Genomic DNA, 72,089 nt, shown 5'->3' with positions numbered 1-72,089 from the left:
CTGGTAATGCTTGCCCCAACGGACATTCCTTGCCATTACTTATTTGCGATCGTTACGCGATTTAGGTCCTTGATTAGTATGCTCTTCTTGTCACATCTCGGACCGTTCCATCACCATATCCGCAATTTGTTAAACTCTCGCTATCTTCAGATGCGAGTGTCCTTCAATTAAAACATTTACAAGAATTAGTAATATCAACTTCAATAATCGCCCGTATTATAATACAAGGCTTTTCTACTATACGCATCAACGCGCGCAATTTTGTCAACTATATTTATCATTTAATTGAGGTAACGTGTATCACACGATAACCTTATGTGTTGTTCACAACATTTCAACACATAACAAACCATTAATATACATGTACTTACCGGATTTGCGATCAAGCCTCGAACCGAACACAATTTACTCTTTAACCATGAGCTCTGATTACCAATTTGTAACACCCTTGTCATTATTTAATGGTTTTTGTAAAGTATACGACAAACAACATGTAATTATGACTACATATACTTTGTAAAAATACGGGTTTGTTTGAACTTTACAATTTTAAAATAATACAACATAACATAATTGAGTACGTCGTTTAAACATTTCAAAAGTTGTTTAGCAAACAGTTTACATCATAAACATTGTTTAAACCGAGTTGATTTATGCGGAAGCTTCAAGAGTATGTGTTCGGTCCTTCAAAAGTTGCTTGATCGTCACCCATAATCCTTGAGCACCTAAGACTGAAATGTTTACATAAACATTTATATTAGAATGCTTAGAAATGATACTTGATCGAAACTACGATCGAAATGAATTTGAAAATTTACAATTATATAAAATTTATAAACATTCAGGCCCTACCGTAACTTACGGTTTCACCGTAAGTTACGGTGGTCAATTTCCAATAATGGTCCACCGTAAACCAGTAGACTCACACCGTAAGCTCCTGACCTCTACCGTAACTTACGGTACTACCGTAACTTACGGTAGTCCCTGTAAATCCATCTTTTGGTTGCTTTGTTCATTATACTCAATGCCTAAATCTCGGATTTCGCTCTTTCTAACATACCAATTAGTTTCTCGAAATTCTAATATGTTACATATGAACCAATATCAAAGATCAATCAATCATATTCAAAATATCATGCATATCACGTTATATCAATTTACTAATGTGCAAGGTTCAAATTACGGGTTTCTTATGAATTCTTAACCCGTTTTACCTATCTACTCCTTTTGACCCGTGAAGGGAAGTTAAACACTTTTAACTATACATCTATATATATAAGCGTACCTGGCTCGGGTCAACATATTGACCCGTTTTAAGACCTTGTCTCTATAATATGCTAATTCATAGCCTCGCTAATTCATAAACCAATTACCCTGCGAGCATGAGACTCGACATACACTTATTAGTCGTTAATTGTCAAATGGTATAAATATTACCATTTGACCCGTTTGGTCTAGACTACCAAATATTTTGTGCTTAATATTAAATGGTGTTGTTTTAAACTTCAACTCTTTTTCGTCTACACATGACTAATTCGTCGTTTTACTCTTTTTATTCGTTTAGGCTTACCTTAATAAGTAGTCATTCAAAAACTCATTTTATATATATGTCATCTCGTGACCAATTACCATTTCGCCCATTTTACCATTAAACATGGTTTATCATTATTTTATATGTCCCGACCCGTTACATTTCGTGTCGGAACCATATTCCAAATATAGCTTTTGTCGTATTTACAACCTATGAATAAACACATAACTTACAAAAGAGGGCGTAAGCTTTACTTACCTCGCATCCAAATTACGCTTTCCTTTTCGTACCTGCTCCGTTTGACCTAGGGATGGGCTTTTTTTCCCAAATACCCGTACTCGTACCCGTACCGTACCCGTACCCGTACCTGTACCCGTACCGATTTTAGGTATTTGGTACATGTATCGGTACCCAGTTTTATTGATTTTGGTATTCGGTACTTTCGGTATTGGTACAGGTACGGGTACGGGTAAAAACGGGTACTGGTACCGAATTCTATGAATACCTTTAAAAGTTTTTTATTATTATGTTTTATTTCATATTATGGTATTTATAGTGTACTCGTATTGATTTTACCTATATGGTACCCGTATCGTATTGGTACTCGTACCAATTTTACCTATTCGGTACTCATATTATATTGGTACTCATGTCAATTTTACCTATTTAGTACTCGTACAAGTGCTCAAAAATTAAATAAAAACAAAATGGTACCAAACGGGTACTGTACCGAAAATACCCGTACCAGTACCCGTACTCGTACCCGTACCGTACCTATATATTTGGTACGGTATTTGGTACCTAGTTTTGTTCAAATTCGGTACCGGTATTTTCGGTACTGGTACGGGTACGGGTATAGGTACGGGTACTGTACCAATCCCATCCCTAGTTTGACCCGCTTCATTCCAAGCCTCCATCTAGCTTGTCAAGAGTCAAACTATCATCATAATTCACAAGGTGGTTAGATTAGTCATTATAACCACGACTATTCCACCTTACGTGTTTTCTATGTCAAAACTACTATTCGACTCCGTCCATGGTTAGTTTAACTCTTCAAAAGTTAACTACCCTTAATTATATGATATGTGCATATAAGCTAAATCGACTTCATAATTAAAATTTGTATTACCCCACATCACACATAATTAGTCGAACTAGGAAATTACGCGTTTGATTCATAATTTCAACATATGAACATTGTGGGCATAATTTATAATATCAACAATCAAGTTTCGTATCACTGAAAATAGGCTGTTTTTGGTGACCTGTTTAACCTGTTTACAAGTCTTCAAAAATTATGATTTTTTTTATGTGGCGTACCTCTCGGAGGGGTAGCCCTTGTGTTAAAATTTCAAGATCTAACTCTTTACCAAAAATTCGTAAAAATTCATCTACTAAGCTGCAATCAGATTCGTCACTTCTGACTGCAGCTTACGGAAAAATTCATTAAAAATTCCTCGTTTATCCGATTGACGAAATTCCAATTGGAGATTCTTCTAATAACTTAATACTTTCTACAGTAAGAATTTGAGATCATAACTCAATTCCTAAATTGAGTTATGACATTCGTAATGGGCTGCAAATTCTGCCAGAAAACGCAGCTTGAACCTTTGATACGGAAAAATTCATAAAACGCTCAATTTTAGTCGAAAAAACGCGATTTCAGTGGGGTTTTAAAGATATTTCCTGGAATTACATTTTAGACTCAAGAAACAAACGTTTTTGTCACGTTTTGTCCACGTTACAGCCAATACAATTCGGCTGTAAATTCTGATCAGAAGCTGTTTGAATTCAGTTTTCAATCGAAACATGTTTATGATATTATAGCACTATTTTTAGCCATCAAAAACCCTAAAAACATCACATTACACGAATTTAGCATCATCACACTTATCACCTTCAATGGTGATCATGAATTCACAAGATTTAGACCTAATTTCATCATATGCTTGTCTAGGGTTTACTCCTAGACACTACAATGTTCCTATTTCATCATATAACGAACATGCATCAACAAATTTCGAATATCCTAAATTCATGAGAATTTCAAGTAGGGAATTAACATCAAATTTTACATACCTTACAACCCCCTTGCAATGGGGATCAGTAATCTATGCTCGAATTTTCGTTTTGGACCAGATTTGCACCTCCAATTTGAGAGTTTTAGTAAGGATTTTAGGGTTTGAAGAAACCCATCGCCTCCTGCTTCTTTGTACGACCAGACATCCCCAAATGGGGTGTTTGGTTTTTGTTTTAATTAAATTAGCAACATAAGTTTCGATTTTAACATCTTTGGCCCCTTCATTTTCCTTAGTTCATAATTTAAGTGTTTTAACCCACTCATAAGTCACTATCTAACTAGGTTAGAATTATTCCTAGTTAGCTTAGTAGGTTCGGGAAGTCGTAACCCGTTTTACTTTAAGTCCCGTTAAATCGGGCCTTTTATAAACTTAATTACTTAAAACTTTGATTCGTTTTTATTTAATATTAGGATTTCTTATTTAAATCCAAATATTTGCCGGGTTATTTTTACTAATAACGGTACGTTACCCGTCTTTTAGTATTAACAGAGTTTAATTACCAAGCCCGTTTTCGGGGTGTTACAATTACCCAATGTTATCATATCGCTATAAATATTATTTGATATTATTTACTGTTATGAGACAAAAATAAAGCACCCAGTTCATTAAAAAAACGTGATTACAATGATATTGCTATCGTACCGTATCAAACAACAACGGTAGCAGTATGGCGATACCTAAATCCATTTTTATGATTTACGGCTTCGATAATATTTCATTTGTACAACTCTGTCTGCGGCGATATACTGAGTATGATGGTGATGATGATGATGATGATGTCTGCGGCGATAAATGAATATCGGTACCAGTATTGTGACGATCTGAACCAATTAATACTGTTCAAACACGGGTGCCGCCGGTACTAGTGTTTGTTTTTATTGTTTTCGTTCGATGTAAAAAAAGCGCATATTGATTTATATACCGAGTGCATCTATCATACCGGTACTGTAACGAATCAAAGCAATACCCATCCAATGCTTAGGGTAAGATACCGCTGCAACGCGCGGAGAAATACCCTAGTTGAAATTATCACAAAATCTGTAGATCACATGGACCAATTGAAAGCCTTGTTAATTTCTATTTAAAATGTCTACACAGATGCATACATAATACATTTAACTCACATAAAATCAAGTTTTAATTTTTAAAATTTTATTTTCTGAACAACAATCGAAATTTATTCAATCAAAGGGAAAACAACGGGAGATAGTACATTAAAGATCAGTACCAAGAGCGCCAAAGAGAGTAACAGAACTTTTGAAATACTAACCAAAAGTTTGAATCTTATAAGTACATTTAAGTGGGTAGAACATGATTATTTATTTGTAATCAAATACTTAATTCCATATAATATTTGTTATAAAAGTTGTAAGGTTATAGCTGCAATTTGTTAGAAACATTAATGCTAGAATCATCATCGCGGGCTCAAACAAGATTTCTCAAGAATTTCCTCGCCATTGAAGCCTAACTAAGCCATACGAACCAATCATAGAAGCCTAAGGCGTTTCCTCGATTAGAAATATATAAACATTAGACAAAGATTGCAACTAGAGTTGCTCAAATATTACCAGACAAAACCGACAAGCATCAGGGTCGAGAATCATGACTTGCTTCCGCAAGCATGTTGAAGATGCATAACCAGTATTGCACCAAGTAGAACCCTAACCAGAAACATATTTGCAGCAGGATTGCAAACATATACAACTGGGATGTGTTTTTGGGCCGGCGCGAAATTATCAATAGTTTAATCCCAAAAATAGATTTTTACAGTGATAAATAAATTTTATGAAATCTTTAATCACAAATTGTAATAAATACATGGGAAATATGATTGATACATCAAAACCTTCATCCATCAATAGATATTGAAGTATGACCATGACTATCGAGTAATACTTCATGTCAAGAAACACCTCAGCTCACATATAAGGCCTCACTTGTAGGATCTTGTGCCTAGCCAATTACATATTAAGATATGATATAAAAATATGAATTGCATATAACATGTTAAGACGTATATAATCTATAATTTAAATTCTACAGCATGATGATAACTTAAAGTAGAGGTGGTAAGATGAGCCCGTCAGGTAGGTGGTGTGTGTAACAGGCCAAAACAGGTAAACATATTGTGTTAGTACGGGTTGAAAATTTGAGACACGCGGGTTGACCCACAATTACAGTTTTGTACATGTCTTTAATTTTATTTCGTTTACCAAAACAATATAGATATGATAGCAATATAAACCTCAGAATAAAAACTATTTAGAAGGTTAAATGCATCTGTTTTAGTGTTTACATGACTTTCAACCCGTTCAACCTGTTCCCTTTTAGCTAACTATTAATTCGACCCGTTTTAGAGAAAACAAGATCTACCTTTAATGTAAACCGTGAATCATGAAAAACAATATTTTAATTTAAACCACGAATCACAAAAAAAAAATCAATATAAAAAGAGGCAAAAGCCAGTAATCAGTTATAATTAACACGATAATATTTAACCACGAAACGAAACACTCGTTATAGAGTGGTAACTACTTCATCAGTATTTTTCTGTCAAAATAAATGCAGCATTTAACTGGTTATTACCTTATATGTAAGTATTGCAATGCAATTTAGTTGACTTGTCTCTCCCTAAACTCCTGCAGCCGCTTTTGCCTCAGAATCCGTCTTACCCTGAATAGAGTTTTAAGAAGGTGATTTATATGAAAGGATATTAACAACAAAATTGTGAATTATATATTTAAACCATATGATTGATAGATGTATATTTGTCACAATACCAAACACTATTTTCCATGGTCCATTATATTATTTGTCTGATAAATCTATATCACATAATCATTTTCTATTGAGTAAACTGCCATTTTGGTCCCTGTGGTTTGGTCACTTTTGCCACTTTAGTCCAAAACTCAAACTTTTTGCATCTGGGTCCCTGTGGTTTCAGTTTTATTGCCATTTTGGTCCAAAAATGAAATCAGATCATATTTGTCTTATAAAATCCTGCAATTTTGTCATTTTCCTCAGGGGTAAATCAGGTCATATTTGTCTTATAAAATATGGTATTTATTTATAAAAGAGAAATGATCATTTTGCCCCTGCGGAAAATGACAAAATAGCAGGATTTTATAAGGCAAATATGACCTGATTTCATTTTTGGACCAAAATGGCAATAAAACTGAAACCACAGGGACCCAGATGCAAAAAGTTTGAGTTTTGGATTAAAGTGGCAAAAGTGACCAAACCACAGGGACCAAAATGGCAGTTTACTCTTTTCTATTAAAAAAGCATAATCATTTTCAAAATGCACATCCAAACACCCTCTACAAAGAAGTTCAATGTCGTACCCCAGATGAAGAATTTCGAATTTTCCTTGTAGGTGTCCTCATGGTGACAAATTCCTCCGCTGATGTAGGATGAACACCAACGGTCGAGTCAAACTGCGCCTTGGTCAACCCAGCTTTAATAGCGACAGCAAATCCCTGTATTTTACATGAATTAGATCATCAAATAAAATAGTGAAAAACAAGAATGTATATAGAAAATGTAACTATGTAAGTAACCTGAACAACTTCTGCTGAATCTTCACCGCACATGTGTAACCCGACCACTTGGTTAGTTTTTGCAGACACTATAAGTTTCATGAAAACTCTATCTGGAAGGCCCGATAGAGTAGCTTTTAAGGGCCTAAAATTTGCTGTATAGACATCGATGTCACCGTATTCTTCTATCGCCTGCAAATTATGTATGAATTAGTAGATGTATTTGCTAATAAATATTATACGTTAAATTTCGACCCGTTTACTTGAGTGTCACCTGTTGCTCACTAACACCGACTTGCCCGATTGGTGGCTGAGAGAATACTGCAGAAGGTACAGCACTACAAAACAATCAAAAGTAAACAATGAGGCATGTGCCGCACACGGTTTTAAACAATGGGTCAAATTAAAAGGGAAAAAATACCTAAAATCGGGTTTTGTAGGTTCGTTTGCGAAAAGGGTTTTGGCTAATGCTCCGCCCTCCATCAAAGCAACAGGGGTTAGATTCATTCTATCGGTAACGTCTCCAACTGCCCAAATCGATGGAACCGACGTACGTGAATATTCATCAACCTAAAGTCATCAGACATACAAGTTATGATAATATATGAAAAATGACCCCGAAACAAACAAATAGACAAACAAACAAACGCACCCAGTATAATCACACTCGTAGCAAAAATGACCCCCAACTCCCCAAGCATGTATTCTATAGGGATGTGAATTTCTGACACGACACGAACCTAACACGAAATGTGCGGGTTTGGGTTTAGTCTAAACGGGTTCGGGTCAGTTTCAGGTTGAACCCGCGAACCCGTTTAGCTAAACGGGTCGCGTTGCGGGTTGACCCGTTTAACCCAATTATATTTTATTATATTTTTTTACAATATGTTTTATGTCATAAATTAAATTGGGTGTGTATTTTATGCCATAATTATAACTTAAAAAGAGAAACTAACATAAGATTTTATAGTTTAAATGTGAATTGTAGTATATACATATGTGTTTTTTTGTAGTAGATTTTAATTTTAATATATTAATTCGCAGAGAAATATAAAAAAATAAAAAAGTTCGGGTTGAGCAGCGAGAATATCCGGGTTCATATTATGACACAATTTTCAGGTCCGGGTGGTGTTCGGGTTCGTCTAAAATTTTCATGTTCGAGTCAGGTTGAACCCACCAACCCGCAAACACGACCCGTTTAGCACCCCATTATTATATACAGACCACAAAAGGTCAAAAATTAAACATACTAGTATTGCTCCATTTTTGTCCAGTTTCACACCCACAGTCTCCAATCCCAAATTCTGCAATGTCGAACAAATACAAATGGAAATGTCAGGTGTTGTGATATGTAAATACTTGCAACTTAGTATTTGATTCGTATTTTACTCGAAAAAAAGTACCTTTGTATTGGGCTTGCGTCCTGTGGCGAACATAACATGTGAGAAGCCATCAACTGTTCCTTTATTAGTCTTTAAGGACAGCGACCCATCTGCAGATTTGATAACTGCTTGTGGCGATTCCTCCGTGTGGAACTCAATTCCTTTTAATGACATTTGTTCGGCTACAAAGTCTCTAACCTATTCAAGTCAAAAGGTTGTTTTTTTTAACACAATAGCTCCATAAACAAGATAATTATACTACTGAGAGACTGACCTTCGAACTGTAGTACTTAGATTTTTACTACAGACCAACCACTAGTGGTGGAAAAATCGTTTATTTTTTGGGCCAAAAAAACCGGTTCGGTTTTTAAACATCGGTTTTTAAACCGGTTTGGGATAACCGGATAAAAAATCTGTTTTTTTTTTTTACAAACGAACCGGTTTTTTAACCGGTTTCAAAGATCGAGATAACGAATTGGTATCCAAACCGTCGGGCCGAGTCCGCTTGAAACCGTTTTTTTTCAAAAACCGGTTTTTTTACAAACCGGATTGGGGTTTTTTCGTTTTTTTTTCGAACGTTTTTTTTTTGTACATGTCTACCAACCACCCTTCTTAAGAAAACATTTGTAATAAATCTAGAGATAGCAAAATGGATTCGGGTCAAAATGAAAAATTTTGGTTTCGTTTGGGTTGGTTGACCCGATACATTTTGTCAGCTGATAAAAAATACACTAGATATGAATTTCAAACAAAACGATATTGAAGGTTTTATGCCATTCAAAATACTCCTTGGACCTGTTTCCTTTAAGCTAAAGTTTTCATTTTACTTGTTTGACCCGTCAAGATGTAAAACGTAATCCGAATCGACCCACTTGTAAGTGCATACGTCTATATTGCTACCTCTAGGGGAAAAACACTCTAGTTAGCAAGAAAGGGTGCCTCTGACAAATTGCAGAAAGAACTAACGAACCGAACGAACACAAACAAGGCATTGTTCGTGTTTGTTCGTTAAGAAAATAAATGTGTTCATGAACATTTACGGAACGGGATTTTATGTTCGTGTTCGTTCATTAAGGAAACGAACGTGTTCATGTTCATGTTCGTGTACGTTCGTTAATTTTAGGTAACGAACACAAGCAGATGTTCATGAACACAAATGAACAAAAACAAACACAAACAACTGAAACAAGCATTCATGAACAGAAACGGGCATATATTAAAAAGGTATGTAATATACTATACACTAATAATTATTAAATATATTTTATTAGTAGAAATTTTGAAGTATTTAAATAAAATATATAACTTTAAAACTCTAATGAACTATCGAACACAAACGAACATTTTACCAAACGTTCACGACATAAACGAACAAATGTGGCCTCTGTTCATGTTCGTTCATTTAACTAAACGAACGAAATTTCTTGTTTGTGTTTGTTCATTTATTGAACAAACGAACTTCCCGCCAAACGGTTCACAAACTGTTCGTTGAACGTTCGGTTCGTTTGCAGCCCTAGTCAATGAAGCATTGTACTGGACATTTTTCGTTTAATAAAACTCTTCTTCCAAACGGTAATTTTTCATTTGCATTGCAAGAATAATGGTTTCTTTGTAATGAAAAGCCAAATATGTAAGTTTCAAAAGTCAAATCTCTTTTAGATACCATACAACTCTTGTTTGCAATTTCTCACCTCTTCATCAAACCCACGTAAAACCTGCTTTTGACGAATAAATACATGTACGTCACTTTGCAAACCGTTGAAAATACCAGCAAACTCAAGTGCAATATAACCGCCGCCGACAATTGCAATTTTTGTCGGTTTCGATGGTAAATCGAGGGCGGCATCTGAATCTATCACATACTCTCTTCCAGGAATATCGGGAATAAATGGGCGTCCACCAACTGAAACTAAAATATTTCTTGCAGTGTAGAGTTTCCCATCAACATCCACTGTGTGTGGGTCCACAATCTGCTTGCAAAAATATACAAAATACACGTTAAAAATTGTATGTTCGAACAGCAACGGAGCCAACGAAGTTTTAGTAGGTACCATTTTCTATTTGCATTCTTTTGAGAATGAAACAATTTAGTGGATTGGGATATTTTGTTGCACAACATAATCAAAATTCATTTCACAATAATGTAGCTTTTTTTAGTGACACAGTGAAATAAAGTAAGAAATTTAAAAAAAAAAAAAAAAAAAAACAGGTTCCTTTTTCCATAAAAAACCAACATGCTTTCACATTCGTGCCGTTTTAGTCATTGTACTTCTTTTTTTCTTTTTTGCATTTGAGTCATTTAAGATGTCTTGTAAACCGTTAGAATCATTTTGTAGCTAGCTATCGAAAAATGATATATTTTTATACAAAAATGTTAGATTTATATACAATGAAGAATTTCATATAGAAAAAATAATGGTTACACTATGACCCGAACAGCACACAAAGACACCTTTTAATGCTCCAATGCAAAACATGGTGCAGTGAAAGTAAGGTGGTTATTAACGAAAGAAAATCCCAAAATTTATATCTCAGAGTCAATATTATCAAAGTCAAATAGTCAAGAGGTGTTCTTTTTGTTCACTATTTTAGCAAAACTCTGAAAATACTAAACTCAGGCTTACAATTTATAACCGTTGATTATAAAAACCTGAAAACCAATTTTGGTTTTATCCAAAGATAAATGTTTGAGAAACACCATTATCGTCCCATTTCATCATTCTTCAAAACATAATCACTAAAACAAATATAAAAATATTGCAAAAAATAAAATATAAACAACATAACCTTTCCACGTCCTTCGATCAATTTGACGCCTGCATTATTCAAAATGTTTTTGTAGATTCCAGTTAGACGTTGCAACTCGGCATTCTTATTAGCCATTAAAGTGCTCCAATCATGTGTTGGTTCAGAGTTGTATGACCATCCAAAACCAAGGCTCTCCTCAAATTCATGAGAATATTTAGATGCATAAACAAGCAGCTTCTTCGGTACACATCCACGAAGCACACACCTTCATTCCAAATATATTAGTATATTAGTTTAAAGCATAAATCATATTAAGGATAAATAGATATATAGTTAAATTCACCATAAATGTCAGAAATCACCAACACAATCTTTGCTTGTCAATAAGAACGCAATAATTACCATAGTCACTCAATTAAAGTGTTATAAGCATCAGTGTCGTAAAGATCGGGACTAGTTGGCGATTAATCGCTAGTTAGTGGTCACTAAGTAATTTTTTGTTAATCGGTCCATAAATCAGTCGTCGGCCCCAATTGGCCCTAGTCGACCGGCCAAAAATGGGTCATTTCGGTCATATTCCAGCCAACACCTATAAATTCCGGCCAGTTTCCAACCAAACCATGTAGATTCCGGCGATTAATCATGTATACTTAAAAAATGGGTCGATGAGGTGTTAAAACCTGTCTACTTAAAATACTTACCTATAAAAATATGTGTGTGTGTGTATGTATATAAAAAACTGAAAATTCACATAAAAATCCCAATCCGATTAATCGCTAGTCGGTACCCCACTAGCCGACTAGCACCTAGCGATTTTTTCAACTATCTTAAGCATGATCGTAACACTCCAAGTAAACCATTCCAGGATATTGTCCGCTTTGCACCCGATGGGTTGTCCATCCAGAAACTCACGCTTTTGTTTGTCACCCGACGAATTGTTCGCTCGGGCAAAACGCGTCCAGGTAGAGAATCTACACCCCCTTGTAAGGAAGGCTTCGTTGTCCCCCTAAACCAACGTGGGGCTTACATCTCCACCCTCGTAGGGAGCCCAGTGTACTCGTGTCACAATATTATCCGCTTCGCGGCCTGTCCCTGACGGTTGCCAATCCAGATTCTCACGGTTTTGTTTTTCACCGGACGAATTGCTTACCCTAAACCCTAAACCGTAAACCCTAAACCGACCTAGCTACCTATGTGAACCTTACAATAATAAACCTAATAAATCCAGTATCAACCAACCGTAACTGTAACACTCCAAGTAAAGCATTCCAGGATATTGTCCGCTTTGCACCCGATGGGTTGTCCATCCAGAAATTCACGCTTTTGTTTGTCACCCGACGAATTGATCGCTCGGGCAAAACGCGTCCAGGTAGAGAATTTACACCCCCTTGTAAGGAAGGCTTCGTGGTCCCCCTAAACCGACGCAACCCTCACAGGGAGCCCAGTGTACTCGTGTCACAATATTATCCGCTTTGCGGTCTGTCCCTGACGGTTTCCAATCCAGATTCTCACGGTTTTGTTTTTCACCGGACGAATTGCTTACCCTAAACCCTAAGCCGACCTATGTGGAACTTACAATAATAAACCTAACTAATCCAGTATCAACCAACAGTAACTGTAACAACAACATCAACCATCAACTATAACTAAATTTTAAAAAAATAAAACAAACAAAATCATAAACTTACGTTCCACCAACACCTCCAGTAGTCTCAGAAGAAATAGTAGCAAACGGAAGCTCACAAACAGCAACAGACGCCCCAAAATTAGCGGCAAATCTCGAAGCCCTAACACCACCACTACCAGCACCAATAGTAAACAAATCAAAGTCATAGCTTCGCAGCTCGGCGCCGTTAGTCGACTCGGCTCTGGTGGAGAATCGGCGGCACTTCCGGTTGCTATCGGAGAGAAACCCTAGGGCTTTTTTGGAGAGATTTAAGGTCGGTGTGTAACAGCTGTATGATGATGGTGATTGTGAAGTGATAAGGAATGGAGAACGGTTGAGGATTGATAATTTGTGACGGAATATGAAGGTTTGGAGAGTTGAGGAAGAAAGAGTGGTGCCGAGCTTTGGTGTGCTCAGAGATGTCGCCATTGTTGTTCTTCTGGAAAGGGTTGCTTGCAGTCTTGCAGATGACGAATTTTGTTTGTTTGTGGAGTGTGTTTTATACTTGTGATTTCGGTAGGTATTAGGGGAGGGGGTGGTCACTAGCGATAGAATTCTATCATTCACAAGCACCAATCAAGTATGTCATCAACCATTTTTTTACCACTCATAACCTTTTTTGGTGGCAATGGTCATCACTCACCACCACACCCAACAATTTCCCCAACCAACAATTCCACTCACAAAATCTGACCATCACTGCGTTAATTTTTACATGCGTTATACTTTGGAGCATGCCATCACGCGTTAATTTTATGGTGGCGGTGGGAATATTGAATTTACCACGCATTGAATTTGCCATCACGGAATTATAACGGGACCGCCCCCTGTCCCCTTAGCGGCACTTGCTATAGTAGTTGAAAGAGAATACCTTACATAGATAAAAACAACAAAAATAATTTTTTTTGAACGGAACAACGTGTCAACCAACGTGATATCGGGTGATGTGACTAAGGTCGACTACTCGACCGCCGCCAGCCCCTTGGCTCTCCCAGATGTGCGGAAATCCGATCTCCATCCGCCCGAAAGCACAATAGTGGAATAATCGGTAAAACATCGCCTCCCATCCAAGACGAATCGACGCCACCCGTATTCGCCCTTCACCTGCATGCCGCAAAAAATAATGGGGAGAGTGAGAGTCGAATCTGGGTCACAAGGAACAACAAGTCTTTCCCCAACCACTACCTACCGAAACTAATGTTGTTTGGTTAATATCGGTTCGGTTCGTTTGTGTTTTATGTTTACTTTTTAAGACTCTGATATAAATTTTATTGAAAACGAAATATGTGTCGTTATCATACCAAACTGATTGAACAAAATTTGTATTTGAATTGGTACCGGTATTTATTTTTATTGTTTTTTATTTATTTATTTATTTATTTTTTTGATAAACTAGCATTGTATCACTATTGAAAAAAACAATTGAAATGCAGCTAAACTAGCAATTCATGGTTAGGAGACAAGTTTCATTTAAATAACATTACTTTTAACACATCACACTTCCCCTTCATTTTCGATAGAAAATCCCATGTCCTCACTCCCCTTTGTGTGTTTAACTTGGTTAATTCATGCATGCTTGTGTGAAAGTATGTGAAACTTAAATATTTTGAGTTTAAAGTGCAACATACCTTACCTTTTTTCATTTGCCAACTTGAAACACAAAGAAACCCCCTTCTCTTATTTTCTCTAAAATCGACTAAGGAAGAAGAACCACCAACCCTCCTCTTTGATTCACCAAATCACTTAAATCAAACTTAAAACCTTATAGGTTTGAGAATCCAAGGAAGCTTGGAGCTTAATCTTGGAAGTGGATTTCAAAACCCAAGCCAAATCCATCATCCGGACCCATAAATTAATTGTTGAGGGTGTGGATGAGTAGTTCAAGAATATTTTCAGGGGGTGCGGTCGGGTTTTTTATCTAAAAAATATACTAATTTTTTTCAAGGGGTGCGCCCGCCCACCCTGGGCTTCACCTACGTCCGCCCCCCACCCCCCCCCCCCCCCTGGTGTGAAAATCTTCCCTAGCTTGTCTATTGGTAAAATACCGCATCTCATCTTGTTAATCTTAGTAAAATGTCAATTTTGTGAAACAATTGTTAACCAAGTGATATGAGTATTCCAATGTATCATTTATGGGTCACTGGAATTTATAGGCATAGGAAGAAGCCTTGGTTACTGTGTTTTTGGTAAAAACAAACTAATAAAGGGTTTACATGGAAGAATTTGGATGATGAAATGGTGTGGTTTGGGTCGTGGGTTTGGTGGTATGTATGTGTATTCATGATGCATGTTTGTGTATGTTAAAAGTGCTTGTATAGTGATTGTTGTTAGATGATAATTTTCGTAATTTGCTAGATGTGATTATGTGATGTTTTTCACTAAAAACGGGTGTACATATGTATGTGTTAGGGCTATGGGTTGTAAGTATGCATATGGAGGTGATATGTGCTTGACGGTAATAACTTAGATGGTTTTTGTTTTACTCTCTTACTGATGACATATGGTTTTACAAAACCAATTGTCAGACAAAGTAATATTTCAAACTTTAAATAAAAAATATGATTGAACTAAACATGTTTCACTATGACAGTAAACCGCTTTGAAATTATGTTACTGTCATTTGAGAGACATCTAATTATTAAATATGAATTGTTTTTTTGTTGCTTTTTTTTTTCTACATGCGAAGAGAAATATTATCGGATCTAAAAGGCTTATGATATCTAACTTGATCCCTGTTAATTAAAACAATTATTGGTGGGGATTGGGTCTAATTGGCAAATCCATTGTAATTCAGTTGTTGCTCCCTTTGAGGTCAAGGAATCGAGCGCCGCCAAAAGCGGATTTAGTGTAACTTAAGTCGTTAAAAAAGTGAAAATAAAAAAGGGAAAATAGTTATTATATAATAATAACTTGAAAGAAATTGGTCTTTAACATTTGGTATGTGCGGGAATGGCATGTTGCAACGCGCGTGTTGTTTATAAACTTAAGAATTTTCGCATCACTTATAGTTATACTAAAGACATTCAGAATCCACATTCCGCCGCAACACATGGGTTGCATTAACTCGTTATTATTAGGGGGTGAAAGTGCTCCACTTTTCATCACTCACCACACTAACTAGCTTCCGCCACATCATCGAACTTCATTCCATCACTAGTGATCGATTTTAATGTGGGTGCCCATCACTAGTGATGACTTTTTTTTAAATAATAAATTAACAATAACAATTTCCTTTAAATAAATATTACATTAAAAAAACCCTAAATTACAAAGTAAAAAAAAAAAACTAAACGTTGCAAAGTAAAAAGACTAAAAATTCTACGACATCCCCCGAGTAGTCACTACAAGGTAGGCTGCCAAGACGACTTTCTCTGACTCCGCCTAATTACTCGGAATCGATCAAACACGGTCAACCTCGGCCAAAATCGTATCTAGTAGGTCAACTCGGGCCGAGTTTGACTTAAAAATAACAAAACATAATTTCTATACCTATCATATTAAACAATAAATATCATTTTCACGTATTTTTTATAGATATTAGTAAATTTATGTTATTTGACATATATTTAATTTTCAAAAACTAATTTCTTTATAATTTAACATGTCCGAGTACTCCCCGAGTACTCTCCGCCTAGGCCGAGTACTCTCAACTCCCCAGTCGACCGACTAGGGAGCGCCTAGCGACTTTTGCAACCATGGCTTGAACCTTTGACCGTGTGGGTTTTTTCTTCGAACCCGAACTGCGTTTGCTTGAACCTTTCATTTTTTGATTTAAAATGTAGAGTGTAGAGATGGTATTTTTGTGGGTTGAAAGGTTAAGGTATTTTTTTTTTTTGTGGGTTTAAAGGTTAAGGTGGATGGTATATATATAGTGTTTAATCGTTTTTTTTAATTGTTAAACACCCCCAACGGTCCCCTCTTCAATGGTAACTTTCAAAATTTCACGCATGGTCACCATAACGTGTGGTCACAAGAACTGACAGCGGTGTTCCATGCTTGATCACCCACAAACCACACTTTATTACGAGACACCCCCACTCCCCTTATAAAACAACGTTTTCTTTTAAAAGCATTTTTCGTTCCACCTATGACATAGTTGGTAAGAAATTATAAACCCCATAAAGCAAAATAGCTAATAACGAAGCAAATACGCAACCTAGGACACCGGTATCTACAAAATATTGTTTTTGACTCTTTTTATTTTATTGATTTTTAAAGTTATTTTAATTTCCTCATCGGAGTGTATTGCAACTTTATTTTAATTAATCATACATATTCCTCCTTTCCATAATCATGAGAACCATAATAGTAATAATATACATGTACATACCGATCAATAAGAGTAAATTATAAGTTTTGTCTTTTATGTATGTCTCAAATTACAGGCACTGTCCTTTAAACCAAAACTTGATAGGCGGTGTCCTTTGTGTTTTCAAAATATTGCACGTTTTGTCCTTTAGGCCAAACTTAGTTAGATTTTTTAGTTAAATCTGGTATCAAGGGGCTATTTTGTAAAAAAAAATTATTCAGGGACTAAATTGTACAAAACTTAAAAATAAAAAATATATAAACTTCCTTTTTCTCATTTAGAAATCAAACTTCTCTCTCCTCTCACTCTCTTCTCTCTCTAACAACAGTGGTGGAGGTGCTTTGTGGTGGTAGTTATGGCGAGTGGTTGTGGCAGGTGGTTATGGCGGGTGGTTGTGGTGGGTTTAGTTGTAGGTGGGTGGTGGGTGGCTGTGGTGCTAGGGGCGACGGTGGAGGTGGTGTTAAGGTCGGTTGCAGGTGGGTGGTGGGTGGATGGCGAGTGACTGGCTGTGGCGTTATGGGCGGCGGTGGAGGTGGTGTTAAGGTCGATTGCAGATGAGTGGTCAGTGGGTGGCAGGTGGGTGGTAGGAGATTTGGTGGTGAAGGGGTGGTTTGTGGAGGTGGTGTTAACGCCAGTTGCAGGTGGTGGTGGTCGGAGAATCGATGCCGGAATTGTTTTTTTAGGGTTTTTGATATTTTTGTTTTTGGGGATTTTTAGGGGTTTTTGATTTGTTTGATTTTGGGGATTTTTGGGGGGTTTTGATTTTTGGTCAGTGGCTGGCAGGTGGGTGGTCGGTAGTGGTGGTGGTGGCGGTGGTGGTGGTTTGATGGTGGCGGTAGTGGTGGTGGTTGTCACACCCCAACCAATGGCGGAAACATCGGGATGAGACGAAGTGTGAAGATTGCTCGAGACATCATAACGCTATTTGTGACAATAATTTAATAATTCAAATTTCATTTCCAAACTTCAAGTAGTCATCAATACAAGATCCCAAATAACAACAAGTTTAATCAAAATAACAAACCAACATAACCAAAATTCGATACAACTTATTAAACCTAACGTCTAAAGTGTGTATCTAGGCATCGTGCTACCTCTTTCATTTCATCATCATCAACAACCTGTAACATGTTTAAAATACAATTCAATGCAAAAGCAAAGGCGAGTATACAAGTTTGGTACATACATAGCATAAGATAAAAGTGTGAACAATTCCTCATAGCAAGCATACGATTCAAGATAAACATTAAATATGGCATGTGTCTAACATATCAAACCAAGAAAACGCAACTTGCTCATGACATAACCAAAGTTTCAGTAGAGGCGGGTCGTTAATCCTATAGCGCTACATATGTCACGGTTTGGCTCGTACGAAGTTAATGATAAGTTCAACACATAAGAATCACCCAAATTAAAAGTATCAAGCCATCACATATACAAGCATGTTATAGGAATGTTTATGTGTTTAGACAAAAGTTCATGTGTAAGTTTCAATAGGTAAACATGTTACACCCCAAAAGTGGTAAAAGTAAAAAGGGGAAAAATGCGAGTATACTCACAAAGTTTGCATATGCTTTCCAATTATCCAATTATTGACGAGTTGATGAGGTTGGAAGATTGAATGTGTAGGGTTAAAGTTCAAGTATGCTTAGAGTCGAGATTCGGTATTTAAAACAACATAAAAAGTAAGATATGTGAAAATAATCATCTTCAACACTTAACACTTGTATGACACTTGGTAACCACAAGGGTTATGATAATGTTTTCATGAGTTGAACACCCATAAGAATCACAACAAGGTTTAGGTCTTAGGTGATGTTATACTACTTTAACATATAAACATGAGTTCAACATCAAAGGTTCGAATGAGTGTATATATATATCTAGGTTAAGTACTACATATTATTTAGTCCAATAATTCAAGTAAGAGGTAGAAGATTAGAATCTTCATTTAGGCACCTCGTGTTATCATAGATGTCATATGTCATGTATGGGGTAGGAAGGACATGCTTCCATTTAGGAACCCCTTGAATGTTCACCACTTCACTTGGTGTAACAACAACCAAGGAGGGCCACGAACTAGGATTTGCACAATAACATAAACAACCTAACTATAGAGAAATCATCAAATCACGTGAGGATTGTATGTAGGACAACCCAAGTTGTTCCCTAATCACTCATGTATCAAAGGCTATGTTTGACATGATTTGTGGGTTGAAACCCTAGACAAAACACCAAGTTTATGAGGTTTAATCCTCTGATTTTAAATGTCTCAACCTTGTTTTTAAGCTTAACCAACCATGGGATAAGTTGTAAGCATTAGGACATAGGTATGAGATGTGTTGAACACAAGTTACATAGGTATAAACAAGTTTTTGATGAACATAAAAACAAACAGAAAGTTTATGGATGATTTCGGGGCATTTCCAGGTCTGATTTCTCCAAGGAGAAGTCTAGGAATCGAACCCCATGATTATCCAAGCAAGTAGGAAAAAGAATCAAGTAAATCGGACAAGAAATGAAGAAGTTATGCTCATTTTCGTGAAGGGTAGTGCTTCTGTCCGAACTTGCACTTTCAGCTACGAATTTAGGAAATTTGAGAGAGTTTTGAGAGTGAGATTAGAGTTTGTAAAGTGGAAAAGTGGCTGGGATTAAGTGAGTATTTATAAGGGATTAATTAGGGTTAGGTTGGTTGCCATTTAATAGGTTGTTGGAGGTTAAACTAATTAAAAAAAAAAGAACAATTCCAACAACCATAGGGGCTGAGAACGGACTGGCTGTTAACAGCCTTGTCTTCATTATTTTCTTTATCATTCCAATATATAAGTTAGTGGTGCATATTATTATATTATGTTGGTTAGTATAAATATTTAACTAACCATTGAAATCTCAAGTAATCAAGTATTTAGACAAAAAAAAGTTTTCAAAGTTGGTTGTTTGGTCTGGCCGAAAATGCTGCTGCCTTTATTCTTTCTTTCTTTCTTTTTTTTTTTTTGACCATTAAAGCTACAATTATGTTATATTAATAAATCAAATGACTAAGCATTTTAATCAAAAGTAATATTATTGGTTAGGTGGTTTTAATATTAAAACAAAAGCAATTAAATGCAGCCATGAAGGCTGTTCGAACAGGGCTGTAAACAGTCATAGTGTTATTTTTTTTTTTGTGTGCAATAATTCAAAGCAAAAGCACAAAGTCAGCCCAATGAGATGATATGGATCGCTGGCTGCAGATCCATTTCTTAGCCGCTACATCCTTCATAATTTGGGCATTTTTTAGACTATTAGCATATTATAAGCATATCATCTAATACTAATATATGTTTACTAAATATAATAATGTAGCTTATATGTTAACGTTTAATTTACAAATATAACATGAAGTTAAGAAGTTTGTATAATAATAAAATAAAAATATAGGTTGCTTAATAATCAAGTGTTTGCACGTATATGATTGTTTAGAATCACGTATTAATTGTGAGTTGTTTACGAGAATTATATATATATATATATATATATATATATATATATATATTACGTATAGACGGATTTAACATAAGCCAACATGAATAAATAGTGTATAATTCTAATAAAATAATAAACTTTTATTATAATGAAAGTCTCGGGTTTACCACGATTCGAATTTGAATATGATTACCAGAAATACAAGTTTTCGAAAATAGAAATATACGACAACTCTACTAATTACGGACAGTTATAAAATTGAGGCGTTACAGTGGTGGCGGTGGTGGTGGAGTGTTTAAGACTGGGAACAATAGTATCAGTGAATTGAATTGTACTAAGTGGCAGATCATAGAAGAAAAGAAAATGAATCGGAGGCGCGCGAAGATAAAAAATGTCGAAGAAAGTAAGGGGCAACAAATGTCGCTTACCGTGGTCGGAGGTGGTGATACTAGAGGCTGCTCAAGAACGGTCAACACCGAAAGAGAAGCCATCTAATGCTGTTAACCAAGACGAGTTGTAATGCAAGTTATCTATAAGGTATACTTATAGGAATAGAATATATATAATTCTCGATTTTAATTTCAGTTTTCTGGTCCCGACATGTTTTCTTTATTAGCCAGGGGTTGTTTTATATGTCTAGCTCATCGCTAGTCTTGTTATCTTCTTGTTTGTATGCAATATAATGTTAAAAAAAGTGTGTGTTAAAAGAAGTGGTGGTGGTGGAGGGTGGTGGTGATGGTGATGGTGATGGTGATGAAGGGTGGTGGTGATGGTGGTTAGTAATTTACTCAATAATATTAATAATAATAATAATAATAATAATAATAATAATAATAATAATATTAAGTTTGTACAATTTAGTCCCTGAATAATTTTTTTTACAAAATAGCCCCTTGATACCAGATTTAACTAAAAAATCTAACTAAGTTTGGCCTAAAGGACAAAACGTGCAAGATTTTGAAAACACAAAGGACACCGTCTGTCAAGTTTTGGTTTAAAGGACAGCGCCTGCAATTTGGGACATACATAAAGAACAAAACTTGTAATTTACTCGATCAACAATATATAGTTTGTAGTATTAAGATGCTTATGATGTTCTTCAAGTGGTTAAGGTTAGAGGTGCAAACGAGCCGAGCCGAGCCCGAGCTCGATCAGGCTCGAGCTCGAGCTCGTTTAACATATGAAAGCTCGAGCTCGAGCTCGGCTTGATTCGACCTTTATTTCTGAAGCTCGAGCTCGGCACGAAGGTAATTTTTCATGCTCGAGCTCGAGTCGTTTAGTATTTATTAATTAATTTATATTAATTATAATTATTATTATACATATAATTTAGTTATTTTTTATATTTATATAAACTAGTGTTATTAAATCCGCGCGTTGCGCGGTGGGTGGGTATCAGTTCGTTTAATTACAGTACTGACACTCGTTATAGCAACCAAAAGAGGAAAAAAAATCATGATATGACCAAAAATATATCAACACGGCGGGAATTTGATCGGTATCGCTTTGTTTTGTTACGTCACCTACACTCGTTACAGCAACCCATAGAGAAAAAATCTTGATATGATCAAAAAATACTGGTACGTGAATTACATAGATAAAAAAGAAACGCAAGTTACATAAGATATATAAAAGAACCACATATAGGTATGGCAATGGGTCGGGTTTGGGACGAGTTTAGATAATCCCAAACCCAAACCCGGTTAGATAAGCTAGTCCCAAACCCGTCCCAAAACCCATCGGGTTTCTAAAGGGTAAATACCCATCGGGTATCGGGGATACACGCGGGTTTCGGGTAAACCCGTTAATTTAAAAGATTACTCGTTGGGTATACTCATCTCAAAACCCATTGGGTATCTATCGGGTAACTACTAACCGGTTACATTTTGTATTGTCATTATAAAAATATATATCAAATAACTACAATATATACGGAATAGAATACCTATATGTGTAAAAAATGATTGTATCGTATATATACATATTTAATAATATAAAAGGAATTATATCGGGTATAAAATCGGGTAAACGGGTACACTTTATCGGTAATTGGGTCGGGTAAACGGGTATATCACTAAATCCCAAAACCGCGAAAAAAATAAAAACTATTACCAAACCCGATTAACCGACCCCAAACCCATCCCAAATGTGACAGGTTTCGGGTTTACCCAACGGGTTCGGGTTTGATTGTCATCCCAAACCACATAACACATGTAAAAAACCACTAAGTAACACATAAAAATAAAAAAAAATTAATAAAACAAATCTACTATTCATTGAGTTTATCTATTATTAGTATACAATGGTAGGGTTGAGATCCTGTACAAACAATGCTAACTGTAAGAACTGTAAGAACAGATCTGAGCCATTGATAGTTTAAATTAAGGGTTAATATTGATTACAAATAAAACCCCAATAATTAATAATTAATACTATCAAGTTAGGGTATTTTAGTCATTTAGTCATTTCCTATAAAATACTAATTCCACCAAGTTTTTTAAACTAAAATAACTTTTATATATTTCATTAATTTTGGAAAAAAATTATACCATAAAATCAAGTATTTTTTTATCTTTAATATGAGTACCATATTGCTATACTTTTTTTATTTATAAAAATGACTTTTTAAAAAGTTACAAAAAGATGTTTTATAATTGTGCTAGTTACGTAGTTGGAACGTGTTAATATGAAAATGTATTGTGTTAATTTTAAATCTATACGTATGTTCTTATTTTATTATGTAATTCTTATGTGTTGTTATTTTTTTTTCTTTTGTGTTGTTATTGGGAGCATATTTATAAATAAATTTGTTTTCTACTAGTTATGTAATAGTATGTGTTATTTACAAAATTAAAACAAAAATATGAAATTGTGCTAGTACGTAACAGTATGTGTTGTTTATAAAATTAAAAAAAATGAAATTGTGCTAATTATGTAATAATTATGAAATTGTGCTAGTATGTGTTTATAAAATTAAAAAAAAAAGTGTGCTAGTATGTAACAGTATGTGTTGTTTATAAAATAAAAAAAATGAAATTGTGCTAGTATAGAACAATATGTGTTGTTTATAAAATTAAAAAAAATGAAATTGTGCTAGTTATGTAATAGTATCTGTTGTTATTTTTTTCCTTTTATGTTGTTATTGGGAGCATATTTAGAAATAAATTCATTGGAATGTCGTATTTTTATTGTGCTAATGTTGTTTTGTTGGTGTTACAGTCGGATGCCCAAACGGTGGTGTTAAGAGAGTGCTAATGTCGTTATTTGATTGTGCTAATGTCGTTTTTTGATTGTGCTAATATTGTTATTTGATTGTGCTAATGTCGTTTTTTGATTGTGCTAATGTCGTTATTTGATTGTGCTAATGTCGTTTTTTGATTGTGCTAATGTCGTTGATAATGGAAGTTCCTTTTTTGATTGAAACGCGAATGCTGATAATGTGGATGGTCTTACGTTATGCTAATGTCGTTTTTTGATTGTGCTAAGGTCGTTGATAATGGAAATTCTTTTTTTTATTGAAACGAGAGTGCTAATAATGGAAGTTCCTTTTTTTATTGTTCTAATGTCGTTTATGTGGGTGTGCTTATGTTTTTTGTATTGGTGGTTCCTGAAGGTTTGTTTATCTGAATATGTTACAAAAATTCAAATTTTGGTTTGAATTAATATGTATGGATTTAGGGATATTTTGATAATTAATTTTAATTAATTATAAATAAATAGGGTCAAAATGTCTAAATTACCCCTAAACTAATTTTTAATTGAATAACACTTGTCATTTATGTATTGGTTCTTATGGCTCTTACAAAAACAAGAGTTTGTATTTGATCCAATGCCTACAATGGTAATTATTATTATATAAATATATGTTTAATATATTAATAAAAAAATATATAAACAGAAAGCTCGATTAGGCTCGCGAGCCGGCTCGAGCTCGATAAGCGAAGCTCGGGCTCGTTTACTAAACGAGCTTGTTTTTAAGCTCGGGTTTGAGCTCGAGCTCGTTTAAGCTCGGCTCGTTCGAGTTTTTTTTCGAGTCGAGCTCGAGTAGCTCGACTCGTTTGCATCCCTAGTTAAGGTTTCTAATATTATAAAATAAATCGATACAGATGTAGATCTACGTAGTTGTTTTTTTTTTAAATGTATGCACACATATAAAACAGTCATAGTCGTAATAAACCGAATCTTTTACGTATTTAAGGGTGTTTTGTTTTGTTTTTTTTTTAATTAGATTTAAAGTTTGTTTTGGATCGGCCGGATCTTTTGGGCGTCTGATATCCTCACTTGGATCTTTCAGAATTTTAAATCATTCTTGTGTTTCTAATTTTTATAGCATTAAATAATTGTAATATATTTTAATGACACAGCCGATGACACGTATGTTAGTAAATGATTAAAAGACTCGTTACAAAAAATATTATATTATATTATATATTATTAAATATATAATATATAATTAGGGGAAGTTTCAAATGAAAAACACTAGTTAACGCGAAAACTCGAAAACTAACTAAAAAAGGCAAAAAACATACCAAATTTTTTTTCTTGCACCAATTTTCGCCACTTTTAGTATTAATTTTTTTTGTAGTGCACATGTGTAATGTGTAGTACACATACACATGTGTAATGCAATTTTTTTTAATTTTTTTTCATATAAAAAAACCTCCGATTTTTTATAAAAAAATTGAAAATTTTTTTTTGGTGTGTTTTTTTAGGCTTTTTTTAGTTAGTTTTCGAATTTTCACAATAAAAATGAGTTTCATTTGAACCATCCCCTATATAATTATATATATATATAACTATAAAGGACATGGTGAGAAATAATATCAGAAACTTAAGCAGCTGCCTAGCATTTCCTCCGTTAGTTCTGTCAAATTACGATTTCGTCCCGTTCAATGTAATCGTTTTGTTTTCTTTTTCCCAGCCAAATTATAATTTTCTGTTCAGTTCAAACTTACAGTTTTTTCATCGGTTTTGCCATCAGTGTAAAATCAAAGTCATACCATCGTTTTAGTTTTTTTTTGACAAAACTATTGTAGTGCTTTTGTTTTAATTGGTTCACTCGCTCATTTGCATTAAAAAATTACAATCATATCCATAGTTTAAATTATTATGTTTCCATCGTTTTAGTTTTCCAAACGTACGTACGATAGTGTTTTGTTTTAGTTGATTGTGTCGATGTAATTTTTATCAAAACCGTATTACGAGTAGTATATACAAGCAACTAAAACAGTTGGTTTTTTTTTAATCATAGTTTGTAGCTATGAACATGGCGATTACCTTCTTCCCCGCGTCCCGTTGTTTCTCTCTCTAAATCTTTTCTCTCTCTCTCTCTCTCCTCTTTCCCCTCAGATCAGCAAAGCATCAATCACACTGCACACAATTTTCCTTCTCATAAACCCTAGTTTCCACTCTCTGTACTGCAAATGATTACAATTTCTGGTCCTATTATTCCCGTTTCATGAAGCAATTCCGTCGACGCACGAGGATTTTCATCCTCTCTCTGCTCTTTCTCTCTGTTTTCGCCCCAATTCTCCTGCTATACGGTACGCTTTTACTCTTATTGTTTGATCGGTTTTACAAGTGCAATTTGTGTGATGCATCTGTGTTTTCTGATGCAGAATCCAATGGATTGGTTGATGATTTATCAAGTTTGGTATGATCTAACCGCCTATTTATGTTTTCGTTAAGCTATTCTGATTATTGCTGTTAATCAAACTGTATGTGTGTGTGTATTTTAAAATCTGATTCTATGAAGTTTTTTTTTTTTTTTTTTTTTTTTTTTTTTAATGAAAAGTGATAATTGAATCGATGTAAGTTTGTAAGGGATGATATCGAAGAATGATTGAACCACAGTTGTTTTAAACACTTTTGTTGATTTTGTTATGATTGGTGTTACTGTTTATCATGGAGAAGAATAATTTATAATATTTTATTATTAATTTATTTTGCAGAAAGGTAGGAGAGATCTGCTGAAGCTGAATCTGATAAAGCAGGTTTTTTTTTTTTTTTTTTTTTTTTTTTTTTTTTTTGTTGTAATGTTGGTTTCTACTTTGGTTTGATTGAAATATTTATATTTATGTGAATGAAATGTGTTTGTTATTGTTATTACTAGGAGGAAGGTGTTGGGTTAAGAGAACCTATTTTGAAGGTTTACAAAGATGTAAAGGTTGATGTTGCTGTCGGTTCCAGAGTCGCGGATTCGGGTATTAAGTCTGATGATGTTGGAAGCGGTGGAAATAGTGATTTGACGAAAGGAAATGGTTGGTCTCTTGAGTGTCATCGAATGGAACTTGATTGGTCGATTGGATGATTACTGTACGTTTCTTGATTATTGATGATTATTTGCTGAATGATTTCAGGAGATCTTGATGCAAAAGGAATTAATGGACAGAGCCATGAAGAGAAAAGACTGGTAACTTCTAATGGTTTGATTTATACTTTTTTTTTTTTTTGTGTAAGAATACAAGGTATCTATTATCTAACAATAGTTAGTTATAAATGTGTTAATTATTAATATTTTTGCCTATGTAAAGTGTGAAGAGTTTATGATTTTTCTTTGTTTTGATGACGTGGCAGGGAGAAGTTAGTCGTGCAACACTAGGGCATGATCAGGATGTACAACCACAAGCACGGAGGGTACTAATGGATACGAAGGTTAAAGAGATGAAAGATCAGCTGATAAGGGCCAAAGCTTACTTGAGTTTTGCAGTGCCAGCTGGCAACACTCGTTTAATAAAGGAATTACGGTTACGGATTAAAGAATTAGAACGAGCCATGGGAGATGCCACCAAAGACCCCGATTTGTCTAGGAGGTTACCAATCGTTTTCTATCTTTAACCATCATTATGGATTTTTCATACGAAGCCATTGTTTAAATATATATTTTATTAACACGAGTTCATTATCGATCTTACTTCTGAGACCGTTGATATCTTCAGGGCGTTTCAGAGGATGCGGTCCATGGAACATTCGTTACAAAAATCCGCGCGGATTTATCCCGATTGCTCTAGCATGGTGAAGAAGCTTCGTGCGATGGCTAACAACGCTGAAGAACTGGTTCGGGTACAAAAGGAGCAAGAGTCTTTTCTTGTACAGCTGGCAGGAAGAACGACTCCAAAGGGGCTTCATTGTCTTTCAATGAGGCTAACAGCTGAATATTTTGCTTTAAATCCTGAAGAGAGAAAGCTTCCTAGGTATCCAGAAGTGCACGATTTAAATCGTTATCATTTTGTCGTGTTTTCTGATAATGTTTTGGCATGTTCTGTTGTGGTGGACTCGACTGTTTCCTCTGCAAAGGTATGCTGACCTGGCTTTATATGATCATTTCTTACATATGTCTGTTCATTATTTATCATAGATAGCTAAATAATCTTAAGGTATAGTTTCAGAGATGAGTACTTGTGGGTTGGTTAACGGGTCAAAACAGATTCAGGATGAAATGAACCACTTTTATTATGGGTTGAAGCTAGCTGGCCCGGTTGGTCTGGATACTCTTGTTTATTATTATTTTTTTTTATAAATAATTAGATATAACTTTCCACTAATTGTGATTGCGATAACAATATTTATTAAAATAAAGAAAACACAAACAATAGCCCTTGAGAGTTGAGGGTATCGTGAACTACTTTTTTAGTTTCATTTTCTTAAAAAAAACCAATATTTAGATATGATATCTAAAAACTAAAATTTAGATATGGTTACATGCTATTCAGGTAAACCGTAAAATATATAGGATTGAAACATCAAAGTAAACTTGAGTAAAAATTCAAGGAAAAAGAAACAAAAATGTTGGTGGTTTAATGTAACCTGGTCGACGCTATTTGTCATTCCTTAGAAATTACTTGTTGTGACCCGAACCTGTCACCTAAACCAGCCATTTCCACCTATATATGATACTTATGATTTAGAATGAGTGGTAAATATATATATTTATTTTTTAAATTCTTTTGAAAGAGCGAGTGGTTAGTTAATAGAAGTTGTTTTACAGGAGCAAGGGAAAATTGTGTTTCATGTGGTGACAGATTCACTCAACTTTGCAGCATTCTCAATGTGGTTCATATTACATCCTCCTAAAAAAGCTTCGGTCCAGATTCATAACATCGACAATTTCGATTGGTTCACTAAATACGACCCACCAAACACCGATGGCCATGATTCACAGGACCCACGATATTCATCTACTTTAAACCACCTAAGATTTTATTTACCAGATATTTTCCCGACGTTAAATAAGATCGTACTTCTAGATCATGATGTTGTCGTACGAAAAGATTTAACACACCTTTGGAGAGTAAATATGATGGGAAAAGTCAACGGGGCTGTCAAGAGTTTTCAAGGAAATGATCCTGCGTTTCGCAGAATGAATTTGTTACTCAACTTATCTGATCCAATGGTGGGAAAAAGATTTAGCAACGAGGCGTGCACGTGGGTGTTTGGTGTTAATGTGTTTGATATGCAAAAGTGGAGGAAATGGAATTTGACCAGTGTTTATAACAAATACCTGCAACTGGTATGTATTATTTGTTTTTGAGTAAAATGCCATTTTCGTCCCTGAGTTTTGGCCAGTTTTGCGACTTTCGTCCAAAGGTTTGTTTTTCCGCATCTGTATCCAAAAGGTTTGAAATCTTGCCGTTTCCATCTAGCTCGTTAACTCCATCCATTTTTCTCCGTTAATTAAGGGGTGATTCTGTCTTTTTTGTTAACTTAAAGGCAATTCGCTCTTTTTCACTTTATGTAAAAAGACCAAATTCCCCTGAAAAGGACTGAATTCCCCTTTAAGTTGACGAAAAAGATGGAAATACCCTGAATTAACAGAGAAAAATGGATGGAGTTAACGAGCTGGATGAAAACGGCAAGATTTCAAACCTTTTGGATCTAGACGCGGAAAAAAAACTTTTGGACGAAAGTCGCAAAACTAGCCAAACCTGATGGACGAAAATGGCATTTTACTCTTTGTTTTTCTTTTTTTTTTTAGTTGAGCCATTATTTGTTGGACCCCTTGATAAAAGTTGATCCAAATTGACCCATTTATAAATAAATTGGCCGAAATTACTAACTCTAGCTATGATCCTTTTCTCAATATGATTAGTGGTCACTTGAAAGAACAACTTAGAAACACAAATTTCATTATTTACCATAAATATTGCAGGGGAAAAAGAAGCCAATGTGGAAAGCTGGTACCTTACCCTTAGGTTGGATGACGTTTTACAATCAGACCATTGGTTTGGACCGAAAATGGCAAATTCATGGGTTGGGATATTATTCCGGTATTAAACAAGAAGATATCGAGCGGGCAGCAGTCATACACTATGATGGAGTTATGAAACCATGGTTAGATATCGGTATTGAGAAATACAAAACGTACTGGAGAAAACATGTCGATTTTAATCACCCGTATTTGCAGCAGTGCAATATTGCCTGATATCTCTCAACCAAATTCTTATTAAACACAACAGGAACAAGAGTTTTTTTTTTCCTTTTCTTTTTTTCACTTTCCAAAATCATTTTTTTTCGACTTCCATATCCATACTTTTACACACTAACACCCGTTTAGCCATAGTTTTCTTTTTCTTTTTTTTTTGTTTATATTACTTGGTTTAGTACCAACTTCACTTATATGGAACTATAAGTTCTTAATATATTGATTCTTTTAGCAGTTGATTTGGTTATTTGGTCCTATGCATAACTAATATGTGTTGTTGTATGAGGTGTTTCTTGATGTGATGTGACGTGATGCTGATTTACACAACTCAAAAGTCGAAATAATTAGTTTTGCAATATTTATTTAGTAATAACCTGTATAAAATATATTTTTTGTAGGGTAATTATAAAATTATCTTACTCTTGGCTTTAATTAAATGGTTATATGATTTACCATTGTTCACGTCTGGTTGAGCTAACAAATTTTTGGGCCGGACCGCTAACCTCAGTTTTGGAAAACGGCAAGCCGAATCGAACCGGCTAGGTCGTTCGAAAAAGTCATCTTTACTGGTTTCGTGGTTTAACGATATGGTTTTCGTGGTTTCAATTGATTTTTTTTCCCGAAATTATTAGTTTGTACAAAAAATGTGGTTCATGAAAACAATACAAACATGTAATTACATATTCCAAAAAATGAATAGTAAGGCTATGGGGTATAAGGGTCGTGGGTTGGGTCATGCTTTGCCACGTGGGACATGGATCTATCGCTATACCGCCCCCTTGTTGAACCACCGTGCTTCGTCTGGTTTAATCCACGAAAACCTCGAGCCCCATTTGATGTTTTGGAATAAATTAAAAAATAAACAAATGATGGTGGTTTGGGTCATGACTACACCATATAGGGTGGCAGATGAGAGTGGGGTGATATGGCGTTGACGTGAAGAATGGTGGTAGTCATTTGGGTCATGGCCATACCCCATAGCTTAATGCCAAGAGACAAGTTTGATATACGCAAATGGTTCTAAGTTTCAAATTCAACCGAACTAGTAAAGTGTTAAACCGTCAAAACCAAAACGTAAACGGAATGATATGATTTGAACCGGCCAAATGACCCACTTGGTTTTTCCAACTGTTTATGAAGACACTAATATAACTTTATGAGTTAAACATTATTATTTCTTTTGTTTTATTTGATCAATAACTCTTAATGACAGTTGGTGGGATGAGTGGTGGATAAAAGAAGATGTGGTGCAATCCAAGTTGTGTGGTTGGATTGGGTAGACTTATTAAACCAACAAAAAGTCTCTATTAAAAAAAAAGCTGTTGAGCCCCAGACAAATCACAGCAGAGAAAATGGCATCCATTTCAGCTTGCACTCCCACTCTTCTTCCCAAGAAACCTTCCACTCTTCTTGGTATGCTTTCTTTTTTAAACTTTTATTTTAATAAGTTTATATTACTTTAATTTGCCTTTTGATAACAAAGTAATAAACAAATTTGATTATTTTGACATACATGAAAATAAACAGATTTTGGGTATGCATCATCTTCAATTGATAGAACTAACAAAGTCTAAACTAAGATGCAAGTAAATGAGTGAAATACGTTAAAAGTTTATTATGCTAGCGAATTCATCGCTTACAACTTACTTAACCATTTTATTAACATATGAAACGGCACCACTTGTTGCTAAAGCGAAATTCAGGCCAAGACTTGTTTGGTTGGTACATGTCTAGCATTTTTAATTGTTCCAGAGTCTAAATCTAACATGAAATATGTAAATAATCTCGTTTTATAAAAAGACGATACAGGGAAGGAGCTTCGGAATAGATGAAAGTTGCTACGCGATCTACAAAAGTGGAGAGAAAGAGAAACCAACTCATAGGAAAATGAGAGGGGCCCCTAATCAAGGGGGTGCCCCTTCCTTATAGGGTGGGTGGGGGTTGTGGGTTGGATTAGACACAATGAGTCACATGTCTACAAACGAGCCATATGCTAGGCTCAATTCAAGACTCGGGTGATCACATATAGTTTAGTTTTATAAATTTCATCAAACTTTTTATGTAAAATAGAAATAACACGACTTTTTTTTTTGGATGAAGTTGCCAAGGATTCTATGTGTCGAAGTGAGAATCCGAGTTTGTTTGAGTGTATATATAAATTTATAAGCTAAGGTGGGTTTTACCGGCTGAATTTTGACATTAGTATCTATAAATTCCCAAAAGCTTATATTTTAGTTTATGTAATTATATAGCATTTTCAAATTTAAGTTTATATTTGATACAAGAATTGGTATAATCTTTTTCTAAAGCTATACAAAAAATATGACCCAACCCACACAAAATTACCTAAAAATGTTATGGCCAATTACTAAACACGCCTATCAACGTATGCATTTGCCATGTACTTTTTTGAACAAAAAAGTTACATAATCACTACTTCTAAATTACACCAAATTTACCACAAGCCAGGAATTGAACCCTGGTCTCTTCCCAAGAGGCACAAAGCCTCTACCACCACACCAAAGTGATGATGGCGCATTTGCCATATATGATTTCATAGATTTACAAAAACTAATGTCGAAGAAAGTTGGTTAATTATAGGGTTACCATCTACATACAAAATGGGAAAAGTGCAATGTTCGATTGGGCGAGAAACAATGAAGGACAACTCATTACGATTGGCGATGACCAGCATGTCATCATTGGTTGCAACAACAGTGGTTGCAACCACGTCGAGCCCGATGGCCATGGCTCTAGTGGATGAGAGAATGAGCACGGAGGGAACCGGGCTACCTTTTGGTCTAAGCAACAACCTTCTTGGTTGGATTTTGTTTGGTGTGTTTGGATTAATATGGACCCTTTATTTTGTGTACACAGGAAGCCTTGATGAGGACGAAGACTCCGGTCTATCACTTTAGGGTTTATAATTTAAGTTATATTCTTGTTGTGATTAATTGTTCTTTGCTCACAATTCTAGCGTACACCATGATGATATGTATCATAGTAAATTTCTATTTTCGTCACCCTGCTTTGACAAAAATCTTGGTTTCAACATGATACGGGAAATATATTATAGGGTCTTAATTGTAATATTGTAATAGTTGAGGGGTTTTATAAGATAGTATATTAGTTAGTCGTTAATAGACTGTTAGGACAGTTAATGGCGGTTGTACTTAAACAGTTAAAACCGCCACGTAACCAGTTCACCCAATCAGTGACGGCTTTGATAGTATGCGGGGAGGACCTTCGCATAAGGCACGTGATTTTGAGGGGCACGCGATTTAAAAAAAATCCGATATGTATATGTTATTTTTTTATATAGTAAACACATACCAATTCCAATATAGGCCCATTTACAAATATTATTTGTGGTTTAAAATTTAGCCCATTTGCCATTAGGTTTATTGAGCCCAATACTAATTTGATTATTATTTTTTAAATAATAATAAAACATTATAGAAGAGATTTTTTCAAATTCGAATAGGGTACGTGAATTATCGGAGACGTCTCTACACCCGATACTCTGATATGTACTGGAGTTGGTAGTTACTTGAAGTGAGAAAAAATGAAAAAGAAAAAAAATTAAAAAAACAATACGAAATGGACGAAAAAAGATACTTCTCGATTAGTAGTGATGAGTTCAATGTTTTGGTCCCACTTTCGGACCGCCTTTGTTTGAGGATATCTCCGAACTGATTTTTTACCCGCCTGTACGGCTGTACCTACCTTAATGTCGGTTTGTAGTCCCTTAGCTAGTAGAAGTATTCAACAACAGACCCTGTGCTTCTGAAAGTTTCAGTTTCACCCTTCATGTTTTATATGGTGCATTTTATTGTAAATGCATTGTTCCTTTTACTCATTTACTTTGAGCACTAAGAAGTTAGTTCCTCTAGTGAATTATTATTCTTGTGAAAGTCACCATAATTCTTGTATTTGGAAGGTAATGGTAATAAATCACTCGTTTTTGAACGAACCAGACTAAACAGGTGAAAGATAGAGCAAAATAAGTTAAAATCCATTTATACTTGTCTCTTATCATTGTTAGCCAACTAGTTAACTTTGTAAATCGTCAACGCTATTGGCTTAACAACTAGTAAATCGTCAACGCTATTGGTTTAACAACTAGTAAAACACAATATAAATTCAAGTACATGAAGCTATTTATTTTTTTACCTATATATAAACTAGAATTATAAGATATTTTTCCGAATGGCAAAAGTTACATTATTCTTACTCATACTACTAACTACAACAATAAATACTAAATTACAATCGATACCAGGATTTGAATCTTGGTCTTTTCTCCAAAAGGCAAGAGTCTCTAACTCAGCCAAAGCTAGAATGCCTAGCATTTTAAAATGCCTGGTAAAGTATAAGGATTTCAAGGCCTTCTAATTTCGGTAATTAATTTTCAATTTATGATAGAAAATATAAACTGTTTAACTTTATCAAATTAAATCCTGAGGATAACAAATATCTTTTTTTTTTCATTGGTGTCTAACTAACAATTTAATCGAACATAAAAGCATCACCAATAACCCATATTTAGGGGTTGTTTTTTCTCATTTTGTCACGTTACTCGTTTTTATTATTGTGGTATATGTTTTTAGGAGTTGTTTTTTATGTTTTTCAAAAAAAAAAAAAAAAAATAAAAAACAAGTTTCTTGTGGGCCCATGTACTTTATATATATAAAATATTTAGAAAGAGAATAAGTGGTTAAAAGTTTAAGGATGTACCTATCTACACACCATTTTGCCTATTTACATACCAAAAAGATGTTTTTTGTCCTTATATGCACACCCTGCAGTGTCGAACTGTGGCCAAAACGCGGCGTTTTGGTCCGGTTAACCAGACAAAAACTGACGGGTGTCTGACGGGTCTGTTGACCAGACCAAAACGCCGAGCTTTGGCCGCGTTTTGGTCCTATCAACCAGACAAAAGACTGACACCCGGTCTGGTTGACAGGACCAAAACGCGGCCAAAGCTCGGCGTTTTGGTCCGGTCAACAGACCCGTCAGTCTTTGTCTGGTTAACCGGACCAAAACACCGCGTTTCGGCTACAGTTCGACACTGCAAGATGTTCATATAAGGACAAAAAACACCTTTTAAGGGTGACTATCTACGCACCAAGTGTGTAGATAGTTTGACCCAAGTTTAAAAGGTGGTGATGATGTGATAATCATTTTAGATGCTTTTAAGCTTTTTTTTTTTTTTTTAATTGGGTGAGTTTTAGTGTTTTTAAAATAAGTGTTTTTATGATGCGGTAGTTAGCCACACATGTTTTTAAAGCTGCTTATTGTGGATGGTTTAATTGAAAGTGCAACTACAGGGATCACTATGGTCAATTCACAAACTTAAAAGGACCAAAACCAAAAAACATAAGTAGTAAGCATCGTAAGCATCCACAAAACAATCACACATGATTCTACCCATTTCACCACCAGCCATTCTCCAACTCACCATACAATGTTACCATCTCCACCACCAATGGAACCCACACATATTAACCATATTTTCACCACTACAATCCACTCTCACCCCCTTTGGGGATTCCCCATCCATAATTACAACCCCTTCATCTCAAACAGCTTGCAACTTATTCACCACTTGACACCAATTCCAGTACTCAATGGCCAGTGAAGGCTTAGTTGTTCCGGTTGATTCGTTTTCGCAACCTGCTTCGTTGATCAAGAAAACTGCGGTTTCGCGGAGCTGGGTTTCGGTTGATTCTAGTGGACAGAGTACGGTTTTGGATTTGGATAAATATGGTATCATGAAACGAGTTTCCATTCATGCGAGAGATCTCAGGTTGCTTGATCCTTTGTTGTCGTACCCGTCTGCGATTTTGGGTAGAGAGAAAGCAATTGTTCTTAACTTGGAGGTTCATAAGTTCATTGTTTTATTTAGCTACTTGGTTTTAATAAGTTTCTAACTGCCTGTTTGATTGTTTTTTTTATTTGGTTTTGGTTTTGTAGCATATCAAGGCAATCATTACAACTGAAGAGGTACATGTTTTACATGTGTTTGTGTTTCTTTTTTTAATTAATTTGTATGTTAGGGGTGTTTGGATTCATGTTTGAGCTAGTGCTGGGCTCGGCTTGTTTACAACCTGAGCCGGCTACCTCGATTCTTTTACCTTAATGAGTTGAAATGTTGAGCTTGAGTTTATCACGTAAAAAGCTCGAGCTGTCTCATTTAATATTACACTTGTAAATTACTAGTTGAGTCTCTGTGTTTTAGTGGTTTTAACCACTTGAATCCACTAAAATACAGGGACTCAAAACGTTATAAAATGAGCGGTTAGGGAATCAGAGCGTTAAACTTTTTGATTTTGGACTCAAGTGGTTAAAACCACTAAAACACAGGGACTCAAAACGTTATAAAAAGAGCGGTTAGGGAATCAAAACGTTAAACTTTTTGATTTTGGACTTAAGTGGTTAAAACCACTAAAACACAAAGACTAAAAAATAATTTACTCTAAACTTTTAAAATTTTGTAGTTTCTACACATATTGATGTATATAAAAAGAAAGAAAAGTATTTGTGACATATGCATAATGCAAAGTTTATAAGCAATTTTATAATTTACATAATATTAAAATTTGGATGATAGTTTATATGTATTAAAATTTTGGCTTTAAACTAAAAGGGCAAGCAAATGAGTGAACGAACGATTATCTTGGCTCAGGCTTGGCTTGTTTATAAGCCGGGAGCTTTTTGAACAACTCTAGTTTAAGCTATCTATTTAATAATCCGTTATTTATGTTTTATCGGACGAACTAATCTTGATATGTCTATAATAAAGAGACTTAAAAAGAGTTCCCTTTGATATTTAAGGCCAGACAAACTAATTATTTCACTTTGAAAGTTCTCAACCAGATTAAGTACCAATATAGTAAAACCATTGGTATTTATGACAACAAATATTGATTGAAACATAGGTATTGCTTCGTGATCCAATGGATGATAATGTTATTCCCATTGTTGAAGAACTTCAAAGAAGATTGCCACCTGTCAATGGCAATTATTTAGGCCAAGGGGATGATGAAGAAGGCACTGGGGTTCAAACCGAGGCTCAAACAAGCGAATCAATCGGTATATTAGTCCTTAACAGTCACACTTTTCTCATTTGGATTCAAAAACTTATGGTTTTGGATGCTTAGTGTTGCTCAATATCTTGATTGATGTTCTAAATGAAAGTTTTTGTGTAAATAAACTTAGAATTCCCTTTTGAGTTTCGGGCTCTTGAAGTTGCATTAGAAGGTATTTGTAGCTTTCTTGATGCGCGAACAAGAGAATTGGAAACCGATGCTTACCCTGCATTGGATGAGCTCACATCTATGGTAAGTTATTGATGTAGTTTAATTATTCATTTGATCTTGAATACATGGCTTTTAAAAGGCACAAAGCGTTTAGGAAAACGCATCAGGGGCTTGAGGGGGCGCCTCATGTACTTCGGGGTCAAAATTAGGCTTGAAAGTATGCATTTTCTCTATTTTTGGTTATTATGTGCAGATAAGCAGTCGCAATCTGGATAGGGTGCGTAAACTCAAGAGTGCAATGACAAGATTGACCAATCGGGTTCTAAAAGTATGCATTTTTCTCTATTTTTGATATAGATTTTTATTGGATTGCAACTAGATATGAATGGGTTTCTTTGGATTGTGTTTTATCTAAAACGGGTCAAGTACAAAGCTATAGATAAAAGAGTACGGGCCAAATGGGTCAAACAGGTCAAAAGTTACCCATTGTTTTATATGGAAGCTTAGATTACTTATTTTGATATTTTTAGGTAAGGGATGAACTTGAACAACTATTAGATGACGACGATGACATGGCAGACCTCTATTTGTCAAGAAAATTATCTTTTGCTTCTTCCCCAAGTAACGATGGAGGCGACTTCACATGGTCTCCTGCTTCTCCTACCATAGAATCAAAGATATCCCGGGCAAGCCGGACCACACCATTTTCGATCCATGGGGAACACGATGTTGAAGAACTTGAAATGTTGCTTGAGGTTTTTCACATCATTTTAAATGCATGTGTTTGAAAAGAAAACATGTGTTTCTTGTATTAATTTTGTTTTATGTAGGCTTACTTCATGCAAATTGAAGCAACATCAAATAAGTTGACTACGGTAATCACGTTGATAAGTTGATCGTTTATTATCTATTCTAAATTAGTCGATAAAGGTGACAAGATGTACGCGCTACTTGTTAGGTTGGGCTGAAATGAGTCATTTTGTAGTAATTGACTAATTGGGTTGACCCTCCAATTTTAAAAATAAATTATGTTTACAAAAGAATATATTATAATAACAATAAATAATTTTTAATTCACTTGACCCATTTCTCAATCTATTTTTTTGGGCTAATTTGATATTAAAATAACCCAAATTTTAGTAAATGAAATGTCACCTCTTTCATTAATGTCTTCTTGAAAAACATTTATGTATTTTAAATATTATGTTTTTGGGTGTTTGCAGTTGCGTGAGTACATTGATGATACAGAGGATTACATTAACATTCAGGTATTCAGTTTGAACACTTTATTTATTAAAAAGTTTTTATTTACTTAATTGTAATAACTCGTTGTTAGGAAATATTCATAGGACCTACCAATACCTTGAAAGCCCAAACTAGCATTACACTATGGCTAAATAAAGAGGGTTATGATAGGAAACCGGTTAAAGCTAAATTCGAAGTTGAAATTACTAATTTGTCCTTTTTATCACCACGAATAATTTGATTAACATGACTTTTTTTTTTAATAATTTTATTTAACCTGTTCTATACATGTGACAGATAGTCAAAAAATATTACCTATGCAATGAAAACATTCTGCGAACCAAACGTCTACTGTAACATTTTTCGTTGTATTTTTTAACGATCTTTTATCACAAAAAATATATGATTTTTTTTTCTTTATACAGTTGGATAATCATCGAAATCAGCTGATTCAGGTATGTATTATTATCGATCTCTCATATGAATGTTCTTTAATTCTAGGAAAAAAATATTTTTTTTTAAATTTATTTATTTTTATGATACAGTTAGAATTGTTCCTATTATCCGGAACAGTTTCATTGTCTGTTTACTCATTGGTGGCTGCTATATTTGGTATGAACATTCCATACCCATGGAATAAAAATCATGGCTATATGTTCAAATGGGTATGTATGTCACCCCTATCATTATGTGCTTCTATACTTGCTTGTTTGTACCAAGGATGTTAATAAGTGTTTTTTTCTTGAAGGTGATCATGTTTGCTGCAATGGTGAGTGCATCAGTCTTTATTTCAATTACCACTTATTCAAGACACAAAGGTCTTGTTGGATCTTGACAAGCGTTTGAGTTCATATGCATTAGGTGATTGTACTCAACGTGCTATATAAGTTGCGGAAAAAATATTTCGTGCATATATGTGTTGTACCAGGCTTGTATGAGCTATTTTTATATTATATATATATGTATATTCTTTTTGTCTATGCATTATTAAAAATCATCTTTTGGACTCTCTTGTACTTATACCAAAGGGAGAGTACATACAAGAACGTTGCACATTATACGATCCCATCTTATGGTCTTTGTGGTATATCTAGATTACGGGTGTTGGCGTAAAATTAATTTTATCATTTTAATAAAATAGAGCCACCGAACCCAAATGATTCTGTAATCACTCTTACCAGTCATTTTTTAAAGTGGACTTCATTAAAACAAAACACCAAACCTCAAATCGAGACGACCACAACTACAGACTTCATGTAATTACAAATTTACATCATTTATCCCATGAGACAATCGATTTTTGTATCTATTCAGCCCTACATAACTGTGGCTTTCCATCAAATCTTTAAAGGAAAATATAATAGGGGCAGGAACTTTACACCACCTAAAAATATGATTCCAAACCATAGAAGAAACCATGCACGCAGTGAACATGTGTTCCGCGGTTTCCTCGCCATCGTTACACAACAAGCAGGTGGTATCCTCCACAATAATGTTCCTCTTCTTAAGAGCTACCAAAGTCGCGATTCTTTCCATTTCGGCCCTCCAAATAAACACATTACAGTTAATGGGGATTCATTTACACCACTCCGGAACGAAAAAAATTGCTACGGACCCTGTTTTTATCCAGCAGCCTTTTAACCGCGCCAACTGAAAACTCCTCTCCAGACCCATCTATCAAATTTATCTGTCAATGAAATAGAAAAACAACCTTCTACATAATTCGATCAGCTCATCCACCTCCACTCCCACGGCTAGAGATCTCTTCCAAACCCAATTATACGCTGACCCACTTGTGTTGGTAAGCACCCGATCGCTGACTTTACATCTTTTTTCCTTCTCGATCTTGAATAAGTTTGGGAGCTTATCTTTTAACGGCTCATTGCATAACCAAGGATCTAACCAAAAGGTCGTATCCTCCCCATTGCCAACATCCCCTTTGAAGAAACATCTCAAAGAGATTCCATCAATCCTCGTACTAGACAACATCTTAGTGATATTGCACCACACACCTCCCATTACCTTCCTAGCCAGAATAAAATCTCAATTTAGCCTTGTGGTATGAATTGACTCAATAACCCGTGCCCACAGTTTATCTTTATCCGTCTTTAACCTCCATCTCCCATTTAAGCAAAGAAATATTTATATTTTTCAACCTACTTAACCCGAGACCGCCACTATCTTTCAGAATTGGGACCCAAGCCACCCAATGAAGTTTTTTGTTTGCGTTGTTAACACCCCAAAGGAATCTCTTTATTTTAGCTTCCAAATCCTTTATAACTTGAGCTGGAGCTTTGTAAAGCGAGAAAAAGTAATTCGGAAGACTTTCAAGAACTGCTTTAATTAATGTAACTCTTCCTCCAATCGACAACATAGATGCCTTCCAAGAGGCTAATCTATTGTCGAAAATTTCGTAAACTGAACTCCAATTAGCGACACTATTCATATTAGCACCAACCGGCAACCCGAGATACTTGAAAGGAAACTCACCCGCTTGACATCCGATGACTGTTGCCATTTCAGTAATCTCCGCATTTCCCACCCCTATGCCGTATAGGTTTGACTTGGTGAAATTAATTTTAAGGCCCGAACACATGTAAAAAACCTGGAGAATAAGAACCACATTAATAATATTCTCCAGCGACCACTCCCCAACGATGATAGCCTCGTCCGCGTAGAAAAGGTGTGAAATAACCGGCCCATCGTTTGGCATTTGAATTCTTGAAAAAGCACCCGCTCGTTTGGCCTTTTCCAACATACATGAAAGAGCCTCCATGACGATAATAAACAACAAAGGAGAAATTGGGTCACCTTGGTGAATTCCTCTACTACAACAAAACTCAAAAGTAGGCGCCCCGTTAATTAACACCGACGATCTCGCCGATTCCAGAATCCCTCTAATCCACGAGCACCACCTCGAAGGAAACCCCATTTGTGTCATGATAGAAATCAAGAAATTCCAATTGACATGATCGTATGCTTTTTCGAAATCAGTTTTCAGAAGAAACACCTTTTTCTTAAACTTTTTCCCCACATCAAGATTTCGTTGACCATGAGCGGACCATCCAATATGAAGATTCCGAAATAACCGACCCAATCACCCTTTTGAGCCGATTCGCCAACACCTTAGAAACTACCTTGCTAATGATCCCAATTAAGTTGATAGGACGATAATTATTAAGTGTCACCGGATCTTTGACTTTGGGTATTAAAGTGATAAACGAAGAGCCGCTTCCTTCATTAAAAACTCCCTGCTCGAAAAAGTGATCTAAGACGTCCATAAAATTCTGATCAAGTAGGTCCCAAAAGTATTTAATAAACTACATGTTTAAGCCGTCTAGCCCTGGAGTCCTATCATCACCACACTCTTTAACAGCCTGATTTAATTCACTAACCGAAAACAGAACCACCATCGAAGATTTTTCCACTTCCATTAGCACTTTGAAATTATCACAAACCAACCGAGGCCGCACCCCCACCTCCTCACGAAATCTAATTCTAAAAAAACATATAATCTCCCTTTTGATCTTTGCGGGCTTCGATACCCACCTGTCCCCAATAGTCAGACCCGGTATCAAGTTTCTCGCTTTCCTGTTATTTACAAGAGCATGAAAAATTTTTGAGTTTTCGTCCCCATCGAGAGCCCATCTATTTGTAGATCTCTGTTTTAGGTCCGCGTTCTTATTATCCCCAATTTCTTTTAGAATTCTCTTATTTTCCAGCAAATACCATTCTTCGTCTTCCGATAAATCACGAACTTCCATGACTTCTTCTAAATTTTCTAACTCTTCCACTGCCAAATTATGAGCCTCCCCCTCTTCTAACAACATTTTTCCCTCCAATCTTTAATAGATTTTCGTAAAACAGCAAACTTTTTTTTGTCAAAAAAATGTTCGGTGGGCCCACAAAACTGAATTGATCTGCTGCCTTCTCTACCACTTACAGTAGAAACTCGATAAATTAATACTCGATTATTTAATAAACTCTCTAAGATAATATTTTTTGCCGGTCCCGACTCGGGGATAGGGTGCTAAATTAATAATTCGCTAAATAAGATAATACATTTTTGATAATTTCTTTAGACCCCATATAAAATATAAATTAATAATTCCTTATATATAGCATATTACATGAATGATTTATGAAGGTTTCTTGAAAAATGACTCAATTGTTTTTTGTTTTTTGTTGAAATCAATTTCCCCTTGAATCTCGTCTCTAATTTTCCTTAGCATGGTAAGAACTTCTGGTGTTGTTTTCTCATAGCTCAACAAGAAATTGTTCAATGTGATTGCCGCTTTAATAGCTTCGTTTCACGAAGGGGGCTCCATTGTAGAACTTTCATCATCTTCTTCATCGATATCATCTTTATTAATTCCAATAACGCTTTCAATAATTTCTTCATCAGTCAACAACTGTGTTAACCTATTTTGATCTTGTATTTATATAGAAAATATTTTTAATGTCCATAAAGTGATACATTGAACACAAGAAGCATAATAAGGTGGGAGATTGAAGGTTTTTTTCAAATTGGGCCGTTCATTTGATATACATGCATTGTATACAATAATTAAGTGGAAGCTTGAAAGGTGTTTGTAAACTAAGTATTCTACTATAAATTAATAAAATATTAATTAATATATAAATTAATAATTATTAATTTATCGATTAATTAATAACTCTTTTAATTAATAAATTTTGGTGGTCCCAAGTGTATTATTTTATAGAGTTTCTACTGTATTTATACCTCGACTTACCAAAATTTTTCTTACCAAAATTTTTCTGATCTAAAATCAAAATCACCAGGCTGTTATCGTAGTACAAAGAAGGTAGTGCCCTCAACACAGCTTGCGGCCATTGATTGAAAAAATCCGAGCAGACCAAAAGTCGATCTATTTTGCTCAGTTTTTCTGGTTATCTCTGATACAAGTAAAATGCTTACCTTTATCTCGTACACCACTAAGCTCGCTTGATAGATAAATTCATTTCAATTAGGGGCACAACGGTTTTTGAACTTGGAGTTTTTCCGTTCTAAAGGCGATCCCACAGCCTTAAAAACCCGATATCGTCAATCTTATCTCGTTCCACAAATTCTGTTTCACCACAATTTTTTGAGGAGCATAAACGTTTATGATGTTTATCTCCTCATTGCGACCTTTAATCCGCCCACTAACCAAATGAAAGTTTCTCTTTTTGATAACATTGTTCGCTTTAAAGATATCACCATCCCACAAGCAGAGCATACCCTTGAGTGCCCTGTGGAACCCACAAAATCCATCCCGAAATTGTTGTTACCCCAAAATTTAGAAAAGTTAAACCTGGATAAATCTTCATGCAACGTCTCTTGTATTAGCATAAAATCAATCTTATACTTCACCTTTAGCCTCTTTATCCACTCGTCTTTGACCGACCCCCGATTCCTCTAGCGTTAATTGAAAGAAAATTCATCTATTAACTACATTAATGCCTTCTTTTGCAATAAACTCTCACACTAATTTATTGTGCCGACCCACATCCACGCCAACAATAGATCCCATCAAAACTGTCGCTTCTATCTCCTTCTCACCATTGTTATCAGTCAAAATAACCTCCTAAGTTTCAACAAACACTTCTTCCATCGGTCGATTCCGCCAAGTTCAAATAACGATAAACATGAAACAGAAATAAAATTCAAAATATAGGTGTGTATCCAAATCCACCCTAATCATGTTTCTTCGTTAGTTTTGGCATTTATAGGTTGGGTTACTAAGTCTAGAGCATGCGTAGGCATTGGGTCGGCCATTGGAATGGTAGTAGTAGGTTGGTTGGGTGGTAGTTGATAGTATGGTGTCGGGTTCCGACTAAATGGCTATAGGTATGACACTTGGTCATTTGCTTGACCATGAACGCAAGCATCTTCTTGTTGGAGCTCGACTTTGAACCTCTCTTTGAGTTGGAGATACGGCTGGAAGACATCTAAAAGATCGGGACAAGGGAAAGGATGAGATTTGATCATAATATTTTTGAAAAAGTTATTTTGCATAATTCAACATATAATATGTCACGTAGCACATAAGTTTCAAGTAGTTCACACACATTGTATAAACACATATATTGATGAAAAGAGTATAAATTTAGTTTGTTCACGAAGGATTTTGAGATTGCGAGTAAAGTGCGATTCGTGCCTTCAACATTGAAATGAAAAGCGTATCAAATGTAAAACACATTAAACTTGATAAGACATAAAAGAGATTCAATATAAAACGTGGAATGCCTCGGAACGAAAGTAAACTTTTCCAAAGTGCTAGAAAATCCTTTTGAGTTAGGGAAACATGCTTTGGCCTAATAGGTAGAATACTCTCACCGAGGAGCAGTTAATGGTATTCACCCTTCTAGTTACTACATGTCCCTGGTCAATTGAGGATTCGAGACTTTGGCGAGATTGAAAATCGAAGAGAGGGACTAGTTATCAAGATGTGGGGTTCACCCCTAACTTGGTAACATCGTACCCTAGTGTCGTTGGTACTTATCGGACGAAACAATAAAAAAATTTCGAATTGTCGATAAGGGTCCACTAGAATATGAAAGGGAAATTCTCCATCAAGATATGGATATCACTCCTAACTTGATAGTGAAATTTCGTAAAAAATCGATAACCGTGGGTTGAAAGTCGTCACCAAATGTGGGAATCACCTTTATTTTGGTGAGTTATTTCGATTGTGGAATAAGAGTTTCTTCGAGTCTTCACATGTTTATTATTGGGGTGACAAGAAAATTAAGAGGTTCTTCAAGACCAACTAATGGCTCTTTGTTTAGAGGCATACTTATCTTTTTAAGGTCTTAAAATCTTCTAGCCCTTCTTTTTCTTTGGCTATATTTAAGTTATCTTCTCATGTGTGGTGCTGATTTTTTTTAACGGCTAATTTCTTTAATTCTCTGTCGTCTGTGAGACTTAAACCCAAAACCTTCCCCTTCCAAACCTAGGTGTTTTAAAGGCTTTGCCTTTGCCAATGGACCACCACCCCATTGGTATGCGTGGTGCAGAATTATTTGTTTAACTTTTGTAGTTCGGTTTCCATCTTTTGATTTGTTTCCTCGTTTGCTTTCTCTAGCTGACTTGAGTTGGTCTTAATGGTTGCTTCTAGATTTATCAGTGAATTTAGCTTTTGTTAGAATTTCACTAGGGGGTAATAGTGGACCAACAAATGTTCCAACTTCCAACCTATCAAATTGAAACATAATTCTATTTGACATTCTCTTCATCAGATGAATATCTCATGCGTTTCTGGATTTCTTTCGTTTCCGAATGTTCTCGGTGACTTGTGGGGATAGACAACGAATGTCCTCCTTGCTTATCCAAGTTTTCTTCTTCAACGGAATGATTTACACCCACTGAGGCTTCCTCCACACCTTCATTAGGTTCAGAGAAAAAGCTTAAGTATCCTTCTATCTTAAATGGATTGTATGGTTCAACATGGGATGATGACAATGTAAATGAAATTAGTTTTAGAATGAACAGAGAATTTCTATTCATCTTAAGAATGGTCACAAAAGTCGCTAGGCACTCCCTAGTCAGAGTTGAGAGTACTCAGGCCTCGACAGCCTACCTTGTAGCAAGTACTCGGATAGTACGGTATTCGTGCCCTTGTTTTACAACCATGATGTTCAGGGTTATCTTGTCTTCCATTCTGGGAGAGATTTTCGATTCTGAATGGCCGGAATGTTCTACAAAAGTTTAATCATGAGTTTCTTTTCTGAATAGTTGCAATAAAGATTGCCGGGGAACAATAGTCGGGCTTCATTTTTCTTTGATTGCACTGATTTCTTGATCTAGTTCTAGATGAGTTTGTCATAATCCATGTTGGTGTTGTTTAACAGTCCATACAACACACTCAGAAACTACATGCTTCCTTGATCCATTCCATTAATTTTGGGAGTGAGGCAATTCTTTAAGATTATAATCACACTTCTGGTTTGCTTTCTAGTAGAATCGACAATCACGGTTTTTCAATATCTGCGTCCATTTGTTTTCGTCTCACTTTTTATTTCTTTTCTTTTCTTTTTTTTGGGCAAATTGGATTTAAATAATCCTAACTTTCTCAATTTGGCCGATAATAATCTCAACTCAATTATTTGCCGATAATAATCTGAACTGGTCCACTTTTGGCCGATAACAGGCCGTGTTAAAATTAGCTTAACGGAGTTAATTTTTTTCTGAATTACAAACCGATGTTTTAGGGCTTTTGATTAGAACGAGGATACGAGTTTATTGATGTAAAATTTACCTAGAAATACTGCCTCAAACGACGAAAATGGTGCTTCAATTCAGGTGTTTAAACTTCCAATTAATAAAAATCAAGGTGTTTGGAGCTCCGTTTTGAGGTAAGTTTTACATAAATTGATTCGTATCCTCGTTCTAATCAAAATCCCTTAAATTCAAAATACAGTTTATTTACACTTCTTTAAAAAGAATTGAGCATTTAACTATAACTATACTCAAAGAAGGTTTGTTAGTATAAAAACTAGGAGTTAAATGTATAGTATAATTTTTAGTTTATAAATTTAGTTTAGTTAGTGAATTAGTTGTTCTCTCTCTCTATAACTAGGAGTTAAATGTATAGTATAATTTTTTTTAATTTTTAAATTTAGTTTAGTTAGTGAATTAATTGTTCTATATAACTAATTAAGTGTTCTACTTTGTTTATTTATTGGCCTTTGTCTTAATTGTTGTGTATACTATACTAATCGGCTTTTGTCTTAATCGCTCAGTGTTATGTCCAAGGCTTGATGCAAAATTATTATCGAGCTGGGGGCCTCACTGGAAACAGCCTCTCTATTCCTATGGGGTAAAGGTAAGATTGTCTACAGGTCTGGACTATTAAGTGCTGAAGCAGTAAGATGCTGAACCATCAAGAGCTTGTATAATGCTTAACCGTTCAAAGACAAATGTCTGAACAATTCAGATTGGAGGTCTTAACCATTCAGACTCTGTATAATGCTTAACCATTCAGAGGCGAATGTCTGAACCATTCAGACATCTGCTCGTGAAACAAACAATCTGAACCATTAAGTGCTGAATCAGAGGTCTGAACCATTAAGAGCCCCATTAAGAAGTAAACAAACAACCCCTACATCTTACCTTTCTGAGACCCTACGTTAGTTTTGCTATTAATGAGATTTAGTGAATATGATGATGATGATGAAAACTTTGTTTATTTATTGGGATGTAAATTATGTATTGTATTTGGGAATATTAAATAAAAAAAAAAGATCATCCATCACAGAAACAACCCATCACACCATGATCACCGCATTTGCGACGATGTTTTACCGGCCATCACTTGATCACCGCAACCACCCTAAGTAGGATTGGATTGTGGTTCAACATAATAGTCTCTCAACTTCAAAGAAATTATCAGTATTTAATTTAGCCATATATTTATCTCATTTTAATCTTGAAAAAAAGATATGTAAATAGAATTAATTATGCATTTACACTCATCAACTATTTATATTTATCTCATTTTAATCTTGAAAAAAAGATATGTAAATAGAATTAATTATGCATTTACACTCATCAACTATTTATACGCTTAAATGTAACAAATTAATACAAATGTAACAAATTAAATACCAATAAAAAATATACTCCAAATATAATTCATTAATAACATATCATATTCAACCTTTTCAATTCATATCAGATTACATACCATTGTTGGACATTTTCTTTAGGAAAACTTATAAAGTTGCATATATAATATATATATGTATAATGCGTGCTTTAAAAGCATTGTAACTTGTGCATTATAGCTATACGAATTTTTTTTAGTATACATGCATTGTATATAAATGTATGTGATATGTGATGTGAGAGGAGACCCTCAAATACTCATTGTTTGTAGCTTGAAAAAATGAGTAATCTTGTTACAAATAATCCTTGTTCCCTTTTCCTTGTATTTTTCATTTGCTTTCTGATTACCCCTTCTCATTCCGACACATGTGCGTTCACTAAAAATTGGTCAATTTATATTTACAATGGAATCCAAGATTCAACAATGAATGTTCATGTGAAATCAGCAGACGATGATCTCGGGCTTTACAGCCTTGCTTATGAAGAAGGGTTTAAATTCGATTTTTGCGAAAGTATACTCGGAAATACTCTTTATACAGGAGATTTTAATTACGATGCTAGGTCTGTAGCTTTTCATGTTTTCGATAAAGAGATAGAAAACACTATCGGTTGCAAATATGGTGGGCATGCAAACGTTTATTGGCTACTAAAACAAGATGGGTATTACTTGTCAAAAGAAAATAAACCGTTTAATGATCCGGCATGGGTGCGTAGAGGACCATGGGAGTAAGAGATTTATTCTATGTTACCTATGTAATACCTTTGTGTTAATAAAGTTATATTAATGGCATCTTTATCTTTATTTTAATAAAGTTATATTAATGGCATCTATGTGAATTCTCCACGGTTTAAACTTTTTGCCAATGAGTCAGAGATCAACTCTTAATAGGCTTTCGGACGGCGGGTATTTTCAGAATTGGTGATGGTAGGTTTGGGTTTCCAAGTACGACCTGCAGTCACATGAAGTCACCTTTTGTCGCTGGGTTACCCCAGGTTGCCAGACATTTATTTCTTTGGCTGTTTAAAAAAATCTAATTTATTGTTGCTAAACAATTTTATGGATAAACTTTGATTAAAGCCTGGCTAGTGGCGGATCTACCTTATAATAAGAGGTCGTCTCCGCTAGCCCTTGACGATCCGATAATTGTGTAAATTTTGAAAAAAATGACGTTTTTTTCGATTTCGTTACTTATTTTTTTGAAACGTTACTCCTATAAGAATTTTTTAAATCTGCCACTGATCACACACCATCTTCCACCTAAATGTTGAAGAACCTTAGATGTTGTTTGTGGTTTTTAACAAGATTTTAAATGTTTATTTTTTTCATTGAAAAGGTGTATGCACTCTGTAGGTGATGTTGTTTAAAAAAAATAAATAAATAAAAACCAGTATTGAGTATTGATGTTACAAAATATGATTTCCTTGTGTACTGTCTTTGAGTGAGATCAGATACTTGATCGGTGTATTCTCTCAGCCTCAAGAAAAATTATAATTTTTAAGTTAGCCATATATTTATTACTTTTAAAAACTTCACTAGAGATAAATAAATAAATAAATTTATTTGGAAAATCACGAAAATATACATTAACTTTTTCATTTTACAATAATGAACATGCTTCGCGTCTATTGTAGCCTCACTCTCTCACTATTACGTCTAAGGTAGAGTTCGCGTCTGAGATTAAAAGTTTGCATATGAGATTCAAAAGTCTGCATCTGAGATTCAAAAGTCTGCTTCTGAGATTGTACCATGGGTTTCCACGTCTCCTTTTTTTCTTTTTCCAACATGACTTTAAAACAAGGATAACTTTTTCATACAATAGTATTTTTTTTATAAAAAATCCATCAAATTAAAGATGATAAAATTTTCTCATTAATTTGGTGTAAACTTTTTTCTAAAAATATTAACGTACTGAAAAAATTATGCTCGTTTAAAAATCGTGGAGGAAAAAAAGCCTAAGAATAATGACATGTGTCAACTTTTATTCGCTAAGATTCATGAGGCTACCACAGACGTAATAGCCAGGGAAGGATTGAGGCTACCACATATGCGAAGCATGTTATTTTCATAATTTTAACCGATAAATGTCCTTTTTTTATTTTCCCTAAAATTAATTGTGCATATACACTAGTCAATTATTTATAATTTAAATCATCATATGAAATAAGCATCTTTGGTTCTGAATACAACTCATTATTACTTTACTATATACTAATAGAAGAAGTGAATGAACAGTTATCAGGGTTATTGTAGAGATTTTACATTTTCATAGCTTTGAACACCTCGCCTCCACCGCTCCCAGTTCAAATCCCAGATTAAAGAGATGGATAGAGAAAGAGTGCGCAGCTATAGCAAGGGAGAGAGAGAGAGAGAGGAGCGGCGGTGACGGACGAACCGACCATCGTCTCTGCCGGTCACCCTCTTTGCCGTCGGTCAGACCGGTGGTGGGTTGTGGTGGTTAAGACGGTGAAACGATGGTAGAAGGCGGTGGTAGACGAGGGTTCAAACATGATAGTATGACGACAATAATGTTATCGGTGGTAGCTGAAGCCGACAATGACGGCTGGGGGTTCTAGGGTTCCGACGAGGGTACCGGTGACTCTCATCGGACGATCTAGATAAAGAATCGGAGACTTAAAGGTGATTTTGAATAACCACAATCTTAGAGCCTTGAATTAGTGTTCCGGTGAAGTTGGCTACGTTTCCGGCGAGAATTCCGGTAAGCCCTTCTCGTCTACTTGTCTTCATTTTTTCTATAGGTCGACTCATATAATGATCGGAGATGTTTTAGCTCTTTACCTTTTCCGATGAGGTTTTATCAGCATGTACGTTTGTATTTCATTGTTTGTCTCTATGAGTTTTGATCTGTATATTTTTAAGTGATTATATAAAATTTTTAGATTTTTATCAATGCCATCAAAAAAATTATGTTCTTGATGCATTATTTTTTGAACACATGGGTATCCTTCATAATCCATAATCTTTGTTAATCATGGAAGTTGATTATGAATGTTGTACTGTTATAGTCCATGTCTTGCAATTTGTGTGTTAGGGACAAGCTTGGATCAGTAGAGCAAGTTGGCGATAAACACTAAGGTTTTGCAGGCCAACAAGGGATCGGTTTTGTTTTAGTTAAGAAAATTTTGACCAAAAAAGTCCATTTGCAGACAAACACTAATGTTCATATGTCGCTTATAGCATGCTTAACTCGGTTTCCTTTAATAGACTATATAATTATTTCCAGACCTCATATTTACTTCTGGCACACTTAGACAATAAGTTCAGGCTAAATGATTGCAAATAGTGTTTTAAGTTATACTCGGAAAGTAAGTTATTGATTGTGTGTATTGTTAATTTGGTTAGGTATATAGGCAGAAGCATAGAAGGGTTAATATCAATGTGGGGTGTAGGCAGATCTTGAAAGGGTTGGTGTATCCTCATAGCCATGATCCGCCTGTGATTCATCGAAATCTTAAATGTGATAATATTTTTATTAATGGTAATCAAGGAGAGGTTAAGATTGGCGATTTGTGTGACAACTGTCAAATTTGCATGCATCCGTACATTTAATTAATATTGATTTATGCTTAATGACTGTGCTTAATTAAAATTGTTGGTTAAACTGCTTTCCAATTTCTGATACATACATACACATGCATCACATTCATACTGTCATTCCATTTATTACACACAAACTTTAGTGACAAACTTGATGCACAAAGCACAGTTAGCACACTGAGCGAATAACCCAGAAAACATGCTGACAATGCCAGCACCTAGACAGACAATGTTTTGAGGCCAGTATGAGCCAGAGACATGGTACTACACTAGTAGGGAGTGTAGGGAAGTGAGGACCATAAAACTGCATCACTAGGTGATAGTTATAGTGTCGGGAAGTGCCTAAAACACACACTAAATGCATAATTCTGCACTTAATAAACAAAATTCAGCATTTAACTACGCTAGTAAGTGCAAAAACTTGGCAAAATAGTCCTCGATACTTTCCAAAGCGTTGGGAATTAAATGTGTCACTAAAAGCATTATAAAAGACACTTTACGGATTAATTAAGCGCTTTAACGGACAACACCCAACCGAACAACTGGACTTTACCCGGAACACAAAAATATTGCCAAACACATTGTTTTTATTTTTCTGAGCTAGTTAGGGTCCCCGAACACCCTAACACACTATATATTATATAACACACCATAACCATTAACTAAACACTTGTTTCTCTAACTAGATTGTAACCATCCATTTGAAAACCAACCCCATACCCCCCCCCCTCGAACCGGTTATGGGAAGTGGGGACACCCCATGATTTTTTTGAATTGTTTAATGGATCCTTGTCTAACCATTAGGAGCACATTATCCATAAGACCATAGCTTGTTGGAGGTTATAAGTATTAACCCCAAGTTCACTACCTTCTCACTTCACAAACATCAAACACTTGCAACTCTCTCCTTTATCTTCTCTTGTGTTCGGCCGAAGACCACCACACCACCGTCACCACCTTCAAGTTTCCTTTCATGCATTCTACATACATCCAAGGGTGTTAAAGATCATACAAGTAAGCTTGGTGTGTTTGGAAGCTCAAGGACCGCTCTCGTTTTCTTTTAACCACCACTTTTACACTCTTGAACTCCCCTAGCCTTGTGCTAGTAGTAAGTTTCTTAGATCTTCATCTTCTTCATATTTTTGATGGTTAATAGTTAAAAGAATGGTGAAATCTCAAGAACTCTAAGGAACATAAACAAAGTCTTGAAACATAAACTAACAAAGTGATGAAGAATGGTTAAAATGATGAAGAAATCATGTTATTCTTGTGTTGTTATGCTTGTTGAATGTTATTTGCTAGTTGAAATGATATAGTTCATCACATGGACTTGCTAGATCATGTTTAAGAACATGAACTAGCAAGATGTGAAAGTTAGAAGTATGTGGATGATGAAATCATCCACACATAAACTATGAACTTGGATAAATAAAATGTTTTCTTGAAAAATAAAGATCAAACGAGATGTAATCTTGTAGATCTAAAGATCTATGAGTGGTTTTTCGAAAGAACCGAGTGAAAAGTATGAGTTTTGTTAAAACTTGGATCTTACATAAACGAAACACATTTTTAGTGGATAAACAAGTGTAGAAACACTTGTGTAATAAAAAAATTTCACAAAGAAATATTTTTAGAAATTATGACTAGAAGTTGTAAATGTTCAAACTCTTTAAAAATAAAGTTTTTAAGGAAATAATCACATTTTTAAAGGTAACAAAACTTACTAAGTATGCTAGTAAGTTACTACATATTTTTATGAATTTTTCAAGTTAATAAGTTTATGGTTTATGCTTATATTTGTCAAGTTTGGTAATTAGAGATTGTATATTGTTGGTTGATAATTGTTTGAATGATTTTACAAAAGAAATGATATGCTAGTAAGCATGGACACCTCCATTTACAAAGGAAACTCTGGCGAAATTTTCTAAAATCTCAACACTTAGAAAATATTTTTCTAACAAGTGTTACAAATATATTTTTAACTTGGTTTTCAAAATAAACTTCGCCATGATTTTTATTACAAAAATACTAAGTGTCGGAGGTTGATTTTCGTAAATAAAATTTGATAAATATATATGTAGAATATGTATTTTATACTAAAACGCTTGTGTGATTACTTGATTATTTTGTGAACTAGTTATATTATTTTTATTTTTAGGGTAAAATAATATAACTAATATATACCATGAAATTACGACTCCAAAATAATAGCAAAAACTCTCACGAAAAAAAAATATTTAAGTTACGCATTTATTATTACAACGCGAACGCTAAAATGTAACTTATGTATATTTCGGAAAAATACTCTTATTCGTATATTTTTGGTAAAATATTATTTTGGAAAATTTATGAAGTAAAAATATAATATTTTTGGGAAAAATATGTATATTTTGGGATTAAGATGTTTTAGACAAATGATTTAAATATATTTTTCTAAGTGGGACTTCAAATATATTTTCGGAATTACAAAGTGTAGATGTATAAATACCCCCATCCTTGGGAAGGAAATGCACATATAAATACCTAAGAAGTGTGGATACGAAATAGTTGCCTAACTATTTTTCCTAAATACAAAAGTTAAGTTAAAATAATTAATATTATTTTAACAAGTATAAAAATTAAAGTAACGCAACTCAAAACACTAAACCCTAAGCCAAGGCACGGCCCGTTCGTCTAATAGACATTAGTACGTATAGGTCGTCACGCAACGGATCGAGTTTGAGATTGACGTTACAGGCTACGCACTTCTGTGAGTTCATATCCCCCTTTTCTTTTTACTGTTTTCAGTTTTATACTTCGGGGGTGAAATACATGCGACAATTATTACAAACAATTATTTACATGGTATGGTTAGCGTAGGGAGGGTTTACTACTAGATCATGTGAGTGGGTAGGGCGATTAAGGCCATCAATCCTCGTTATAGGACCGAGGGACATGAGTGATAGATCTATTTGAGTGTAGCGAGCCCCACCCCTGAGTCCGCAGAATGGACCATGTGGTGACTATGTCTTCCAGCCGAAGCCCGGTAACAAATTTGCTAGGTTTGAGTCTTCCTGCATCACTTCACACATATCAATGGCCTTGCAAACCATTGGTGATCTCTTTTTCCTTATTGCTACATACCAGGGACTTACATACATACTTACAACATTTTTCAAAGGTTTATACCTACACACAAACAAATACATGAACTCGCTCAACTTTTGTTGATGTTTTTCAAACTACATGTATTTCAGGAAATTTTAATGGATCTGGCGGGCGTTGGAAGTTTTTAAGCTGCGTTAAGAGTGAAGACGTCATCCATGGTCTTTGAGTTTGGACGGCGTGTCTTATTCCAGGACGAGACATGTTTTTCAAACCTTGGTATTATTCAATATCTTTTGACGAGTCATTAATGAACTCAAAAACAATTTGTACGATTTGTAAAACTTGAATTCAGTGTCAACGTTTTAAAACAATGTTGTTATGTTTTGAACTTATTTAATGGATGACAAACCTATCGTTTTATCATATAGTTGATGTTATGATTGAATGCAATGATATTAAGAAAGTCACACCGTAATCATGCTTCCGCAAAAAGTCAGGGTGTGACAATTTGGGCCTAGCAGCTATCCTCCATAAATCGCATGCCGTCCGCTGTGTTGGTAAGTCTCCTATCCTTAGATTAAGAAAGGGTGTGTTAGGCGCACGCCGGAGGGCGGAGGTTGTACATATAGCTTGCTTTTTAGGTCGTACATAGAGGTTATTTATATTTATATAATATATATATTAAATTGTAGATATAGCCTTTTGTGAGATATGAATCATCATTGCTTACCATACCTGGAACTTGTAACCTAATTGAAACTTGAATACGTAGAAACCACAACGAGGTAGGTTATTTATAGCTTTTTGGTGGTACATAGAGGTTATTTAATATTTATATATTAATTGTAGATAGAGGTTATTTCTATCTAAATTTTTGGTACAATAGAAACCTATAATATACATAAATAAATCTATATAAATACTTGCGCCTCCCGTATATGATGCGTGCGTCTCTCGCCTTGGCTCTGGGGACCCTATTGCCTCGGTGTGGCTTGCGTATTATAAAACCAAGCCCTTATCCATGTTTCAAGAGGAAGATATGATCACACTTGTGTTGTATTTGTCATAATTGCAAACAATTAAAGTTAATGTTGATCTTGATTTGTAATTTGTATCGCATAATAATAATGGATTATTTTGTTTCCTTCTCAGGAACACCAGAGTTCATGGCTCCAGACCTCATAGTTTTCAAATGCATTGAGGGAGAAGCTTAATGCATTTGAAAGCAATGAAGTTTCGGAAATCAAGATGAGGAATCAAATGGATATGAAGCTCAACTACATGAATATGACCTTCTTGTGAACCAGCTGAAGGTATGTTAACATTTAAGTGATAGGATATAACAAACAGGTCACAACTATTGGTTAATTTTACTGTTGGCATGAACAACTATAGGACAAAAAAATTAAGAAGAAGCTGAAGAGTTAACTCAGGAGATGGCTGAGTTGAGATATCAGTTGGATTGCTTGAAGAATACAAAAAACATGCATGTATAGAGGAAAGATCTTTACAAAGAATAACCGAGTTGGAGGCTCAGGTATCAATATAAGTACTTTAAATTCCCACTCCATAAGTCAACTATTTAATTAGTATGTGAGGTAAAGTTTATAATATTTCATCTTTTCGTTATCATCAAGATTAACAAAGATAGAAGGAAAACTCTTGCTGATGTTCAAGATCTTCCATATTCTTAGGAGGTTCTTCCAGGATCACAAGTTGAGCCTTTGACTTTAAGTTTCAGTACACCAGGTGTCCATTTCTCATTTTTGGAACCAACCCAAGTGTTTAGAAGGCTCAAGCAAAATTTGCCATTATGATAAAGATTCGGATTAATTCTTAGGCCACCAAAATGATAGTGCACTTGCTAAAAAGAATTGTATATCATATCATATTGAAAACACTTTTATACAGTTGATAGTGTAAATAAATTGCTGCATGAAGTTACCATACTGTCCCAATCCAAAGAAGTGCCACACTAAAAACTTTCGAAACAAGCCTTGGAATCTGGAAAGAATCCTTCAAGGATAACAAACACTTTGAAAAAATAAAGAATTGTTGAGTTATCAATCGGGCTTGAACGCGTTATTAAAATCTAAGTGGTATGGTGAGATGGTTTAAAGTAAACAACTTATCTATGGTCGCGATCTTTTTTGGGTTTTTAAAGGGAGAGTCGTACTGACCAATCAAAGCGAGAAATGAGACCACTTCAACACTAACCGGATTACACGGGGTTTCCCGCCGCAACGCGCGGATGGGTAACCCCTAGTTCAATATAACATATCATATCCAGTCTATTTACTTTTTGGCTTTAACTTTCTTCCTGAAGGGTTCGGTCGAAACTAAAATATTCAAAACCAGTATTAATATGTTAATGTATTCAATATGAACACGCATCTTGTGTGCGTTTGTTCACACCCTCCAACTGTTTGTCAAAATTCCCCTGTGAGTTTGATTAATCTACTTTGCCAGCTAAATTGACGAAAAGGGGCGTGATTTCTGACAGTGTTTGTTACCAAATGGGTTCTTGTTTCAGTGTTCGGTTGAAAATTGATAGTTCTCGTCTTGATGGTGAGTTTTTGATGTTGATCTTTGATTGGAACGATAGCTGCTTTGTTCTTGTTTCAGTTTTGTTTGATTCTTTTGATTTGGGAAAGATTACTTGAGATGGGTTTGTATGTTAGGGTCAATGCCCCTTTTTATAATCAGTCGACAATAAAAGATTTAAAAAATCCATGTCATTTGAGTCATTTAACATGTGGCAGCCATGTCGCCATTTTTCATAAAAAACGACGTTAGCCTGAATTAATGGTGGAGTATTTTACAAAAAAAATAGACGAGGTCGGATTATTGGCGGCTAATTCGTGACTTAGGATTATTATTGGCCAAAGTTAGATAGGTAGGATTATTATTTTCCAGTTTGCCTTAACTTTTTTCAATTTTTTTCAACCATGTTGTAACCAGAATACAACTTCTAATTGTACGTTATTTATCTTTATAGTAACAAAGTGTTTTTTTTTTTTCAATCTTATATTGCTTAGAAATTGAATTTGATTTCTCTTTTCTCAACAACTTTTTTATGATCTAATATTAGTTTAGTTTTAGGGTATGTTGGTATTATCACATACATGTTCGTCTAAGAAACGACCCGTGTTTGCAGCTCTCATTTTTAATGAGAGTGCTAAATTCTTTGTTAATAACAGTATTCTCTTAGCATTTGTTTACTAACCTTTGTAATTTCTGTTGACTGACCTTTTTAACATGGGTTGACTAACATCTGATACTTACTATCTATCTATCTGGCAAGCTCTGTTGGAGATAATGGATAACAATTTTTAGGAAAGTCTGTTGGAAAGCAACAGAGGTTTTTAACAGTTAATAGACAACAGTTGTTTGCTATCTACGTAATGGAATGGTTGTTGAATAAACCTATTGACCATTAGTTTATATCAATTTTGTAAGTCTGCACTAATTATTCTTTTTACTATCTATCAATATGTGTTATGCATGGTTTTCTAAGAAACGACCCGTATTTGCACACGGGTCTTACCACTAGTCTACTATAATAAAAGAAACCAAATTCTGGACACGTGTCATTTATTGAAGCTATCCTCAAATCTATACTTATCTTATATTAACTAAACAAATAATAAATTATTTTTATCCTCAAATCTAATCATACTTTAATAAAACATTATCCTCAAATCTAAATTGTTAATCTATACTATATAATAAAAGAAACCTGTTTTGGGACACTTGTCATTCTCTCATTTAATTGATTAAAATTATTAATAATACTAATAATAATAATAATAATATTTAATCTAATCTAATACAAATAATAATAATATTTAATCTAATCTAATACAAATTCTTATTATTAATTCAATAACCTATTGTTAAACTAAAACTTCAATAGAATCTTAAATCCTAGCTAAACAAGTTTCGAAATTCATAATAATATTAATATGTTAGACTAAATATATTATTGATATATATATATATATATATATAATATATTATTGATATATATAACTAAAATTATTATCAATAATATTAATAATAGGTTTAGAATCAAATACAAAGATTCAAAAAATAAGAAGTCGTACACAGGGTATCAAATAGACTCTGATTGACCTCATTCAACCGACATTAGAGCCGTCTTATCGAACTCTACGACATTAATTAATATGTACGAGTTGATGGGTTACATTTATGTTAACTCATTTATGTCAATATGGTATGTAAATGTCTCTGTCTTTATTTTGCATTTACAGGAAATATCTATACTATATAGTTTAAATTGTTCAACCCGTGTAACACACGGGGAACTAACCTAGTTTAATATATTTTTAAAACAAATACCTATTTTTCCTACTTATCATGTATTAAAAATATAAATAATAAATTAATATTAAATGTTATCCTAATTTATTAAAAATATAACTTTTTTTATTATTTGGTATACAAAATTATATTTATTCAACTCGTGTAAAATGCGGGGTTTTTAAAAATTTATTTATTTTTATTATTTACTATAAAAAGTTACATTTATATAACCCGTGTAATACACAAAGTTTTTAAAGGTATAACTTTTTATCATCCGGTATGTAAAATTAGATTTATTCAACACGTGTAATATACGGGGTTTTTAAGGATATGTTTTTTTTATTATTATTTGGTAGATTTTTCAACCCGACTATACACGGGTTTTTTAAAGATACAACGTTTTTAGTATTTAATATATAAAATTACATTTATGTAATATGTGTAATACACATGGTTTTTAAAGAGATAACTCTTTTTTAGATCTATTCAACACGTGTAATATACGGGGTTTTTAAGGATGTAATTTTCTTTTTTATCATTTGGTAGATTTATTCAACCTGATTATACACGAGTTTTTTAAAGATACGACGTTTTTAGTATTTAGTATACAAAATTACATTTATTTAATCCGTGTAATACACATGGTTTTAAAGATATAACTTTTTTTTTATTATTTGATATATAAATTTACATTTATTTAACCCGTACAATATACGAGTTTCATAAATATATAAATTTTTATTATTTAATATATAAAATTACATTTATTCAACTCGTGTCATACACGGGGTTCTAACCTAGTAAGGAATAATGGATTTTAATAATCACAACTATTCGTTGTTGGCCGGTAACGGTCCCAACTTCAAAAATAACCAATGGTGGTCCCACCTTTCACATGTTGTAAACCAATGGATCTTTACTAAACCGACAAGGATAAGGGGATAAAAAGAAATTATGATTCTGTCTGTAAAAGTCCATTGGCTTACAATATGTGAAAAGGTGGGACCACTGGTAGTAATTTTTAAAGTTGGGACCGTTGTCGGCAAACAGCTAATAGTTTGGATTATTAAAATCCATTACTCCAACAAATAACTACATAGATTTGCTAAGAACATCTTCATCAAAGGTTACGTGTCTCTGGTCCGGATCAACAAACCTTAACAAATTCAAACGCTACTACCCACTGATGTGGCTCTCGTTTGCATGCCAATTAAGTCTATTTGCGAGGTCCATGAATCCACACTCGTCTGCAAGGGTGAAGCTTCATAGGGCCAGGGGTGTTCGGCCCCTCCTGTTTTTGGCTTCGTAATGTTTATTTACCGAAATTTTTTGAAAAAAAAAAATAGTGTAAAATATTGGATTTTGAAACCCCCTCCCATTTAGGGGTTGTTTGGTAGCCTCTGAATGGTCATTAAGAGGCTACCTCTTAATGGAACCATTAAGAATTTTACCAATGAGAAGGTAGAAGAATGTGACATGTGATGATTTACCATTCAGAGGTTACCTCTTAACCATTCAGACTTGAGGTTACCTCTTATTCATTCAGAGGTTTTAAACCATTAAGAAGTAGCATCTGAATGGTCATTAAGAGGCTACCAAACAACCCCTTAGATTTTAAAAGTCTGGTCTTTCTGATTTTTCGTTCAAGCTCCGTCACTATACGTCCAGAACTTTGTGAGGCAACTAAAAGGAATTAATTTATGTAAATTAATTGTAAAAGTAAGTGAGTGTTTTTTAGGAGCTTCCGAAAAATAATATATGATGATACAACGTAACAAAATTTGTTGATGTGAGAAAAAATGAGTGTTTTTAACTAACTTCAAAAAAATAAATGTTATTTATAGAAGTTTTATCGACATAGTTATATCCCGACGCTCTAATAAATCATATGTATTTTCTAGTTTTATTTTTCCTTAAATCTAATCTAATAACCTAATTTTAAAACTACCAAGCAAAAGTCTAGGAAAAAAAATCTAAAAACAAAAAACGAACATAATAAGAGAAAAGGAAGTCAAATCATCGTTCTACTTTGCAACAAAAATAATCAAATCAAATTTGACAAAATAAAAAAAACCTAAAAAAAACATGACCAAACCCTAATATAAATTTGGCGCCAAATGATTACCAATGCAGATCCTTGTGTGCTTCATAGAACCGTGGTTGAATCCAAACAGCCTTAGACATACGTGTTTTGGTGGGAGAAACATCTATAGCTTCATTTAAATACATTCTTGGATAAGATGAGTTTTCTGGTTCAAATGTTAATCCACAAACATCAACATATTCATCTTCTTCAAGATTCAACAACCCATGTGTCTTCATAAACTTATCAAACATGTTTTCAAAGTACATATAAGGCAGATATTCTTCGATATCGCCTTTTCGTTCAGACACGATCTTGTACGGCTTCCATTTCTTATCCATAACCGAAAATGTCAAAACCTTATTCTCTCCATACATGTAGTAGAACATCTTGCTCTCGTGGTCGAATATCGCTCCAGAAACGGTACCAATACTAAACGGAGTAATCTTGTGTTGAGTCCACTTGTCTTGCCCCTTTGAAATCATGTTTATTTCGAAATGCGAGTTTTCGATAGGGTTGATGATGGAGACAATGCAGTTAGGGGAGGTGGGGGGTTCGGAAAACGAGGCCACATGGCCCACGAGGCCATCGGTGGTTTGTTTTCGGGGAAAATCCGGGAGAGGGATTTTGGAGAGAGAGAATGGGGAAAAGAAGAATATTGATTCGTTTTTGTATAGAAGTAGCCACCCTTGATATGACGCGAGACAAATCGCGTCAATGAGGTCAGGAATGTGGCGATTGTAGGTTTTTGAGCCGTCTTCATTGTAGATTACGCATTTGGAATCCCCGGGTTTGTGGAATAGTAGCCATGGTTTTTTTAAAGATTCGATTTTTGCGGTCGCAGTGGTTGAAGCTGATCGAAAATCTTTGCATGTCCCTCGAAAACTCAAGAGTTCAAGTAATCGTAGTCGAATGGCAATGAATGATAAAATCTCCATGGGAAGATCGGTCCATGTTCTTTGTCTATGCAAATTCGAATCTGCACCCATTGCTTGCTTTTGCCATGCATTTGTAACAAATAATTCAAGTCAATCCACAAGTAAATGTAACATAGCATTCTAATATATCATTTAATAAAATATGTTAAACTTGTTTAGCAAAACATCCAAATTATGATACTAAAGCTTAAAATATAATATAAGAATCATCAACTAGATTATTGATAAATACAACTCAAAGATGAAACCTAATTCTAAGTAATGCTATGGTGGAAAACACTAAAATACATGTTAAAAAGTTTTAAACATCATGACTAAAGTTTCATGTATAGGTTTTTAAACATTATCAAGACCTTTGTTTTGCATACAACATTCTATGAACAAATATATAAACCTTACTCATAGCAAAAATTATTGTTAGGGTGTGCGAGGATAGGATATGGGTAAACATTTTCTCCATTTGAGGAGATACAGAGGCTACCGCGCTCGGCTAAAAAAAAACCTTTTTTCTCTTGAAGCATGAAAGAAAATGAAAGAATAACAAAATAGAAGTTATGAAAATTATTAGATGGGAGTGAAGGAGTACCTTTGAAGGTTTAGAGAAGAAGAGGTGAGAGCATACGGTAACGGCGAGGAAGCTGGAACTTAACAAATACATATATAGATAATGACGAGAGAGATTGTATAGGGTTTGTTAGCCCTCCATTCAAAACTCAAGTTATTATATCATCTTATAAATTTTGAGTAGATAATCATATATTTTATTAACATGATAATCATATATTTTATTAACATGTGATACAAATATACAATTAATTATTTATAAATATATTTAACTTTAATTTTTCAGATTTATATTTTCTAAAACTTCAAGTTTCAAATTTTCCTCGAACCGCTGTATATTCCAAGTTCAAACTTTTATATATTTTATTGAAATAAAAAAAACTGAAAATTAAAAATAAATGTGAAACATGGTGATTAAGTGACAATGTTTTAGGTGTTCATATCGGGTGGGTTTTGATGTTTTAAAGATGTGTGTTTTCTGATTTGGCAATTAATTAAGCATGTATTTCGGTGTTTTTGGTTTCCATATTTTTTAATGATGTGTGGGCGGAAGCTAACCTTTTGGTTTTGCCGAAATTGTGGTCGGACCATAGCCCGTTGATTTTATCCTGTAAAACAGTGCACTTTGGGGCTCGGCCATTCAGATTTTTTAATTCTTGGTTATGCAAAGAAGGGTTTAAGGAAGTAGTGACTGATGCTTGTGTGAACTTCTCGGATCCGGGGGGTCCTCGGGATATGTACTTGATCAAAAAACTTGGGGCTATCCGATGCAAAATTAAAGATTGGCGTGATAGGATGATCAAAAAAGAAGGGGAGGCTTTTAGTCTCACTAAAGAAGAAGTGGAGGCATTAGAAGAGATTTTAGAGTCGAGGGACTTGTCTGAGGAGGAGGAATGGGTCCTTATGGAGAATAGAAAAGTCCTTGCGGATATAGAGCTTGCTAAAAGTATGGACTTGAAACAGAGATCTCGTATTAGGTGGGCCAAGGAGGGCGATGAGAACTCCAAGTTCTTCCACTCCCAGATTAATTGGAGGAAGGCTAGTAACGTCATTCATGGGTTAAACATTGGTGGTTCTTGGGTATCTAAACCCTCGCTGGTTAAAAAGGAGGTGTTCTCTTTCTTCAGGTCGAGATTCGAGGAGGAGTGTATGGGTCGGCCTAGTCTCGTTTGCCCCAACCTGAAGAAAATCTCGAGGTCTGAGGCGTCGTGGTTGGAATCTTCTTTCTCGAGGGAGGAAATAAAGAATGCAGTGTTTGATTGTGGTGATGATCGGGCTCCTGGGCCGGATGGGTAATTTCCGGTTTTTTAAGCATTTCTGGGACCTCTTCAGGGGGGGGGGGATTTCGTGAGTTTATTGTCGGAGTTTCATGAAACAGGTTTAATCAATATCGGTTGTGGCTCTTCCTTTATTACTTTGGTCCCGAAGAAGAAAGACCCCATGAGTCTTGCTGACTATAGGCCGATTAGTCTTGTTGGTGTGATTAATAAGGTTTTATCGAAGATTCTCGCTAATAGGCTCAAGCAAGTTCTTCACTCGGTTATCTCGGATTCTCAGTCGGCCTTTTTGGGAAATAGATTTATCCTCGACGGGCCTCTCATTATTAATGAGGTTTGTTCGTGGCTTAAGAGGAGTAAAAAGCGTGCGCTTCTTTTCAAAATTGATTTCGAGAAAGCTTATGACAATATCAGTTGGAGGTTCGTCATTGATGTCCTTCTTCAAATGGGGTTTACGTCTAGATGGTGCAACTGGATTTGGGGTATTCTCTCCTCTGCTAGGGCGTCGGTCTTGGTTAATGGTGCGCCTACCTTCGAGTTCAAGTGTAGTAAAGGGATGCGGCAAGGGGATCCCATTTCCCCTTTTTTATAGTGGCTATGGAAGCGTTGTCTTGCCTCATGCATAAGGCGATTGAAGTGAGAATCTTCTCGGGCATTCGTCTTCCCGAGGACGGGCCTTTGTTGTCTCATTTATTTTTTGCGGATGATGCTTTGCTTATTGGGGATTGGGATGCTGAGAATGTTCTAAACATCGTCAGATTGTTACGGTGTTTCTATGTTTGTTCGGGGCCTAAAATCAACTTAGATAAATATGGTCTCTTTGGTGTTGGGGTGGATACTGCGGAAGTGAGTCAGATGGTCGGGGTTGTCGGATGCAGAGCGGAATCTCTTTTCCGTTCAAATATCTCGGGCTCAAGGTGGGGGCTAATATGACTCGTGTAGTCAATTGGAGACCGGTTTACGAGATATTCGAGTTGAGACTAGCTTTATGGAAATCAGCTTTGCTGTCTTTTGGTGGTAGAGTTACCCTTGTTCGTTCTGTCCTCGAAAGTCTCCCTTCGTTCTATTTCTCTCTTTATAAGGCCCCTAAGCAGGTTATTGCGGACTTAGAAAGGCTTATCAAGAAATTTTTGTGGGGTGGTTCGAGCGATGTTAGAAAAACCCACTGGGTGGCCTGGGATAGAATTACCTTGCCCAAAAAGGAAGGAGGGGTTGGGCTTAGTAAACTCAAGGATATCAACGTCGCCTTGTTAAGCAAATGGGGATGGAGATATAAATGTGAGAAGGAATGCATGTGGGTTAAGGTGGTGGACGCCTTACACGCGAACGGAACGAATTGGGCCTTCCTTCCGGTGAAGAAGTCGTGTAGCAGAGTGTGGAATAGTATTGTCTCCGTCTTCTCGAAGCCCGTTGTCGGCTCTTTAGTGCTTCAGAACTTTTTTAAAGGGATTGTGGGTAAAGGTGATGGAATTCTGTTTTGGTTAGATCCTTGGTAAAAGGAGAAGCCTCTGTGTGAGTTGTTCCCGAACATCTTTGCTTTGGAAGTGGTGAAATCGTGCTCTGTTCGTGATCGTATTTCGGGGTGTTGGTTATGGAAACATGACCCGGATCTGGGTGTGGAGTCGGACGAGTTGTCCTCCTTGTTGGAGGATGTTGCTTCGGTTTCGCTCAGCTCGAGAGAAGATGGTTGGAGATGGTTGGGAGATCCGAATGGTTCTTTTGCCGTTAACTCGGTCAAAAGGATTTTGGCGGAAGCTTCTCCGTATAGGGTCAATTATGTTCTTGAATGGAATAAGTGGGTGCCGGGCAAGTGTAATTTGTTTGTGTGGCGTGCGGAGATGGGTAGGATCCCGACGGCGGATGCTTTAAGTAAAAGAGGGTTACAGGTGGGTGATGGTCTTTGCCCTCTGTGTAAGTCGGAGGCCGAGTCGATAGACCACTTATTCACTTCGTGTATTGTTACGGTTGTTCTTTGGCAAAAGGTTAGCCATTGGTGTCGAATCCCTCCTATTTTTGCATTTTCTTTTAAAGACTTGTTGGAGGTGCATAAGTCCAGCCATGTTAAAGTCGCCGACAAACCGGTCATTCAGGGCATTGTTTTTTCAGCTCTTTGGTGTATGTGGAAGGCTCGGAACAAGGCTGTCTTCTCGGGTGTTGAGGCCAAAGTGGAGAGTATTTTTTGCAATGTAAAGTCCCTTGGGTTCTTGTGGTTCAAGTATAGATCTAGGAACAACCATATCTCGTGGTTGGATTGGTGTAATTTTTCTTTTATGTAGCTTCTTTTGTTTGTTGTTGTTTTTGTCCTGGCTCGGGTTTCGAGTCGGGAGTGTTTTAATGAAGTTCTCATTTCAAAAAAAAAAAAAAAAAAAATTCAACACAAGTTTGGCAGCAAAAATGCAAATGCATGGTTTCTAAAAACAGTTAGATCAGGAATCGGATACATAACCGATACCAATGAATCTATTTGAACCACCTACAATTACATAACCGGTACATAGAGAGTCATTGGGGGCGGGATCGAACTCGGGACGTGGGTGAGTTCCGTAGAGGGGTGTACCGCTGAGCCATCCAAAAAAAAACATAACCTGGATACATAACCAGTGGCGGAACTAGCCCATTAAATTAGGGGTATCCCAAAAAAATTTTACCGTGCAATCATACAATATTAGAAAAACGACAGTAAATAAATAAAGTAAAGCAAATACCTAATGAATTTGTCTTCTTATTTTTTCATAGCTTGAAATCGCTCCATCACATCGTCGTCTTTTACGTTATGAAAAAATCTTTTTTCAACCGCATAAACCATGGCATTGTTCAGATGAATTATTTTATTATTTGGGCTTTATTAGTTATTACAATTTGGGCTTAATTATCATAAAACTAATTATTTGGGCTTAGTTACTAAAGGTTTGGGCTTAATGAATAATATCAAGTTTCATAATCTTCTCTTAGAGATATCCTCGTGTATGTTTAGGGGTATCTTATGTTTAAAACCAAAAAAAAAAAATTACACTGCGAATGCGAATACGGGGTTGAGCCATAGCCCGTGCTACGGCTAAATGTACATTGGTTCCGCCCCTGTACATAACCGATACCAATAATCTCTAGATCAAGTGGTGAACGGGGTCGAACATTTTATAAAAAAAAAAACGCTTTATTTGTACCTTTGGATCAAGTTATAGTTGTTTGACCCGTTCCAAAACAACTACAAGTTATTACTTGTTTGACCCCGTTAAAAAAAAATAAGAAAAAAAACCTTTATTTGGACCTTTGGATCAAGTTCAAGCTGGACTAGTTAGATCATGTGTAGTGGTTTGAGCAATAATGCCCCCACCCTTGGGCGTTTTGCGCCGCGTGCCAGTCCAGTCAGCATGGGGGCATTATTGGGGGTTATTGCAAAAGTGGCGTAATATGAATAATGCCCAATAACGCCCCTTCCAATCATTAACAATTATTTTTTTAATTAAAAACTTAAAATACTTCATTAAAATTAAAAAAATACAATACTAGAAATAAAAATAAATAAAATCCGACTAAACTAAAAAAAATACATTAGTTTTCGTCTTCACTTTCTTCACCCTCGCCAACTTCGTCTTCCTCGTCCTCCGTTTCTTCTTAACCCGCAGGTGGTACATACCGAACCGACCATGCGTATTGTACCAAATCAACCGTTAACGCGGAATGGTACGGTTCATAACGCAACTCTCGCGCATTATTCACTCTTTCGTCCATTGACGCCTGTGGATGCTCCTCTTGAACGGCTTCTGGCACATAATTCTGGCATATCACCTTTCCTTCGTCTTCCAAAATCATGTTGTGCATGATTATACAAGCGTACATAGCATCTCTCATTTTTTGCTTGGTCCATGCACGACAAGGATTTCTCAAATATTGCCAGCGCTGTTTAAGAACCCCAAAGCATCTCTCAATGTCTTTACGTGAAGACTCTTGAACCTTTTTAAATTATGCTCTTTTTTCATCAAGGGAAATTGGCCTGTAATAAACCCACCTAGACCTTATTGGCCATTAATAATCCCACCTTAGAATATTCCCGCCACCAGTCCCACCATTCACCTATTTTTCCTACAATGGTCCCCCGTTAAAAAAAAAACTTAACGGAGTTAAGCATTTTTCCAAATTACAATCATATTTTTTAAGGCTTTTGATTAGAACGACGATACGAGTCCATTGATGTAAAACTTGCCTCGAAATGGTTCTCCAAATGATGAAAATGACGCTTCAATTCGGGTGTTTAAATTTCTAATTAACCAAAATCAAGTCACTTGGAGCACCATTTCGAAGTAAGTTTTACATCAATGGACTCGTATCATCATTCTGATCAAAAGCCTAAAAATCTGTTCATAATTTGGAAAAAAGCTTAAATCCGTTAAGTTTTTTTAACGGGGGACCATTGTAGGAAAAATAGGTGAAAGGTGGGACTGGTGGGGGGAATATTCCGAGGTAGGATTATTAATGGCCAATAAGGTCTAGGTGGGATTATTACAGGCCAATTCCCCTTTCATCAATAGGATCACTAAACGTCTTCACGAAAATCGAATACCTAGGATAAATTTCGTCGCACAAATAATATCCATGAGGGTAGTAGTTTCCATTTGCGTAAAACGACGCTTTTGGAGCTTTGCCAGAAATCCACTCCTCTAACAACGGAGATTGTTCAAAAACATTTATATCATTGCATGACCCGACCACACCAAAGTAAACCGACCAAACCCAAAGGTCCTGTGAAGCAACCGCCTGAAGAATAACAGTGGGTCCTTTTTGGTCACCCCGTGTATGTTGGCCTCGTCATGCGGTTGGGCAGTTATCCCAACGCCAATGCATGCAATCCAAGCTCCCGATCATACCAGGCAAACAATGCTCCGCCGAATGTACCTCATAGATCTTTTGAAGGTCGTCCCATGTGGGCGTTCTAAGATAACGCGCACCATACAAATCAATAATACCTTTATAAAAAAACATACACAAACATAAGCTTCAAAAAAAAATTGTAAATATTATAGTAAAGTATAGGAATTGTACCGCGACAAAAAATGCTCCAAGGTGTCTCGCGTTATTTTCTCGCCCATTTTTAGATACTCGTCGTTGATGTCGGTTGTGTTTCTATAAGCAAGGATTCGTAGCGCCGACGTACACTTTTGGATACCGGTAAATCCAAGTGCCCCTTTCGCATCCGCTTTTTGTTTAAAATAATCATAGTTGGCTTCCAAGTCGTCAACTATGCGTAGAAACAACCGCTTACTCATTCGGAAACGACGCCTAAACATCTGGTTCGAAAATGTCGGCACCTCATCAAAATAATCTTTCATCAAACGATCGTGTGCCGCGCGTCAGTCTCATTCAATATAACCTCTTTTATTTTTTTCTGGTTCGCGGCGGCAACAACGCTTCACATATCTCACCGCTAGTTGACAAGCACTCGTAACCGCCTCTTGCTCGACCTCCTCATCGGTGGAATTATCGTCATCCGCAAAAAACTCTTTGTAGTAAAAATTTACCATGGATGAAGAACTAGGTGAATCCATCAATTTTTATAAAATGGCAGTTTTTTGAGAGAGTTTTGGTTAAATTTGAAGGAGTTTATATGGATTCACCTAGTTCTTCATCCATGGTATGGATGAAGAACTAGTTTTTTGAGAGAGTTTTGGTTAAATTTGAAGGAGTTTATATATATATATATATATATATATAGGTAGAGGATCCTGTAAAAAGTGCTCAAAGTGTAAGAAGTGTGAGAAGTGTATTATAACCCTATATATAATACTATATAACACCATATAAACACCGTATAACAATATGTAACACCATATAATACCATATAACACTATGTAACACTATATATCATTCTATAACAAATATAACACTATAGGTTGTCTGATAGCATGTCTATGATAGATGTATAGTGTTATATTTGTTATATAATGATATATAGTGTTACATAGTGTTATATTGTATTATATGGTGTTACATATTGTTATACGATGTTTATATGGTGTTATATAGTATTATATATAGTGTTATAATACACTTCTTACACTTCTCACACTTTAGGCCCTTTTTACACTATCCTTACCCTACATATATATATATATATATATATATATATATATATATATATATATATATATATATAGGTAAAAGGTTAAAAAAAATAGCCGTTCCTAGTTTATGATTGGTTGGTCAAAATCCTTGCAGCGTGTAAAGAACGCCAATTGAATTTTTTTCAAAAAAAGGCCCGAAAACGCCCCTATGTAATGGGATGTGAGCGTGTTTCGGCGTTATTTTTGAATTTAAAAAAAAAAACGTCCCACTACGGGCGGTCTTACTGGGCTTGCTACGAGTTTTTAAAAGTCAACGACCGAATAATTTTAGTCTTCGTAGGTCCCACCAGCAATAAACAAAGCTACTTGCACGTTGTCGTCTGTAGTCCACACGCCATCACGTAAAGTTTTTTTCCTTCTACATCGTAATCGTTTTATTCGTTGGATCCTAACGGCTATAAATATTTCGATTTATTGATTCGGGCCTGTGGCCCAGAGAAAAAGTCCAGTAAATTAAAATAAGTTTAGTCCTCCAAAATTTTCAAAAATCACATTTTTTAGGGATTCATATTGTTTGGTTTATGGTTTTGAAAAGCATACCCGGTATTAAACCGGTGTCGAATAAATCAGACCAAATTTCAAAGCTGAATGAGAGCATGATCAATAAGGTAGCGTTTGGTATGAAGGAATGAAAGGTGGAATGGAATGGATCATTTTGATGGAATGAAAAGAAACATGTTTGGTTATAATGTGGTAATAGAATGGAGCATTCCAAAGGAATGTAACTCCTTCCAAATATAATAATTTTCATTCCTTGGTATGTAGGTGTTTTTTTTCCATTCCTTCAAGGAATGGAAAGAAATATGTTATTATTATTATTATTATTATTATTATTATTATTATTATATTTATATTTATACTTTTATTTGTATTTATATTTATATTTATATTTATTAACTAGATTAGAACCCCGTGTATTACACGGGCGGAATAAATGTGAATTTATATACTAAATAATAAAATAATATATCTTTAAAAACTTTGTTTATTACATGGACTGAATACATATAATTTTATATACTAAAAGATAAAAAGTTATATCTTTAAAAACCCATTGTATTGTTGTACAGCTTGAATGAATAAATATAATTTTATACATCAAATAATGAAAAAAATACTAAATAATAAATTATTTATATATTTAAAAAACCCCGTGTATTGTACGGGTTGAATAAATCTAATTTTATATATCAAATAATAAAAAAAAGTTATATTTTTAAAAACTCATGTATTACACATGTTGTATAAGTGTAATTTTGTATAGTAATTTATAAAAAAAGTTATATCTTTAAAAAACCCCGTGTATTACACGGATTGAATTTATATATCAAATAATAAAAAAATATATTTTTAAATACCTCATGTATTACACGGGTTGGATAAATGTAATTTTGTATAGTAAATGATAAAAAAAGTTGTATCTTAAAAAACCCCGTGTGTTACACGGGTTGAATAAATGTAATTTTATATAGTAAATAATAAAAACTTATATCTTTAAAAAACCTCGTGTAATACACGAGTTGAGTTCTGATTAATTTCAGATTTTGATTTCCTGCATTTTCTCTCCTATTAAATAATAATAATTTTTCTCTCCTTAAAATTACATCTTAAGTCATATTCTTATTTTTGTAAAACATATTTAAAAAATATATAATATTTTATTTAAAATAAATATATTTAAAACATTTACTGATTATAAAAAGTTAAATATATTTAAAACATATTACTGATTATAAAGAGTCATAGACAATTTAAATATGTTATCTAAATTTGGATGTAAAAGTATAAACGTAAATGTTAAAATAAAATCTCTCTACGATATAATAAAACTATAATGTAACCTATTCCTATATCTAAGGAAATATATTATAAAAATAATA

The 72,089-nt window shown here is 34.9% G+C and overlaps 6 protein-coding genes and 1 long non-coding RNA gene across 8 annotated transcripts in view; 4 read left to right on the top strand and 3 right to left on the bottom strand.

Annotated features, from left to right (window-relative positions):
• LOC110884046 overlaps positions 1 to 4,124 on the bottom strand; it is a 9,673-nt gene extending 5,549 nt beyond the window's left edge. The window contains exons 1-4 of one of the 2 annotated variants that reach the window (XR_002560872.2): positions 3,611 to 4,124; positions 2,427 to 2,468; positions 1,286 to 1,835; positions 1 to 731 (exon numbers count right to left, since the gene is read on the bottom strand). The exon at positions 1 to 731 is cut by the window's left edge and continues 3,077 nt beyond it. This is a non-coding gene — a long non-coding RNA (uncharacterized LOC110884046). Of the gene's footprint in view, positions 1,836 to 2,426; positions 2,469 to 3,610 lie in introns of both variants that reach the window. The other variant, XR_004870571.1, reaches the window with a different exon arrangement.
• Positions 4,125 to 5,326: 1,202 nt separating this feature from the next.
• On the bottom strand, positions 5,327 to 13,423 carry LOC110884045 (glutathione reductase, chloroplastic). The gene is made up of 11 exons (XM_022131718.2): positions 12,970 to 13,423; positions 11,321 to 11,546; positions 10,225 to 10,503; positions 8,555 to 8,731; positions 8,402 to 8,455; positions 7,573 to 7,721; positions 7,426 to 7,489; positions 7,173 to 7,343; positions 6,957 to 7,091; positions 6,199 to 6,285; positions 5,327 to 5,565 (listed from the first exon to the last, which is right to left on the bottom strand). The coding sequence occupies exons 1-10, from the start codon at positions 13,374 to 13,376 to the stop codon at positions 6,244 to 6,246; spliced, it is 1,704 nt and encodes a 567-aa protein (XP_021987410.1). The 5' UTR covers positions 13,377 to 13,423; the 3' UTR covers positions 5,327 to 5,565; positions 6,199 to 6,243.
• Positions 13,424 to 25,984: 12,561 nt separating this feature from the next.
• Positions 25,985 to 30,381, top strand: LOC110884042 (probable galacturonosyltransferase 6). The gene is made up of 9 exons (XM_022131715.2): positions 25,985 to 26,264; positions 26,340 to 26,374; positions 26,673 to 26,714; positions 26,834 to 26,981; positions 27,081 to 27,133; positions 27,298 to 27,533; positions 27,660 to 28,017; positions 28,709 to 29,230; positions 29,870 to 30,381. Exons 1-9 carry the CDS (start codon positions 26,180 to 26,182, stop codon positions 30,140 to 30,142), a joined length of 1,752 nt encoding a protein of 583 aa, XP_021987407.1. The 5' UTR covers positions 25,985 to 26,179; the 3' UTR covers positions 30,143 to 30,381.
• Positions 30,382 to 31,391: 1,010 nt separating this feature from the next.
• On the top strand, positions 31,392 to 33,196 carry LOC110884044 (photosystem II reaction center W protein, chloroplastic). The gene is made up of 2 exons (XM_022131717.2): positions 31,392 to 31,555; positions 32,744 to 33,196. The coding sequence occupies exons 1-2, from the start codon at positions 31,495 to 31,497 to the stop codon at positions 33,058 to 33,060; spliced, it is 378 nt and encodes a 125-aa protein (XP_021987409.1). The 5' UTR covers positions 31,392 to 31,494; the 3' UTR covers positions 33,061 to 33,196.
• A 2,364-nt stretch (positions 33,197 to 35,560) lies between these two features.
• Positions 35,561 to 39,655, top strand: LOC110884043 (magnesium transporter MRS2-I). The gene is made up of 11 exons (XM_022131716.2): positions 35,561 to 36,024; positions 36,119 to 36,148; positions 37,084 to 37,237; positions 37,364 to 37,485; positions 37,658 to 37,732; positions 37,935 to 38,159; positions 38,235 to 38,279; positions 38,628 to 38,672; positions 39,075 to 39,104; positions 39,195 to 39,314; positions 39,398 to 39,655. The coding sequence occupies exons 1-11, from the start codon at positions 35,773 to 35,775 to the stop codon at positions 39,482 to 39,484; spliced, it is 1,185 nt and encodes a 394-aa protein (XP_021987408.1). The 5' UTR covers positions 35,561 to 35,772; the 3' UTR covers positions 39,485 to 39,655.
• Positions 39,656 to 61,305: 21,650 nt separating this feature from the next.
• On the bottom strand, positions 61,306 to 62,300 carry LOC110880607 (F-box/kelch-repeat protein At1g57790). The gene has a single exon (XM_022129102.2). It carries the CDS (start codon positions 62,298 to 62,300, stop codon positions 61,350 to 61,352), a length of 951 nt encoding a protein of 316 aa, XP_021984794.1. The 3' UTR covers positions 61,306 to 61,349.
• Positions 62,301 to 63,548: 1,248 nt separating this feature from the next.
• LOC110880606 lies at positions 63,549 to 64,109 on the top strand. Its single transcript, XM_022129101.1, has one exon. It carries the CDS (start codon positions 63,549 to 63,551, stop codon positions 64,107 to 64,109), a length of 561 nt encoding a protein of 186 aa, XP_021984793.1.
• Positions 64,110 to 72,089: the final 7,980 nt, after the last annotated feature.

Source organism: Helianthus annuus, chromosome 10 (assembly GCF_002127325.2).
Source record: "Helianthus annuus cultivar XRQ/B chromosome 10, HanXRQr2.0-SUNRISE, whole genome shotgun sequence".
NCBI lineage: Eukaryota > Viridiplantae > Streptophyta > Magnoliopsida > Asterales > Asteraceae > Helianthus > Helianthus annuus.
The sequence above is the reverse complement of the archived record's forward strand: the minus strand, read 5'-3'. Positions and strand labels throughout refer to the sequence as shown.

Coding starts and splice junctions, on each gene's coding strand:
- LOC110884045 (XM_022131718.2), bottom strand. CDS start 13,376: ATGGCGACATCTCTGAGCACACCAAAGCTCGGCACCACTCTTTCTTCC. Junction 10,504..11,320: donor TGATCGAAGGACGTGGAAAG/GTTATGTTGTTT, acceptor TTTTGCAAGCAG/ATTGTGGACCCACACACAGT. Junction 8,456..8,554: donor GACGCAAGCCCAATACAAAG/GTACTTTTTTTC, acceptor TCGACATTGCAG/AATTTGGGATTGGAGACTGT.
- LOC110884042 (XM_022131715.2), top strand. CDS start 26,180: ATGAAGCAATTCCGTCGACGCACGAGGATTTTCATCCTCTCTCTGCTC. Junction 26,375..26,672: donor TTGATGATTTATCAAGTTTG/GTATGATCTAAC, acceptor TTTATTTTGCAG/AAAGGTAGGAGAGATCTGCT. Junction 27,534..27,659: donor GACCCCGATTTGTCTAGGAG/GTTACCAATCGT, acceptor TGATATCTTCAG/GGCGTTTCAGAGGATGCGGT.
- LOC110884044 (XM_022131717.2), top strand. CDS start 31,495: ATGGCATCCATTTCAGCTTGCACTCCCACTCTTCTTCCCAAGAAACCT. Junction 31,556..32,743: donor GAAACCTTCCACTCTTCTTG/GTATGCTTTCTT, acceptor GGTTAATTATAG/GGTTACCATCTACATACAAA.
- LOC110884043 (XM_022131716.2), top strand. CDS start 35,773: ATGGCCAGTGAAGGCTTAGTTGTTCCGGTTGATTCGTTTTCGCAACCT. Junction 38,160..38,234: donor AACTTGAAATGTTGCTTGAG/GTTTTTCACATC, acceptor TGTTTTATGTAG/GCTTACTTCATGCAAATTGA. Junction 38,280..38,627: donor CATCAAATAAGTTGACTACG/GTAATCACGTTG, acceptor GGGTGTTTGCAG/TTGCGTGAGTACATTGATGA.
- LOC110880607 (XM_022129102.2), bottom strand. CDS start 62,300: ATGGGTGCAGATTCGAATTTGCATAGACAAAGAACATGGACCGATCTT.
- LOC110880606 (XM_022129101.1), top strand. CDS start 63,549: ATGTACTTGATCAAAAAACTTGGGGCTATCCGATGCAAAATTAAAGAT.